The sequence below is a fragment of the Ixodes scapularis genome, unplaced genomic scaffold, assembly GCF_016920785.2.
Source record: "Ixodes scapularis isolate PalLabHiFi unplaced genomic scaffold, ASM1692078v2 PGA_scaffold1__304_contigs__length_218370807, whole genome shotgun sequence".
In the NCBI taxonomy this organism is placed as follows: Eukaryota; Metazoa; Arthropoda; class Arachnida; order Ixodida; family Ixodidae; genus Ixodes; species Ixodes scapularis.
This window is the reverse complement of record NW_024609846.1, coordinates 126,976,603-127,048,318: the sequence shown is the minus strand read 5'-3', so window position 1 is coordinate 127,048,318 and position 71,716 is coordinate 126,976,603. Positions and strand designations below refer to the sequence as shown.

At 46.5% G+C, this 71,716-nt stretch overlaps 3 protein-coding genes and 1 pseudogene across 4 annotated transcripts in view; 2 read left to right on the top strand and 2 right to left on the bottom strand.

Moving 5' to 3' along the window:
- Positions 1–9,669: 9,669 nt before the first annotated feature.
- LOC120846761 (mucin-7-like) lies at positions 9,670–10,926 on the bottom strand. Its single transcript, XM_040218631.1, has one exon. The coding sequence runs from the start codon at positions 10,924–10,926 to the stop codon at positions 9,670–9,672; it is 1,257 nt and encodes a 418-aa protein (XP_040074565.1).
- An 11,359-nt stretch (positions 10,927–22,285) lies between these two features.
- On the top strand, positions 22,286–22,923 carry LOC120846757 (annotated as a pseudogene).
- Positions 22,924–28,838: 5,915 nt separating this feature from the next.
- Positions 28,839–68,447, top strand: LOC120846750 (peroxynitrite isomerase THAP4). 2 transcript variants are annotated; one of them, XM_040218620.3, is made up of 5 exons: positions 28,839–29,271; positions 42,183–42,348; positions 44,730–44,813; positions 44,888–45,220; positions 45,311–50,235. In XM_040218620.3, the coding sequence occupies exons 1-4, from the start codon at positions 28,939–28,941 to the stop codon at positions 45,175–45,177; spliced, it is 873 nt and encodes a 290-aa protein (XP_040074554.1). In that variant the 5' UTR covers positions 28,839–28,938; the 3' UTR covers positions 45,178–45,220; positions 45,311–50,235. The 2 variants fall into 2 exon arrangements, with proteins under 2 accessions (XP_040074554.1, XP_040359858.1); XM_040503924.2 differs by lacking the exons at positions 42,183–42,348; positions 44,730–44,813; positions 44,888–45,220; positions 45,311–50,235 and adding exons at positions 55,511–55,647; positions 68,107–68,447 and having other exon boundaries at positions 28,865–29,271.
- Positions 68,448–71,696: 3,249 nt separating this feature from the next.
- Positions 71,697–71,716, bottom strand: part of LOC115316466 — a gene marked incomplete at its 3' end in the record, with an annotated part of 897 nt that continues 877 nt past the window's right edge. Inside the window, exon 1 of the mRNA XM_040218632.2 lies at positions 71,697–71,716. This exon is cut by the window's right edge and continues 877 nt beyond it. Coding sequence (XP_040074566.2) covers positions 71,697–71,716 — 20 coding nt within the window.

Sequence of the window (71,716 nt, the reverse complement as noted above, 5' to 3'; positions counted from 1 at the left end):
TATCGATGAATGCTCCTCCTAAGAACATTGTTTTAACATATATGTTTTACCTAGATATATAAATATGACCCGGATCATCATTGCGCGATCTGATGTGTAAACACTATTTTTTGTTTATTTTGATGATAAACAATAATCACTCCTTGCAGCCAATAAAACATAACGCAAATAAAAAGTAGTGTTTAAAAAAATTGTCACAACTTTTTAGGATATTCAAAGCATTAGTTAATTAAAAAGTAGGCGAAATATTTTATTTTAGACATATATTGAAGTTATTTTAAATAAAAAAAAAAACTAAGTTTGAGTTTTTCGGTGATGTGAAGGCCATTAAAATATCCTAAGTTGGTCATACTTAAAAACTTGCCAAGCTACCAAAAATCATCAAAATAAACATAATATTTTCAATTTATTGAGCGCAATAAATCTATTTTGGAACTGTCACGAAGGAATCCTAGTCTGTATTTTGAGGACTAACAAAATAGCGTGGCATAAGGCATGTTGTGTCCCTTTAATAATTTTTGACGAAGTGTGGCCAGTTTTGAAGTGTGACCTACTTTAAATCTTTTAATGTACTTGACATTACCGGAAACTTCGAACTCGTCACTTTTTATTAAATCGAAATCGAATATAATGTGTCGAAAATAAAATATGTTACATACCTTTGAATGAACAAATGTTTTAAACAAATCCAGCAAATTCGGGACCAATTTTGTCAAAAACCCAGACTTTTTACTGTCTTTGTGTTTTATTAGTAGCACAGTATGTTGTGGGTTACCAAAAGATATAAATATAAAATATCGTACTTTGTTTGTATGTCTGAAATTAAAGTTTGGATGTTGTCCGTCGTTCATCACGGTTTTGCCCCCTGGCATAGGTGCTATCCTGGCCAACATTGCGGCGTAGTATACTAAATTTCCTTAATACTTTATTTAACATATAGGTTTAACAATGAGTGAAAGTGTGCGCAATACTCAGTGAAAAAGTATTTTATTCCGCGATAAAGCTTGCTGTTTTACAACCCACATCCGACAAGGTTCAAGCTTTAGTTGTAGCCATATAAACAAAATGCTATATATTATATTTATATTTTCTAACAAACCCTTATTATACCTAGCTTCAAATTAAAATGTGTCGTTTTAAAAAAGCGATTATGGTTTTGCTAGGTTGTCGAAGCGTTCGTTCATTCAAATATATGTAATAAAACTTATTTTCTACATACTAATTACTCGTAATTAATCTAATTTAATTAATAAATAATTATACGACGCAATAATAATTTTCCCGAATGAGCCGTTTCGCAGCGGCCAATACGACGTTAACCTTTTTGCAGTGCGATGCGTGCTTTTCAGAGGAACGATTTGTCTAAAGTTTTGCGTTCCATCGTTACAGCCGGATTTGTGGTTGTAAGTTGGCACCGACTAAGCATAATTTTTTGCAAAAGGAAAGAAAAACTATTTTAACTTTGGCATTTATATGCAGCATTTGTTACGTGTCTTTCTTAAAATCTTATTTCGAAGGCTCTTTGTATTCGGAAAAAAAGTAAAGGCTTCGTGGCGCTCGTTTCGCTCTTATCATAAGAGCCGTTTGACTATGACATCACTGCGGTAGTGGTTTTTGTCTAGGGGCCTTAAACTCGTCAAACACAAAGTTGGGGCCGAAGTTCACGCAGCGCACTGATTGTACTATCACGACGATGACTTGGCACTTTTGTCACTGGCGTCCAAACGGCGCGCTTCGCGAACTTTCGGCTCCCATTTTGTGTTGGACGAGTTTAGGGCCTTAAGTGGAAAGAAGAAATTTGCTAAGACATTTTGTCTTCCGTCCTCTAAAGTGTCTCAGTAGCTTCCAAAATAAAATAAAAAATTGTATAAAGCTTTTTGTAGAATATTCGTTTTCGGAGTCTTTCCAAGAAACCCGTTAATGAAAAGAAAAGATTCAAGCAATAAAACTTACCATGATTATACGCACAAAGTTGGGAAACGCAACATGTGTTGTGTGTGGATCACACATTTCCATCGGTTGCTTCTACAACGAACAAAACGAGAGCAACGACAAAGAAAACGGGTCATATCGCGGCTCATGAGCGCTTTATGACTCTGTTGTTATTCAAACGTACTTATGGATCTTAAGGCATCGAAACTTAAGCTATATCTTGTATTGCTTTTCACATATTAAGTGCCCACCTTTCACGTTGTTTAAGGCGGACACTTATTTGTCCCGATGACCTCGTAGTCGCTGTCGTGTATATTGTCAGGAGGTGGAATATCCTACGCTGCAGTCTATTCCTAAGCAATATATAAAACAACCCGTAAAACAACGAGGGCGCTGGAGAAGTACATAGGACGAGCGCTGAACTGAAAACTAAATATTTCTCGAAAGAAACCATACAAAGTAAACAACCAAATCACCATCGTAGAAGCACGTGTTGATACGATGGTGATTTGGTTGTTTACTTTATTGTATTTATTTCAATAAATGCTTAGTTGTCAGTCCAGCGCTCGTCCTGTGTACCCAATATTTAACGCGCGATTTAATATAATGCCTAAAGGTAAACCATCTCTGACTTAGGCTGTTGCTCTGAAGTCAACCAATGAACTTTCTGTACTAAGTCTGAGCCAGACATTAGCCTTCAACTTTCTGGCGCTTTTAGAATTTTAGATGTCTATTCTTGGATTTTTTGGTGCGTTTGATCTCTTTCGCGCGTATTGGTATCTCTCTTCTTTGACACAACCGATTCCGCACCTAACCTTCCTCACTGTCGGGCAAGTCCTCTGACACAATTTAGTCACTCCAGACGGCCAAAGCAGCCCATTGACGGATTATGGGACAAATAGAATTTCGGAGCGACGAGTATGGCGGTTCGGCCCCCCAGGACGCGGTGCGAGCGCGCTCGGTAAGCCGGGCCCCTCCGTGCCAGCGAGCCAGTGGCAGGCGTCCGTGGAGCTGGTCGGCGCGGACCTCAAGGCGGGCTCGTCGCTGTTCTACGCGCCTCTGATCGGTTCCCTGGTGCCCAGCCTGGCAACCCGGGGCACGGTCTCGGAGGCAAGCTTCCGGCGGATCCAGTTCCGGTTCACGACCCGGGCGCTGTCCCGGACCGTCACCATTTCCGGTGTGATCAGCCACGTCCGAGTCAGGCTCGACCTGGTCTCTGACGGCGAAAGGATGGCGCTGCGGGACTTCCGCATCAAGACCCTCGGGCCGGTCCGCATTCGAGTGGAAGGCTTCTGGCTCATGGACTACTGCTTGGACGCGGTGCTGGGTCTTGCCCTGGAGCTGGGCCGCGCCAGGCTGCGCAGGATCGGGGAGAATGTCGCTAGGCACATGGTCCGACAGAGTCTGGCCGCTGAAGGGACGGTCAAGACGCGACGATAAAGCGGCCGCTTAATACCGCTTCGTCGTCACGAACATAAATACTGTACAAGTAGCGAGTTGTTAGTGATTAGATGTTCAAAAGGTTGCTCGATTACTTTGTTTTATTGGTTCACAAACCATTATAGTGACACTAATTATATCGAAGCAATTTGCAACAAATTCTACACGAGGAAAGTAGGTTGAACTCCAAATGTCGATTGCAATTGTATTTCTCATCCTTTTCAACGTTTCAGTATAAAAAACTCCTAATCGACAAAAAATACTACTTATTTGTCTTGAGAAATGTAGGGAGCAGACGGGTTAAAGTTACTGGCAGATTAAATGAGGAGGCCGGATATAGCTGATAAGATAAATAACTTATTACGCAACAATTAGAGCAGCAATAATTTTCGATCGTTGTTTTATACAATATGTATGCGTTTATTTCATTTTTTTAATATTCCAGAATCCCTTGAAACGCCTAATTAATGCGCAATTATTTTTAGTCTTAGGACACGCTGACAAACATTTAATTTGATGTCTGCCGTCTAGCGTAAAATTCAATTAAACTTATTTTTAAATCTTAGTCTTACCACCCAATAAATGGCCATTTTCACGCAAGACACCTATTTTAAGGCCCTGGTGCTTATATTAAAGCCACCTGGCCCGTTAGGGTGCCTACATGTCTGTCTGTCTGAGGGTGAAGACATCCATTGTTGCCCTGAATGTGCCAGCGCATGACCCTCTCGCGCACTCGGTGCGTGACTTGGGCGGTAAAATGACGTCTATGCATTAGCCAAAGCTACGCGCTCGAGCTGAGGGACACCGAATTGCGCGCACTTCAAAATACATAAGAAAACGATTGGGCGGAAAAATGGCTGAGATGTCACCACTAGGGCCCGTTTGCTCGAAGCGCTAACCGCGGCTAAAGTTAGCCGCAGTATCTAGGAGAGGGATTTTGAAATCACGTGACCGGCTCGGTAGGGATGCGGGGAAACATGGCGGTGCCCCGGTGAGTGAGCGCCGCTCGCTTTGGAACTAATATGTCGTTGTAGCTGCGCGTTAGTCAGCAACGAATGGTGCATGAGGCTTTCGCTATGCCTTGCCTCACTTAAACCGCAAAGCATCAGCAATGACCTCGCCGCATTTCTTAGATTCCTGGTCACTACTAAGCCTAAATGAACGCGATAATTGTCGACATGGCAACGCCTTTGGGAAGTGGATTGTCTTGACTCAATCGGCCGGGTATTGATTGATAGCACACAAAAGCAGACAGCGTCGCAATAGATTTTTTTCTAAATTACCCAGCATCGAGGAGAACGCTGCAAGTATAATTCTACGGTCCGCGCGCGCTGGCCTTCCTCTTATAAAAGATTCGATGTAAATAGTTATAATAAGGCATTGACGAACGCGCGTGCAAGGCAAAATTTGTTTTAGACTTTTTGCTTTAGAGCAATTACTACTGCAGACGCCAGCACGTGCAACGGGTGTACCTACACTCGTACCATGCACCTCGGTGCTTGGGAAATTTAGCAAAACGTCTATTGGGACGCTGTCTGCTTTTGTGTGCTATCAATACCCGGCCGATTGAGTCAAGGCAATCCACATTCCAAAGACGTTGCCATGCCGACAACTGTCGCGTTCATATAGGCTTAGGAATGGCCAGAATCGAAAGACTATGTAAAAAATGCGGTGAGGTCATTGCTCATGCTTAGCGATTTAAGTGAGGTAAGGCAAAGCGAAAGCCTCCTGCACCATTCATTGCTGACTAACGCGCCCGATATTGCAGCTACGACGACAGTTCCAAAGCGAGCGGCGCTCATTCACCGGGGCACCGCCATGTTTCCCCGCGCCCCTACCGAGCTAGTCACGTGATTTCAAAATCGTTCTTCTAGGTACTGCGGCTAATTTTAGCTGCGTTTAGCGCTTCGAGCGAACGGGCCGTGCGTTTGTGCTTGCAAGTGGCATGAAATGCGCCAATGCACGAGGCGCACGCCTTGTACGGCCCTTGGAAGCCATGGTTGCGGAGATGCACTGAAATGAGCTGCCTTTGCTGGCAAATAGCGGCGCGAAGCACTCGCTCGTGACTTGTGTCTCGCACCATGCCCCTTTTAGAGGATGCGATGCTCGCACAACACTGTACTCGCACATTGCCACAGCGATGGTTGGCCGTACTTTTCTAAGAAAAGCCGACGGGAAATTTGATCAAGGGACTTTAGTAGAGTGACTTATTACAAAAACATACCTTTGCTTGAGTGATAATACCTCAGCTATTTCTTTTTTTTTTTTTTTCAATCGTTTCGTATTTTGAAGTGCACGCAAACCGGTGTGACTCAGCTAGAGCGCATAGCCTTGGCAAATGCTTAGACGCCATTTCCCAGTATCCTCCAGTTCCTGGTGCTTCGGCGAGCATGAGGTGTTTAATTGCATGGTCATTTCATAGGCTGATTCGCCGTCCGTTTCAGACCGGACCCCGACACGTCATGATTACGCTTATCGTCACTTCGGTTCCACCGGGTGCAGGCATTGCATTTGTACGAGCTTTTTCCTGAGGTCATGAAAATGTTATACTCCTCAAGGCCTACTCTAATACAATCGCAGTGGAATTTCGCCTTGTAGCCACCCGAACACGCGAGGAATTGACGCTTTCCAGCATTTTTTTCGGGGAGCAGCTTCCACACACGCCCTTCCTTGTCTCCATTTTGGATAGGCTTACATATCAATGCTTACAGGTGCTGCCGATACTAGATTCTTACGAACATTAAGAATTTATTCCATGCATAGTGTTTAAATGCCCATATGCACAGTGGCGTTTTAGTGCGTTTGACTGCGCTGCGCCAAGAAACGGAAGTGAGTTGCTGTAGTATCAACTAGAGTTTAAGGCCCATTAAACAGTAAAAAGTTGATCATGACGCGACCCCTCACCACACAAAGGTAGCGGCACGACCACCGGCGGAGGAACTCTTGTTCGCCAAGGGAGAACCGCTGGTCGTCCAGGTAGGCGGTGAGTTCTTTTCGGATGTCCCACAACAGCGGCCACAACGCGCGGCGTCGTTGTCGCTGGGCCGTCGCGACACAACGGTTTCGCCACAGCACCCACTCACATATTGCCACTAGTAGCAGCGCAAAGGCGCCCCGCGGGCAACGACCTTGTGTGACGTATACGTCCACCCCGAGACCTCGAAACGAGCGCTGTATTACGCGCCATAGGTCCCTCGCCGGTACACACTCTCTCACGACGTGCGCGTTTGTTTCTATTGCACCACAATTGACGCACTGTGCGTCCCGTACCACTCCCCAGCGGAAAAGCCTGTTTTTTGTTGGGAGGACACCCCAACCCTTTAACCATTCAAAGTCGCGCACGTGGTCCGGCAGCGTGGACGACGTCAGTGCCAGCCACGGGTACGGCTGCACCGTGCCCGGCGGCGGCGGGGGTTGGTCTGCCACCACTAGGCGTTCAACAAGCCTAGACGCCGGGGCCTCGAGTATCTCCTCTCGTGACACGTGGACGCTGAGCTTGTCGAAGAGATCCGCGGTAGACCTGTAAAATGCAGGGGTCGTCTCCGCTCGGGGCCGAAGAGGGCTCGGAAGAGAGTCTCCCAAAAGACGGTTATTGGCGCCGAGGAGTAGAGCGTGAGTGGCCGTGCTGGGTTGTCGTGGTCGTCAAGGATTGCCAGGGTTGTCTTCAGGGCCAGTAGGGGCGCTGCCAGCTCGATGCACGGAAAGCTCCACCCTCCTTCACAGCGGGGGAGGCATAAGCGGGAGCGCCTCACGAGTTCTGTGCGGTTGTTCCAGAAGAAGGTAAACAACGCCGAGCGCACTTGGAGGTTGAAGGGGCGCGGCGGGAGGGCTACGCGGGCCACATGCCACAACCTTCCGCAGAAAACCGTCTGAACAAGGTACCGCCGCACAGCCATGGGGAAGTCGTAATGGCCAGCCTCAGCGGCCTTCTCTATGATCTCTTGACGCAGGTTGGACCAGGTCTCCGGAGCCACGCCGGAGGCGTCGTACGAGATTCCAAGAATGATAACGGACTGGGCTCGCGGCAGAGATGACGGGCACGTGGGGGGAGCCCCGATACAGAGAGATTTGCTTTTTTCAGGGTTTAACCGTGCGCCGGAGAGGCACGCGTACTCGTCGAAGAGTCGGAGGGCCTTCACCAGGCTGTCTTCGTCGCGCAGGTAGAGGGTCACGTCGTCCGCATACGCCGAGACGCGAAGCTCACCGGACCCAGGTAGAGCAAGTCCACTTATGCTGGGGTGCCTGTCGACTCCAACCAGGAAGGGCTCTAAGCTGAGGACGAAAAGTACCGGGGACAGCGGGCACCCCTGCCGAACTCCTCGTGTTACCGGAAAGCGTGCCACTAAGGAGCCATTCAGGAACAAGTCACTCCGCAAGTCACTGTACAATGCTGCGAACAGCTGAGCACTCTCGGAGGAGAAGCCAAACCCGTCGAGAACACCGAGCAGGTATTGGTGCTCGACGCGGTCGAACGCCTTGGCTTGGTCCAACGACACGAGAAGCCCGTTCGCCCGTCGGGAGCGTGTGAACTCCAGGATGTCGCGAGTGAGAGTCGTCAAAGAATGTATGCTGCGGCCCGACACCGAGCACGTCTGTCGGGGGTTTACCAGCTCCGGTAGGAAAGTTTGCAGACGCGAGGCTAGGGTCGCCGCGAGGAGCTTGTAGTCACTGTTTAACAACGTTATCGGGCGCCATGCCCCGGGGTCGGCATGGTCACCACCCTCCTTGGGGATGAGTACGATCCATCCCAGCCGAAAGGATGGCGGTAGGAGGAGGTCTTCAAAGTAGACCCGCACGACAGCGGTAAAGAAGTTACCGAGAATGTGCCAGAACGTGCGGTAGAACTCCGCTGGGAGACCGTCCGGTCCTGGTGCGGAGCCGTTCTTCATCCGCTTCAAAACGTTCCACAGCTCGGTCGCGGACGGGGGCCGCCGCAGGCCCGCGTCATCCTCGGCGGAGATCTTGGGGAGGCCGCTGAGGAGAGGGTGCGAGGACACCGAATATCGATCAACCGGCGCGTCCGACTGGGCCAGCGATCGGAAGTGGGCTGCGAAGCGACCATTGTCAAGGTGGCCGGGCGACCCCGATGCGGAGGGCGTCTGCTGTCTTTCAAAGGCTTGTAGGCTTGTGCGATGGGTGTAGCGCAGAACCTCCGGGTGGACCGACGGGCTCCCCTGAGCCTGCAAGACAGTAGCCGCGGTGGAGTCCCACCGAAGGTATCGTTCGTAGCGTCTCTGCAGCTGGTCGAGGTACGCCCTCATGAAGGGGGTCAAGGCGCCCCCTCGGCGGACGATACGGATTCGGAGGATAGTGTCTTGTAGAAGCCCTCGATGCCGTTCGCGGAGGTGCCGTCCCATCAGAGTGCTGAAGCTTTGCCATTGACCTTTTAGGCGGTCCCAAGACGCCGGCTCTGGGCGCACGCCCACTAGCGACTCCTTGACCAGGTTGCCTAGCTTGCGGCGCGTGGTCTCGTCATGGAGGATCCTGGAATCCAGGCGCCACGGACGTGGGGAGCGTGCGACGGCAGAGTCGAAGCAGAACTTGATAAGTAGGGGACGGTGATCGGAAATCTCTTCTGGGCACGACGGGAAGTCCACCGCAGTACAGGTCTGTAGCGCGGCAGATAGCGTGAGAGGCAAGTACAGCCGGTCTATGCGACTTCCCGAAGCCCCTCTGTTCCACGTCGACTGGTGGGTGGATCCATGAAGTAAGGACCATCCGTCTACGAGGTCGAAGTGCCTCACAAGCCGCCGAAGTTCACGGGCGGACCAAGTTGAGCGACCCTGACCAGGACCCCGAACGTCGGCGTTAGAGTCCAGAACGCAATTGAAGTCGCCGACCAAAAAGCACGGGCCCGCGTCGAGTAGATGCACGTCCAGGCTGCGGAAGTACTCGTGCTGGAAGGTCGATACAGTTGGTGCGTAGACAGTGACGAGGCGAAATTTTCGTTCACCGAAGAAAAAGTCCAAACGAAGAGTCCTTCCCTCCGTATCAAAAAGATAAGTGGCATTGCGCAGCAGACTGCGATTGCAGACAACCACGCCCACCCCCGTCGCACGGCGCGGCGCGTAAGAAAAAAAAGCAGTCACAGAAAACCGGGCTTCGAAATCCGCAACGTCACGGAAGCGGGCAAAGTTGGTGTCTTGCAAGCACAGAAGATCGCAGTTCTGCATCCTCGCGAAATGCATCACTTCCGTTTGCTTCGCTGGGTTTCGAAAGCCCCGCACATTCAGGGATAATATGCGAAGTGTGGCCAGTATAAAGTAAAAAGGGGGGATAGGGACGCCGGCGTGTTGCTTAAAACGTGGAGCTGTCGGACGATGCTGGAGAGGGGTCCCGACGCGGGGGGGAGGACTTTCGCGGTTTCTTGGGGCACGTGGCTCGTGGGCCCCCACTGTCAGTTGAGCGGGAACCGCTGCTCCTGAGGGGACGCTTGGAGTCCTCGTGCGTTAGTCGGTTCGAGTCGGACTCCGGTGTTTCAGTTGTGGTCGTATCCATACTGTCGGTCGGTGTCTCTGCGGGGCCACCTAGAGCGGGGTTCTCGTCGATGACGAGGTGGTCGCTGTCGCTGGACACCTCGCTATCACCCGACGCTTGGCTCCACGCTGCATAGACGGTGTCGCCGACAATAACCGCGGCGGTTCGGGCAGAGTCCGTCGCTTCGGCTGAAGTCACCCCCGAGCCGGTCGGGCTTGGGTCAGGTGGGGCGGGTGGGGGCGGCGACGGAAGAGGCGGTGGTGCGGCCGCGGCTGCGGCGTCAGGTGGTGACGGAGGGGCGACGGTGGAGACGGTTGGTACGGCCGAAGCTTCGGGGGCGATGGGACGGGTCGCGTTTCCTGGGTCCAGGGCCGGGAAATCGGTGGCGTAGTTTCCGGTGACCATGGAGGAGTAGCTTCTCTTGGCCGTGCAGTCCACAGTCGCGTGGGTTCCGCCGCAGCGTCCACAGTTGGCAGTGCAGCCCTCGGTTGGGTGCCCGAAGACACCGCAGCAGTCGCAGTAGCCCGTGGTACACTGTGCCCGGACGTGGCCCTCCTGCCTGCAGCGTCGGCATACGCGCTTCAGGCCGCGGTAGTCAAAAGTAGCACGATGTCCGGCGACGCGCAGGAAGTTGGGCAGGGGGTTAGCCTCCTTCATCTCCATGCGGATGAAGCGGGTTCCTGTTTTCACAGTCGCTGTTCGGTGGTAGGTTGCGTAGGAGACGTCGATGACTTTGCCGTACGGGGCCAGGGCTTGGACGAGCTGGTCGTTGCGCACAAACGTCGGCAGGAAGAGGCAAGTCACATTCGTCACCTGCGGACCCGTCGGCACGATGGGGACTGACTGGTTGGCGATGGAGACGCTGCCGGCCTCACGAAGCTTGAGAGCGGCTGCACGGGTGTTGACGACGACTTGGAAGTTTGTACCTCCTAGGTGCTGCGCCGAGAAAATTTCGGGCAGCCCCACAATGGCGGATATCCCATCAATGAGATCGTCCGCCGATGTGCCTACTGGCACGACAACGTCGAAAGCGTGCGCTTTCGGCGGGGGAGAAGATTCCGTCGACGCGGCCGCCATGGCGGTTCGCACCCTCGCCGGGCCGCTCGACGACACGTAGCCAGGGACCACAGAACGCAGGCCCCGGACGAGATGCAGCCAGGAAACCAGGAACTCAGGAACAGCGACGAGATGTTTCAGCTCCTTAGTGATCGCTAGTTTTGACCAATTCCATGGTTACATAGTTTCGAGTGTAATTCGTAGTCACCCTGAACAAGCGTCCCATAGGACTCAAGTACCTGTCATATCACTTTGAAATTTTCTCGTCAGTGGCATCGTTTATGATACTGTGCATTCTGTCCAACCATCAACCAAACTGAGCAACCGAAATCTCTTACCGTATTATAATTCTCGTGATTGTTGTTTTAGCAGGAATTACTTAAATGTCGAGAAATCACAACAACCAAAACCGGGATTTAGCTCGGATTCAGCGGAGCTGTTTATGACATTTTTCATTTCAAATAATTAAGCTAATTAAGTATAATTAAGTCTATTTCAAATAATTAAGCTACATTTAAATCCTCGTGAAAACTAGCACAAATAATCTCAAACTTGTCAAAGCTGAAGTTTGGGATTATTTGTGCTAATATTTAGCTCGCGGACAATGAGTCAATCAGAGTTTGGTAAGAAAGAATTTTTGTTTTACTTTTTTAACTTTTTAATATATTGAAAACCGGCCGCCAGATAAGACTGTATATACGCCATATAAGTCTGTATATACGCCACATCAGGCTGTATATACGCCAGATAAGTCTGTATATACGCCAGATAAGGCTGTATATAGGCCGTATATAATCACATAATGTTTGATATGGCCAGATATGGCCCAGATATAAGATTTCTATACGGGAACAGAGAGGTTAAAATTTGTGCCTATTGAGGTTGTCACTGGCCGGTCTTGTCCATTCTCGGTAGTTTGTGGGTCTGGCTTCCGCGGGTGGTTCGTGTATGGCAGCTTGTCTTTGCTTGCTGATGGCCAGACAGTCCCATGTAAGGTTCTGGCAGGTAGCAGGTACGCTGCAAGTTTTACCTGACCCTGACATGCACAGGGACATGTGTATGTCGGTCGCTTGGGGAGGGATCCCATGCTTGGGCGCCATCTATCCCCGTGTGAATGAAGCGTGCTCAGTGCGCCGAACATAATGTGGCCTCCTCGCCCGACAGAGAGTCATCACCTTAATGTGTTTTTTCCACCACGTGGGTACAACAAGAAGCGGTCAGCGAGGGAATGCGGGACCACCGCATGGTAAAAACAACAGGAGCGGTCGGTTTGGGAGGCGTTGTATCAGCGATTTCGTGTTCTAAGCTGGCTTTGCCTTGTATCAGCATTGGGGAGCGCACGTTATCGCCTGCCGTGATAACCAGCGCCGCCGGGTAATCTTTTATTCGTTTTTACCTATATAAAGAGATACGCGAACTGTATGACAGCAGATGCTGTCTGGCAATAAACGTGTTGAAACAGACTGCGTTGGCCTACGTGACAGGAGGGACCATAAAGCCCTTGTATCTGGAATAAGTGACGCATAATCTTCCCTCCTCCGCTAAAAAAAAACCTTGCCCCACTTCTCATGTCCGGTTTGCGGCGGAGGCGCCCTCTGGAATTTCCCAAGCGTCTCAGCGTCTCGGTCAGCTGCAGCGGGCGGGATGCCGGTAGTGTGGACTTTTCTCGTCTCATAAGTGTTGCAATGACCTCATTTAGAGCCCGCATTCGCATCCGACTGTCATGAAGTCGCTCTACATCTGTTCGTTCAATCGTGAATCCCGAAAGAGCGTTGGATAATCGTCCCTATCGGTCGGTCCCAATCTGTGCAACGATTTTAACGTTGAAATAATTTGCATATTCTACTTTTGATATTGTTTATCTTGTCACAAAGGACAGAAAATACATATTCTTTCTTCAAAATGTTGCGATTCCGCCGCGTAATCGCGAGGCAAAGATTATAATATTTCCCGACCTGCAGCCGCGAGCGGCAGACATGAGAACCACGCGGCATGATGTCAATCGGGGACTTGTAAAAAGATAGGAAGTTGTGCAAATACCTGTTCGATAAAGGGTAATTTTTCTATAAATCTTGTCGTTCCGACACAAATATAAATGCGTCAGAAACCTGGCGCCATCTATCCAAGGTCAACAAAACCATTAGCTCTTTCTGCTACCGCGAACAGCTGCCAGAAGCCGGAGGGGGGAGGGGGACGGTAGAGTTCCTACCTACGGTAGGGAGCCTATACAGGAACTCTGGGGGACGGGGGCAGAGCCGGACGGGAATGGCCGGACCCGGATGAGACTTTCCTCTGACCGTGCTGCGCAAACACCCGGTCACGTGGTCGCGAGGGGATGGATTCTCGCTGCTCACTGATGAGTCTAGAGAAAGAGCTTCACCGGAACCCCGCGCATCCCCCATTTATGTCATAGCGCACGTGACTCGGAAGATGATGAAGGAGTTGTGAGGTGCCATAACCTCAATCTTTGACAATTTTTTTAAAATAAAAAAACTGGGACATGCAGGCAAAAGCGGTTCTTTGCTCTTCACTTCAGAAAGGTCCAGACACCAACTCCCAAATTATTTGCGCAAAGCGCATAAATTGTTGCACAGCTCCATTAAAGGGCAACTCCGCTTCATTTTTTTTTTATATTTAGAAAACTATATAGCCCTCTTCAGTATCGTGTAGGAAGACCCCATGTCAAATGTTACGATGTAATTCCGTTTATATATTTAATAAACTAGCCAGCAAACCTTCAAGCGAGCCAAGTCGCCGAAATCTGCCAACTCTAGCGTGCGGCGCGAGGCGCAATCATCAGCGCAGTCAATGCCACGGAGTTGGAGCGGCCAACGTTGAATCACTAAGTCAGAAGCATGACTACGTCATTCTCAGGTTTTGCTTGTTTTTACTTCTCAGAGCGCAATTCAACGATGACGTCATGAGTTTCTCCTCCCGGTGTTGCCTGACCGGGTGTTCACGTGATCACCGTAACACGGATACGCTAGTTTTGCGCTGCCCTGCGCGCTTATCGGTCTGTTTCTCCGCTCTCCTTCTCCTCTTTCGTCTTCTTCCCTTCCCCCTCTCCCCCGGGCCATCACCGTCCACGCCATGCGAAGCGACCTGCCCGCGTCCAAAAAAAGAAAAAGACCTGCCCGCGTCGCGTGTCCTGTTTCTTGCTCCCTCCCGAACGTCACAAGACCACGTGGTTCGACCTGACGTGGCCATGACTCTGACGACCTGAGACCAATGTTGCCTGACGCAACCGAAGTTTCGGTATCTGCTGATGTTTAAATTAGGATTACACAAATAATATTCCAGATTTCGCGAATCCGAAGACGTAGAGTTGTTTAGTAGTGCTTTGTTAATTTGAATCACATGAAAGCCTTTAAGGGACCCACTTGGGCGCCATCTATCTCCGTGCGGGTGAAGCCCTCGGTGCGCCGAACATAATGTGGTGGCCGCGTCGGACAGAGAGTCATCACCTAAATGTGACTTTAGCGGGCGCTCTTTTTTCCACCTAGCGGCTAGTTCCCGGCCATTTTTTGGCGGAACATAGCGGCGCGCGTTGCTGTCCTCCAGGGCCGACATTACCCAGGAAAGTCTTTTGGTGAAGAACGTAGCTCACGGTTGTTTTAACCGCGCGGTGGCGGTTGTTGCAATGCCACGGCCGCAAAGCACCATCATCCCGATAGTCGGGCTTGGGCACCTGTTGTTTAAGCTGGACAATGAAATGAACGCTTGTTTGATCTAATTATATTCGTTGCTTCTAACTACAATACGCATAACCTTTTCGAGGAATCGGTAGAATGAAATCTGATATATTTCCTAAAAGCGCTTATGGCGCAGAGGATATGAACACCTACAAGGTGCTTATAATAAAAAAAAAAAAAAAGAGGTCAACAAATTACAGATTTCAATAAAAGATTTGACCCAAAATATCGTCTTCTCAGTGAGCCTGAACAGGTGAAACGTCATGCTCATTATTACTATGCAGGTCGCGCTACTGAGAAAGAGCATAAACAGTGCGGGAACTAACGGGGGCGCTTCGAAAAATTAAGGCTCCAATCCACGCTGTGAAGGTGGTTCGACAGCGAAGCTGTCACATTTGCAACGATTTCTTTTTATGGCAAACGCCACCAGGTGGTGCTCTAGTCTTAGACGTTCCAGAGAACTTCCGGTATATAAAAAGAATGAACAAAGGCCACCTTAACACCACTGCTTGAAATTTAGATGAAACGTTTAAAGTGGCGATGCCACGATTTTTGTACTTTGCGCAAATACCGCTTAGGACGGATCCCTGACGTAAATGACCTGTGAAACACCCGTTCGTTTTACACCACACGCAATTGAAGTGGCAGAAAAAATTAAAGAAAAACGAGCAGCGTTCACCCCCTCAACTCGCAACCAGAACAAGCGGCCACGTGATCTGGAGCCGATTATATGCCGCCAGTGTTGATCATAGCCACGCGCTGAGGTTAGCAAGGCAGAGGGCACGCGCTGAGTTCCAGTCATTATTATGGTTCGGCTATTGTCGTCATTGCAGCGATTGGACACGGGCCACTACCCAAATGCTTGTCGAGCTATCAATTATCATGAGCCCAAATTGAGTGCCCACACAATGTTCGGGTCCCATCTATGAGCCGCATTCAAATATCGTCACTGGGCAGTCCTGCGACCGTTTAGCTACGTCATCAAGTTCTGCAAAGGAAAGATTGAATGAAATCGCTCGCTTTTGTCCTTGAAATTACACCGCAACAAAATAGTTCCTTATATCTGAAGGTCCCTTGATAAAATTCACACTTACAAGTACCGACAACCATTGTCGTGGAAACGCGCAAGACACGTGCCAGGAACGGGTGTCCGCTGCCCTTCGCTTCCAAGAGTCGCTCATATTTCAGTGCTGCGCCGACAACTGGCCGCTTGAGACACGGGCCTCGTGCGCTGGCGCAGTTGACGCTACTTGCAAGACGAACGCAAACACATCGAAGGACTTTCTTACACCGTGGTTCAGACAGATAAGTTAGCACCCGTTCATTCCACCGTGGCACAGTAAGATCACTGTTGAAAGAGGTGTTCGTAACGGACAGTGCATAGTGAACTCCCGAGGTTATTTATGAAGACACTAGAGTTATTTAGAGATTCATATGATTTTGTCTAAAAATTAGAAAGGTAAATAGAAAAAAAAGAGAAACGTAGAAACATAGATGTGCCGGTAACTCACTTCCGTTTCTTGGCGCAGCGCAGTCAAACGCACTAAAACGCCACTGTGCATATGGGCATTTAAACACTATGCATGGAATAAATTCTTAATGTTCGTAAGAATCTAGTATCGGCAGCACCTGTAAGCATTGATATGTAAGCCTATCCAAAATGGAGACAAGGAAGGGCGTGTGTGGAAGCTGCTCCCCGAAAAAAATGCTGGTAAGCGTCAATTCCTCGCGTGTTCGGGTGGCTACAGGGCGAAATTCCACTGCGATTGTATTAGAGTAGGCCTTGAGGAGTATAACATTTTCATGACCTCAGGAAAAAGCTCGTACAAATGCAATGCCTGCACCCGGTGGAACCGAAGTGACGATAAGCGTAATCATGACGTGTCGGGGTCCGGTCTGAAACGGACGGCGAATCAGCCTATGAAACGACCATGAAATTAAACACCTCATGCTCGCCGAAGCACCAGGAACTGGAGGATACTGAGAAAGATAAACGTCAAGTTAGACGTGCTTATCGCCAAAATGAAATGCCTAAAAGCCGATAACAACCATCTACGTTCCGAAGTCACCGAGTTACAGAAGCAACGTGCCAAGCGAGGGCCTGATCTGAATCAACCGAGCCTGAGTTACAGCGCTGCCGCATCATCGGGACGGGATCAGGTCGCACACAAAACAACAAATTCGAGATTGAATGCGAAAGGCCGAACTTGGGACATCGCCAGCACGAGTCCCGTGTCGACGAAGCAAAGTTCTAACAGCAAAGGAAACGATGAAGACCGTGCCACGAGTAGTGTGAACCATCTTCAACAGACTTCTGGGTGATTTCAGATAAGATCGAACAGGGGGTGGCTGGTCGACCTTTTTAATTTGCTTCATAATTTTATATGTTGTTTCCCGATGTCAAAAATAAACAAAATCAGAATTATTTTCACCCAGAAAAAAAAAATCGTCGGACGCAAAATGTCGTACATTACGTAGAAGAGGAAAGTCGCATTTGCTTGCGTAGCCGGAGGGGTAAACTTTGGTGATTAATAACGGAAATTATACTTCTTAGCTGAGTTTCACAATTTTTAGGCACAATCTATGTGTACTTAGCAGTACGAAAGAAATACTGTTATTGTTCATTATGTTTAAAAAAAATTATAAAAAACATCAATTTCGGGTGTTTGACTGTTTTCCCCCAACTTTGCCGGCCTGTATCTTAGAAAATACTGTAGTCCGAAGAGTAATATTTTAATTCCATACGCTACGTATAAATGGAAGTAGATTAACTGAAATTCAAATCTGTATATGCGTGGGTCGGGGAGATTTTGGCAAGCAAACACAAGACAAGCACCAAAATAAAAATATTTTAAGTGCGACTTAAAAAAAAAAGTTTTTTTTATTTTTTTTTTTTAATTCTACCCAGTCATTCAACTCTATCTAGCGGTTAATATGAATTAAAAACATGTTGCATCATACTGATGGTGCAATGGATACAGCTTCTCTACCGAGCCCCTTATCGGATATATATATATATATATATATATATATATATATCAGGGTGTCGAACCGGAACCGAACCGAACCGAAAACCGGAACTGAACCGGAAAAAAAATAACGGTTACCGGCTCGTGTCAAAACGGTTCGGCCACGCGCTGTTGACAATGAATGTGCTATCAATGCCATTTGTTTTCTAAGTGCCGTCAACTGACACACACCTCGCTTACATATTTTTCTTCTCCTCAGTCTTAGGAATATAAACGCTGCATCCATGAATCTTGACAAACGCTGCATCCATGAATCTTGACATAGGAACCAGTATTGCGCTGATCGTGGCTTGAAAAAAAAAAAAAAAAAATCGCGTCACAGGATTTCATTTTCCTGCAATCTCGTAAATCCTAAATGCTGCTGTGTGCTCATTTCATAACACGTTTCTAGAACGCGCGAGTTCTTGAAGCTTGCTTCCATCGGAATGAGAAAAGAAAAGGCTGTGGAGTTTGATAATAATGCATCCGGAGGCACTTAGAAGCTAACATATTTGTGAGACAGCGAACTCTTCTATTTTAATATTTATCCTATTACGTCCTTCTGGCGTTGCGTTCGGTGAAGTGTTTTTCATATTCCGTATCTTGTTTAATGAAAACTTCTTTAAGGGTCTAATTTGAGTTACCGAAGGCTAGTTCAAATAAAGAAAGCTGTATTTTCTCCCCACTGTTCCTTCAATTGCTTACACGCCGAGGTGGCGGGATAGTTAGCGAGTTCTACTTGTAAGTGGGTTTGTAAGGAGGTCGCGGATTTTACAGCTACTGCGTCGGACCCAATTAGATGAAGTCCGAATGCGTAAACGTCGGTGAGGTAACCTTTGAGTGCACATAAAGAAACCATTCCTGGTAGAAATCCCTGAGCCTTACACTACGATGTATCCCGTTTCGTATGTGCTGATTTCAGATGTTATATTTGTAATTTATTTTGATGTTGCAATTTGTCATTTATAATTTCCGAACCGGTTCGCGAACCGGTTCGCGGATCGAATTAATCGAACGGGAACTGAACCGGAACAAAATAAATATACCTGAACCTGAACCGTAACCGAACCCGTATTTTTTTCGGTCCGACACACTGATATATATATATATATATATATATATATATATATATATATATATATATATATATATATATATATATATATATATGAAAACGTGGCATCGGGGTCGTCGGAGCAAAAGTGCTCCACATGCACCGAGTGGGCGGCCAACATTCGCCGCGCCTTTGCGACCACACTCTAAGACAAAAAGGGAGGAAAAAAGTAGCAACGGCGCGCCTTCCTCCCTTCTACCGACGCGCCCCCAAGCGGACACGAGAAAAGGGGAGGAACGAAACTTTTTTCTCCTTCTCCAGGCAGACGGGTGAAAGCTTTCGCCCTCCCGACTCATCGTCTTTCGGTTTCGTTTTTCGAGCAGGTCGCGCACGTTGTTTAATAAATAGCTGTTGAGTTGATTGAGCTTCAGCAGCAGCGAAGGCCGCCTGTAATTCCGTCTTCTAGTCTAAACGTGCAGAACATTTCGGTTGCATTGACGTTTTTATCATTAATTTTATCAAACGAGCAAACGAAGCCGCTAGAAACAGCGAAGTTCCGGAACAGTGCCAGCAGTGCCACGTACACTGGGGGATGGCCGTCTCCGGATGCTCCGGATTGTTTGACTCGCGCGGCACGGAACTACAGCCGCTACAGCCACTGCAGCACTACAGACTACAGTAGCGAAAGCACGCGGAACTGTGTCGACGTTTTCGACGTTATGGAAACCGCAGGAACTGTGCCCGCTGTGTCCAAGAAAGGCAGGTGTTGCTGCCGGCTGCCTGGGTGCCTTCCCCCCTGAGTTCGGTTCCGTTTTCCGATGCCGAGTGCAACCGGCGTTCAACGTGGTTCTGTGTTTGTGCGTGTCAGCAACATTGCTGCAACATCGTGATGGCAGTGTTGTGGGTTGTGAACGGAAGACTGGAATTATCGCCGATGTGACCGTGTGTTCGCGTATCAGTGGTGTAACAACAAGAGGAGATCGTAAACGGTCGGGCATTGATGCCGCTGGTCGGGCCGTGATCGGAGGGGGCGGGTTGTCGCAGTTTGACATTCTGCTTTACATTAAAAAGTTTAATACCGCTTGAGGGATTACGTGCAATCGATCAACGTGCGGATAGTCATGTTGGAACGCTGGTCTGAGCAGTATAAGCTCCTATCGTACAGTGGCCAATGTGACTGCTGGTTGTATTGTCCCCGAGAGCGATTGCGCTCTGGGGCAAGGACAACAGTACGAAATTGTGACGGAAAGTACGTATATTTACAGTGTGGAATTTTAGCATTAAAAAACAATAGTAGGTAAAATGAAAAAAAAAGCTACCATTTATTTTGCTGTTTAAATATATACTACGGTTCCTGGAGAAACTGCCCTCCAAGTGGCACGCTAGGATGAGCGCTAGAAGTTTTCGGGCTCTCCACGGCGTAGCTCCGTACACTTAACACCTGCCACAAGTCGCGGCTTTGACTGCATTCAAGTTGATCGAAAAGCGATTTCTCAGCCCGTGAAGCATCACTTCCAGCTGAGTGAATATCCGCTCTACAGAGATTAATTCAAGACGGCAATTGCAGCTTTGCGCGAACAGCAGAAATAGAAAAACAAACACAATAGAAATACAGGCTACGACGCGCCGTGCGGGGAAACAAACTCATGGCTTCGAACCGCATTGGAGCGGTTTGATTTATTGCTTTCAAATAATTACGGCGTGATCGAGCGTTTACTTTTTAATAAGAGATTCATCCCCTGAGCCATTCAAAATACTCTCAGAGGTATGACATTGCTGGGAAAAAATCAACATGCTGGGAATGTTTTTTATTGCTTAGGGAGTCACCGAAAAGTTCCGCACGTTCAAAACGACCAGTATAAAAGACGGAAACGTAGAACACGGGTGTAGTGTTCGGGTTAGTGTGGTGTTCTGTTGTATTGATATTTGTGCGTGCAGTGCATGTGCTTAAGGTATGTTCACCTGATGCTTGTAATAAGTGTAATGGGTGTCATGTGTGTATAGCAGAGGATCCTCAAGCGCAGTAGTGGCCTGAGAGACGCAAATTATTTTTTGTAGAACATGAATTGGGCGGTATCTAGCGCCACCTAGCCTAGCTACTTGCAATTACTCTGCTTGACCCTGCCATCTGGTGGCTAGCGATTTAACCTTCTTTCACGCTACGCAATAAACAGCGGCTTCGAGTTTGTTCTTTCGAGAACGGCTTTTGGTTTCGCGGAGTGAGTTTGCCCTTCTCCGTGATGTGCGGTTGACGAAGGAATTGTGACTCGAGGAACACCAAAGGTAAGACGCAAAGTGCACGAAGTAACTCGGTATCGGTTGTTTCCGTTTAACATCGCAGTGCTGTCGACGAGAAGACTGAGTAACTGCTTTCGAAACGCAGGTTTCTGTACCTGTGGGGGGAATCTGGCTTCGGAAATAAACACAGTTTTCGGAAAGATCGTGTTACGCTTTCATTTGCTGCTGCTCTCGTCCCGTACAAGAGACGTAGCGTCCTCGTTAAGCCTTATTGGGCTCGATTCGGGGCCGCCATATTGAGATGCAAGCGACGGAGGAACTTTGCTCACCTGCTTCAGGGACGAAGGTTTCTCCCTTTCTAAAGGAACATAGGTTACAAGACCGTTCCTCCCGTAAGGGAGGACTATCCGTACCCTTTTTTCTAAGAGTGCACAGCCTCTCCCCGGGAACACTGTCAATTGCTGACCATCCTGCCATCAACCTTGACAAGAAATGAAATCCAGAAAATCATCCCAGAGGCATCGATATACATCATTAATAGGTTCCGGAAGCTGAGGGAGGACCACGGCGCGTGGTATGTGCCCGATCCCTATACAAGGTGTAAGGTGAGCCCTGAAAACATATCTGCAGCGGTTGAGTACTACATGAAAGACGAGTTAGAGTGTTTTAGGCAGAGTCCCAATCAGAAGGACGTCATTTCCGTTGTGCTCGATGGCCAGAAAACGCTCACGCCGAAACGTTTTATGACACGGTCAATCAGAGGAGCGTTTCGTGTATATAGAAGTGACCATCCCGACTCCGGCATCGGATTGACGAAGTTTTACTCCCTGCGACCCCGATGGGTTAAATGCAATCCCCAGCAAGAAGCGTGCGTTTGTGTGTACTGCGCAAACTATAACCTCTGTGTCGCCTCTCTACAAAACGCTGCTGGCTCACAACTTGATGCAGCGGAATTGAACTCGGCATTCATTTGCAGCCCGCCATCGCGTCAGTGCCTTTTAGGCGAATGAGACCATTGTCCCAAATGCCAGTCTCTCACACTTGAAAAACTCAACATTTACGAGGATGAAGAGATAGTTTTGGCAGCATGGGAGTCAGGCGAGCTCGTGAAAAAGACTTTAGATCCGGTCACTTTTCTGGAAGAGCTTCGTGTGTCGGTCTCAAGGTGGATCATTCACAACCATATCAGACAGACGCAAGGCAAAGCCATCTATGAAGAAAAGCAGTGCGCGCAGCGTGGTAGCATTGTCTTCCACTTCGACTTTGCTGAAAACTGGACTGTTATCCTTCCTGACGAGATTCAAGCGTACCACTGAAAAAAAAAACAGGTCTCAATATTTACGTGTGTGGTGACGACTAGAAAGTCGACATACACTTTTGTCGTCATCAGTGACGACTTGCATCATGACTCCGCTCATGCCTGTCTGGCTGTACAAAAAGTGAGAGAGTGGTTCGATGACAACCTTGCTGTGTACTCTCATTTGACTTATGTAAGTGACGGTGTCGCCAGTCACTTCAAGAATCACTTCCAACTTCATGAATTCCAAAAAAAATTTTTTTCCCAAGGTCCAATGGCCATTGGGCACGGAAAAAACGCGTGTTACGGAGTTGGAGGACTCGTCAAACACCAAGCAACGCTTCACAACTTGAGACAGCTCCCAGGAAAGGCCATACAGTCTGCAAAATGCATGGTGAACAGCCTTTCCCAAAAACTAAAAGGAGTGAGTGAACAATTCTTGACGAAGACGAGGTTGTTGAATCCCGTGAACGCAAAAATGAAGGGTGGGTGGGAGTGCGCGCCTTTCCTGGTATTTAGTCGTGGCATGTGTGGCTGTAAAAAAACATCAGAAGCTTCGACCTGTGACTTGGACGTGGCACGGACTGTCGGGTCCCCTTGGAAGAAACTCTAAGTGCACACCGTCAGAAAATGTTTGTGTCAAAATCTGTCAATCTTGAAACCTATGAAGGCAGAACTGTGTTGTATATGATGTGTAATTTATTATATTTAACGCTCAATTTATTATAACGTGCCAAAGATGTGACAAACTATTACTTGCTATACTCGAATGAATAAAAAGATACTTCTCTCAAAGTAAGAAGTCGCAATAGCTGCGTCGCACCACAGGGGTACTCCGTGCCGAGCTTCGCGGAAGGGGCTCGGTAGAGGTGCTGTATCTATTACACCATCAATATAATGCAACATGTTTTTAATTGATATTAATCCCCAAATAGAGTAGAATGATTGGTCAGAGTTTAAAAAAAGTCGAGAACGGGATTTTTTTTTTAATCGCCCTTAAACTATTTTTATTTTGGCGCTTGTCTTGTGTTTGCTTGCCAAAATCTCCCCAACCCGCGCCTAAATAAATTTGAATTTTAGTGAATGTACTTACATTTATAAGTAGTGTATTTACTTAAAATATCACGTTTCTGACTAAATTATTTCCTAAGATACAGGCCTGCAAATTTGGGGGAAAAACGGTCAATTGGCCGAAATTGATGTTTTTTTATTTATTTTTTAAAACATACTAAACAGTAAAAAAATATTTTCGTATTGCTAAGTACATATAGATTGTGCTAAAATATTATGAAACTCACCTAAGAAGTATAACTTTAGTTATTAATCACCAAAGTTGCCCCCTCCGGCTATGCAAGCAAATGCGACATTCCACCTCTACGTGATGTACGATTTTTTGCGTCCGACAATTTTTTTTTCTTGGTGAAAATAATTCTGATTTTGTTTATTTTTGACATCGGGAAATAACATATAAAATTATGAAGCAAATTAAAAAGGTCGACCAGCCACCCCCTATTCGATCTTATCTGAAATCACCCTTCTATACCGTCAATGACCGACGACGAAGGCTACACTACACTGGGACCTCGACCACGAAAGAAGTCTTCTGTTGGAACATCGAAATCATCCGAGGTGACCATTGTACCTCGTCCCCCTTCTCAAAAGGCGTTGTTCGTTTTTCGTGAAGATGTCACTAAACGCGAGAAAACAAGGAAACCCGCCGACCAGTCGTTACGTCATACACAGATCTTTCGGCCGCCAAGCTCGTGTCGCTCGTGTGGACAACGCGTACAACTGCCATCTTGCCAGGTATAGACGCTTTACACACGCGCCAGAATACAGCCGCCATTGCTGACCTTCTCTTTTTTTACCGAGATACCGAGCCACTGAAATTGGTGTGGACGAGCCTCCACAAAGGCCAATGCTGGGGAGAAAGACAGAATAAAATCTAGGATGGCAATGACCTCGCCTGCTATGGTAATAATGAAGTGAAGTAAACGTAATAAGGGGAAGCAAAAACTGAAGGTCAGTTATGGCGGCGCCCATGCACAGCTGCTGCAAAGCGTCTATAGAATTTACAAAAAAGAGCGTGTGGCCGGGGCCATTTTCAGCGTTCGCGCGCGTGTGCTTTGCTCGCTTTTCAAAGCGACGAACACACACGTGCTGGGCTGTGAAGATCGCACGCTGGGCTGTGATGTTGTAAACATTGGGAATGGACACTACCCAAGAATTACCCCGGTTGTTGCTTGCGTTGCAGTCTTTTTAATTGCATCACAGCTGAGTAGTACCTCTTAACATATTACGAATTGCTGAGATTGTGCTTGTCTACGGAATAAGCTGTGTGTAATAAACTGTTAGGAGATTTCAAAACAATCCCTTGTGTCTGTTTACCTTCCTTTTTGCAAACAACTTGGCGAGGGCACTTGCAAAGAGCTGGGCGAGTGCAACGATGGCCAAAAATCAGCATGACGGCCAACATTGGATCGGGTCGCGCTTCCAGTGTTGTCCAATATTACGCCGGTCTTCGCCAATGTGGGAGCACCTTGGCTGGAACCATGGTTTAGCGATGGCCCAACATTGGCACCAATGATGGGGCCGACATCGGCTGGAACGACGGCTGAACATTGGCACCGATCACTGGGGCAACATTGGAAAGGGTAGCGCTTCCAATATTGTCCAATATTGAGGCCGGTCTTTGCCAATGTTAGGCCAATGTCGGACCGACATTGGTGTGCTGCCTGGGTATATTCCCTCGCACTGGCACCAATCGTGACGTCCTTTTCTTATCTTTTTGAAAATAGCAAGAGTGCGCGTACATAGCTTTGATGGGTACTGAAGATGCACGAAAACAAAGATTCCGAAAACCCTGCATATGACGTCACGCTCAAAAAAAAAAAAAAGCTTCAACAATACTTTCTAAAAAAAAGTTTTTTTGCAGCTTCTGTGCATCAAATTTAAAAAAAAAAAAAACGATTTGTTAGAGATTAGCTTAGAACGTATCTCTGGCGTTAAAGGGATACTTCAACGAAATTTGCAATATTCTCGTCGTGTTCAAAAATAGGTTGAATATGATCCACAATATCCGTAAATGACAATCGCACGTTTGTATTTTGAGCCTGGTGGCTGTATTTTTCGTTATAAACGGCCCACTCTGGCAAGCGCTCGGAGAAGGCCCAGCTTAGAGCACGTGACATCCAACGCAATCGTGACGTAGGTCGTCTCAAGACGAGCAAAGCTACGGCGAGGCTGACGTCGAGAGGATGGCCTAGTCGTTCCAGCCACCGAAGCGGCTGCTTTTGTACGAATTTTGAGTGACGGGTTAATCTTCTATAATCTTCTAGGGGGACAATAGCGACTTCTGCGACACACAAAAGGGATTCTCGGGAAGAGGGGAGTTCCTCCTTCCCCCCTTCTCTCGTCGTGGCCGGAGACGAGACAACCTCCGTCACTAGCTGTCAAGGTTCCTAGACGAGCATTACAAACGAGGCGTTAGCGACATCCACCAGGTGCTCTTTGCTAATCGTTTAATTCGTTTTAAAATTCCTTTTCGAGACTTTTTTAACAAGATATCGGTATGTTCCATGTGATACTGCTCTTTTGAACACATAGAGACCCAAAAATGAGCGCCGAAATTTCGTTGTAGTATCCCTTTAAAGAGGAACGCCGCCGATTTTTCGAGCTACCTAGTCCAAAGGCATAATCTGAATGCGGATGCCTTCCTGATTCCGAAATGCTATCTCGTTCTCCCAGATTCACACTACTTAATTAAAAAAGTGCTATTTTGTTCACTGCCGAAACCGAAACATTGTTGTCCCTAGTTTTTCCCTAGTTTTCCCCGCCAGCCAAGCGTGACGTCACGGATGTGCAGCGAGGCGCGCGGCCGACAATCGGGTACGCTCGCGCCCGCCTTTCTCGCGTCTAACAGCGAGAAAACCTGGGCGTTCGTGCTAATTGAAGTTGATAATTATCTATATTTGCACAATGTATGACCTTGGCCTATGTGCTAAACTATAAAAATAAAAAAAAAATAAAAAAAATAAAAACGGGAGCAGTTGGAATTTTGATCAAACCGTTTTTCCAACTCGGTACGCTCAAACCGCGGCTCGCTAGTTTCGTGATATCGCTAGTAAATCCGTTCTATTTTTATTAAAAGATGGCTGGCAAAGAAAGGTCGAAGAGTCACGCAATACATTTTTTGAAAAAATTGCAAAAGCCCCACGGAAAATGCTCGGAATGTGGGTACACATGCCCGACACGCTCGTATAACCTAAAGGAACGTGCCATTTGTTTTAGATTTTCTTTAGAAAAGTTACTGTTGCAGGCGCCAGCACGTGTCACTACTCTTGTGGCATGAATATGCTGCTCGGTGCTTAAGTAATTTAGCAAAAGGTCAATAGACCATTTCTGAAAAGCACTTCTGGTCGATGCCATTTTCAGCGTTCTTGCGTGTGGCGCGTAAATTGCTCGCCTTCCAAAGCGACGAACATGTGCGTGCTGGGCTGGGACCCAACACAGGTAGACTGCGATTCTCGTAAATATGAAATGTATTGAATGGAATGAACTGCATTCTTATATATCATATGGCACGTTACTGGTCATGAAGATCGTGTTAAAATGGCAATTACAACAACTCTGTAACCACCAAGCCAAACATCAAGGGGGCAATGGAATGCGTATAAAATACACAAATACACTGTTCATCTTCATATAAATAATATTTGCTTGAAGATACCATAGTGTGTAAGGTACAGAAACACATCATAAAACTTTTAATTCAAAATAAGTTACCAAAAATTACTAAAACAATGTGTACCTTTTTTTTTTTTTTTTTTTTTAGTAGTAGTAGAATGCAACGCGTTTAAACACCCATCACCGAGAGCACATGGGAAGGGAGTAATTCTATATAATTCTATATCAGGCGGTCGGCGACCCTTGCGCACTTATTTTTGAGAGAAAAAAAAAAAAAAAGAGACTCTGCCGGTAGATTGTGCTGCAGCCACATGATTGAAAATATGCACCTTTACGATTTCTTTGATTTTTAGGCGGTATAATGTAACGGATAGGAGCATAGCCGCCTAGCTTTGGTTTGAGCTTCCGAGTGTGATTTTCTGTTCGTGTATTATTAAAATAAAACAAGATTAATCTCATAGTTGATGTCTCTCATATTCGTCTATCACCAGTATCCACAATCAGGAGCTCGCATGCGCTGTCAGCACCGGAGTTCTCGATCAACGCTCCCACATAGTTGCCACCAAAATTAACAAAATGCATATTCTACCTTTTATTCGTTGCCACAACAAATCTTTGGCAGCGCTAAAACTGCAGATGAATATTGTGCAACGTTTATTTCTTTTTCCATAAGAAAATCACGAGCAGAATGCAAAATATCAAGGCCGAAAATACCTGTAGTTGGCGATCACAGGAGCTTGGCTTTATTGTTTGCTACTGCCACCTTCTGCGTCATGTCTAACTTTCGATTGAATTGTGAGCGTCTGCAATTTCATGAAGGAAGCAATCGACAAGCCGTGCTTTATTTGCAAGTTCTGGTTTGCTTTGTTGCCGCACATATACTGAAACCTACCAGTGTGTAAAGAAAGGCTCGGGACTAAACAGATGTTCTGGTAGGAGGCCTCAACGTAGCCGAACACAAACACAAAAACAGGCCGCCTCCTTCAAATGACGAAGACATCTTCACATTGGTATTCTAATGCGGCGTTCCTTGCCTCGAGGTTTTTTTCACTCTGTTTGTTCAACAGCTCGCCTGCGCACGAAATCTCATTCCAGTGTGTACATAAACACATGACACCAGAGGAAGGAAGTTCACGGTATTTCAGTCCGAAAACAACCAAAATACAGCGGTCCATGTGCCGGAAATCACGCTAGACGCAGCCATTTTGTCGAGCTTTTTTGCCTTGGTGCCGAATGTCGAAGACTGCTAAAACTACGAAAGCCCGGCGGGCGTGTATTTACCTCAAAGGACTCAAAAAATATAATATTAATCAGGATATTATTACACTGGCAACAGTCGTTGGTAATACATTTTGTGAACACACACACAAAATATGTGTTTCAAGGTGTATCCGAAGGTACCGAGGCGTCAGACCGAGCGAGTCGGGCGGGCGGGCTTACAACGACAGAACCGCTTAGGGTGCCTCAATGTCCTTCTGTTTAGGGTGATGCCATCCTTTGTAGTACCAGATGCCGACAACACGCGCTCACGGGCAAAATACAAAGAAATCGACGAAAACAAAATGTCGCCATAGCACAGTCAGCGCCACAAGCGCGTGCAGGGACACGCTCTTTCACGCGCTTTTCAACAAAAAATAAAAATAAACATGTGTGACAAAATGGCGAGATGCCACCACCCTAAAGCAAAGCGCGCATGAAGGCACCCTAGAACCGCTACTCGGCGGTGGGCGCGTCACTTTTTTCTTGAAGCTTGGTGACGTTGGTTTCGATTTCGATTCTAACCGGAAGTGACGCGTAAAATATAGTCTTTAATTTAGTGGTTCAAGCCGGTTCGAACCGGTTTGAACCGTTATTTTTGCTCCTCGGAACTGAACCAAAAGCTGTGAACCCGAACTGAACTGACAAAAATATCGGTTCGACACTGGCCCTGGCTAGAGCCCTGGCTAACGATTGGCTATAGATTGGCCCTGGCGGAACTGACGCCATAGTACTCCCGCTTCTTGGTCGTCCCGCGCCGTGTATTCCTGATTTTGGTCCAGCTTCACTGTTTCAGCAATTATGCCGCGGCACTGCGCTGCAGAAGACTGCTCGAACAGCGTATGGTACAGCGGCAGGCCCGTGCATACGTTTCCGCGTGAGCCCACATTACGCAAGCTGTGGATTCGCGCGGCCCGTCCTTCCCAGCCAACGTGGAAGCCCGCCAAAGGCGCCTGTCTGTGCACGGAGCACTTCGCAGACGAGGACTACCAGAGGAGCCCAAAGTTACTGGAAAGTCTGGGCTTGCCTGTAAAACAGCTCAGGTTGAAGCCTGGCGTGGTGCCATCGCTTTTCACACGAAAACGCAAGCGAGAGCGGCACAGCGGCGCCGTGGAAAAACGGCGACGCAAAGAGGTGAGCACAGCTACGGGAATATGTGTCTGCTTGCTCCCGAGTGGAAACCAGGATAACTAAGTTTGACATTGTACATATTCCTTTTAAATAGTCATGGAAGTGACATTTTCACGTCTGATTGGTAGAGGCAAAAGTGACGTGATTTTCCTACAAAAATGCGGGCGGAGTCGGTTAAACCCACTGATCTCTATGCCTATTGGCTGGATCGCGTTTGCCCGCTCCGCGAATGCGGCCACTGGTGGCCATCTTTTTGGTAGAGTCATATTACCTCTAGCCAATGTACTATCGGGGAAAAATGAAATGCGAACAGAGGAGCGCGTGGCTCGCGGTACAGGCTGCGCCGCCTGGAAGTGAACCTATGGGCGAGGGTGCGTGGCCTACTTCGATCTGTTCACGCCCCTCGATTGGCGCTTCCCCAGCTTCGCCAGTGCGCCGCTCTGTGCGCTGAAAGCTGTCACCGCTATCTTTGCGTGCTCGGTGAGTGCGGCGAGCTTCTTTGCACTGCACGCGCTGAGCCAGCAAAGATAGCGGTGATAGCTTTCAGCGCACTAGGAGGCACACTGCTGAAGCTTGGGGAGCGCAGAGGGAGGGGCGTGAACACGTCGGAGTAGGCTACGCACCCTCGCTCCTTGGCTCACTTCCAGGCGGCGCAGCCTGTACCGCGAGCCACGCGCTCCTCTGTTCGCATTTCATTTTTCCCCGATAGTACAGTTGGTGCAGCCATTATCATCCATCCATGGCAGAGAGCGTTGTGGCAGTTGTGGTGGCAGGCTGCCATTACAATGGCTGTGGTTTATATTTCGTGCGTGATTGAAATTGTTCGACGAAACATATTGTTGAAACCCGACGTGAATGGTAGCCGGATCTTTGAGGACCTGGCGAAAGTTTCACGAAATCGCAGCACTGGGAAAAAGCAGAACAGCTCGCATCGAAAATCGCATCAGAGAAGCATCGAAAGCGGACGCCAGTACGGTGTCTGCTTTCGATACGAGCTGCACTGCTTTTCCCTGGTGCTGTGCTTTAGTAAAACTTTCGCCGGGTCCTCAAGGATGGGGCTGCCATTCACGCCGGGTTTCAAGAATCTGCTTCGTCGAACAACTTCAATCAAGCACGAAATATCACCCACTGTACAGTGTACTAGACCCACAGCTATTTTTATGGCAGCCTGCCGTCACAGTGCTGTCCGACATATTACTATGATGGCTAGAGATAATATAACTCTACCAAAAAGATGGCCGACTGTGCCCGCATTCCATCCAAACTGGTCAAACTAAGGCCCCTCTCTACTGAAAGGTAGCCCAAACCATTTTCTGAATTGGGGGAGAGAAATTCTCCTCGCCGATGCCCTTTCCCTCTCAAAAGTTCTCTTTCCCCTCACTTCAATTGGACCTGGCGCGACACGTGACCGTTGTCTTCCCATGATCCCGCGCGATTCCGTCTTCTGCTCGAAACCAACGCCATCACTGGGCGAGGCGTAGCGGTGGCTCCGTTGTTCGCGGCCCGGCCGTAGGTTTTCTTTAAATATATTTTACCACAACCTCGGCGGCAACGCGATGCCATCATGCTGTGCTGTAGGTCGCACAAACAGCATTGCGAAAGGAAAGGAGCTTTTTTGCCGTTTCGACGGGAAAGGAAAATCCTTAAAGGGGTACTCCGCCGATTTTTGAGCTACCTCAACTAACTATATTTTCTGACTCCCCGGCCTTTACCCTTTCTGGTATGCTATTTAGTATCGTGAAATTCCTTATAGTTATTGCGAAATCGGCAAATGAAAATGATGCAAAAACCAACATTCAAATATACCCGCTCTTTTTAGTGTTGTGACGTCAGTGGAAGGTCAGCTTGCCAGTCGGGCGAGCAGTCTAAAAAATAGAATATGCCAATCATTTGTTCCGTGCTGAAGCGCGGGCCCTGGAGCGAGCTTCCAAAGCATTCATTTGACACCATGAAACTGCTTCCAATCAGTTGGGAACAAATTCTACAGTCCAAAGAGTGAACCCCTGCACTTCCACTGACGTCACTTTTTCATTGTTGCCAGTAGAGACTTTGAGTTTGAAAAACACGGTGAGGACCAAAATTGTAAATTCAATAACTTTGTGAAAAAAAATTATTTTGACCTAATATTTGGGATACTATTTTGGCGATGTTGTTTGGCGAGTTTACCAAAATTTCAAGCAAATCGGGGACCATGAGGAAATCGGCGGAGTACCCCTTTAACAGCAAAGACAATGGCTCCACCGGATTGATCGGAAAAGTTTCGAGTGCCTCCGAGGGAGACTTTGCGAGGTAAAGCATTGTCAAACTCTGAATTGTATTACCTGTCTCTTTCGGTCTCGCCGATGAAGATCACCTAGTACGATCATGAGACGAGACAAACACGGAACTATATTACCGGCACGAAGGACTTTGAGATGTCTTTTACCGCATATTTGATATTGAAAACCAACTCGCTCGCTCTTAGCTCGCTTGCATTGAGTCGGCCGTGTTTGAGAATGATGCGTGAGAGACGAGGGCGCCACTGAAATAAAAAGGGTTGTAGTGTTACCGCGTGCATCTTGCGTCAGTGAAAGGAGAGTCACCAACGATCGAGCACCTCGCGATTTTGTTTGTGCAACATATTTCCGCGATCGGTGCTTCACAAATGGCAACTAAAAATATGCGATGCTGCATTTATTTTTCAGGATCACTTTACAAACGATCAGTTTGTGCCAGTGATCTTGGCAAAGACTGGCCTCAAGAAACTCAAGCCATATGCAGATTAATTCTTCCATTTTTTCACACCGACCTCTTCGGAATGTGCAATATTTTGCATTGTAGCAATACATATTTTCTTGTCTTCATCTTTGTAGGTGATTTCTACTTTTGTGATTAATAATACATCAATTATTTACAATAAAAAAATGGCTCTTGTATTTAGAAAGCTTTGCTGAAGGATCTCTGTCCTCGTTTTGTAACTCACGCTGTAAGGTACGCCTGCAGGTGTGCGGCAAAGCTTATACGCTTTGAGAGTGAACTCAAGGGTCTACCTTCCGTGTGCGAACGTCAAAACACTAATATATGTGATAAATGAGAAATGGGAACAAAATCTGGGTGGTCTCGATCGGACGACGGTTTCTCAGCACTTAAGCAAGCCTCAGGACAGAGATTGAAATGGAAGCCATACTTGCCTTCAAAAAAGTCCTTGCCGCACAAATGGTCGTCCTTGTGAGGCAACCATTCTTTTCGATCCACGGATATTATCCACCTTCTGCGCCTTTCAGAGTCTGCCGGGAACTTGTGGAAACTCACTCCGCTAATTTTTCTGTACCTTTCAGTGCAATTAACAACTACACAGCTTTGCGGCATGTTGGAATGCTATGACGTCCATGCAAAACGTGCGTCCTTCTGCCCACACCATCCAGCTCCAGCGCGATTGCAGCACTGCCGCAGCTCCGTGACGTCAATCCCGCGTGTCGGTCAATAACAATAAAGTCAACAATGTTTGAATGAAGCATTGGCTCGAGCCACCTAGTTACATTTCTGAGGTATGTTTATCTCTGCATTATACCGGGCCATTGCCACGAACAAGCTCTTCAGAGTCTGCCACCGTCTTTTAGGTCTACCTTGGCAAAGTCAGACTCATGTAGAAAACATATCAAACTTCTTCTTGGAGGCAACTTCGCAGTTCTCATTGCCAGCGCTTCCATGGAACCTTCAGAAAAAAGGGTCCCTGTCATTTCATCAACACCCGTTTCATTGACACTGATTGTTTCATCGACACTACCACACGGTGCTGTAAAGTTTCATTGACATATGAATTGCACACGGTAGAAACATTTCGTCGCGCGTTTATCACTGGGGCACAAGTTAAACTATCCGACCCACCCGTTCACAGCCCGTAATTAGGCAACAGTCTGTGGCAGTTCATTACAAGTATGTGAACCCACCTGTACATGCCACTTCGCAGCAGCGTGCACGGGTGGTCCCGTACCCGTGCACATACACATACCCTCGCTCACCAGCAGACCAGTGCACCCCTAACCAAAAAGAAAAATGTTGTCGACGAAACATAGCAAGATATAGGTCGATAAAATGAGTGTTGATGAAACAATCTGCCCATAAAACGTTGCAGTGTCAATGAAACAAACTGTCGGGGAAATGTTTGATGAAACGATGTACCACCACAGAAAAAGCCCGTTTCCGAGCCACGCTACTTCAACATCATTGCAACCGGCATCATTTTTAGATACCCATTGCCAGACAAAATGCACTCTAAACAGAAAAAAAAAACTAATGAATTTCATGTCTCTCCAAAGTTCACGACCTGGAATTGGATAAGGAGCAGCTGGTTCGTCTCCATCAGGCAAAGTGAAATAAATGGTTCTGGTCTGGACAAGGACTCGTTATCGCCGATATTGACGCAAAATTATGATGAGTACAGCGAGCTTGGGCCTGAGAGTTAAGGGTTAGCATGGGGCTCCCTAAGCTGAGGAGTACGGCGAGTGCACACTGACAGTGGGAAGCGACCACCTACCTATCTGATATAGTTTGCATCATTACGACCTCAGCCTGCAAAGGGCTCTGCATGATTCGTTGCATGGGATAACTTCTCAGCAACCCATTAGACGGATCCTACGATTCCTGCTCCAACAGTACATCCCCAGGCCTTCCAGGCAGCGACCCACTTGATTGAGTGCGAGAAGGGACCCCAAATCGTGACCTGCACCTATTTAACCTTTGGGCCAGCTTACAGGAGCACTACAGCAGCACCAACGGAAAAGAGGATCACGCCTGTTACAGACCACACCATCACAAAACCGAGGAACAGCTCCACTCATTCTAAACCAGTTTCAGAAGCCATTGAAGCACTCAAGATGGCCGTGCTCGCTGCCCACAGTGCTGACACACATTGTTGTTCTCATAATGGCCTCAATCATGTGAACGGCCACGGACGTCCCATTTATGTGTTAAAGCAGAGCACTAACAGTGATCTGGTGTGTCGTTTTTCTCAGACAAAAAAGAGCTATATTTACAATCGAAATTCGATTTGTTGCATAGCGAAGATGTTTAGACAGCGGGAAGGCCAATGTGGTATCTGATGTCTCTGCTGTAGATGGGCTGCAAACTTTTGTTTTGGCGAAGTCGAACTCTATACTGGTGATTCATGGCATAGTGGAATGCATAGACCAGCTTACACATTATTGCAACCAAAAGAATAATTTGTCTGGTGGCTGCTATATCGAAAAGCCATGAACAGTAAGGTAACGATGCAGAGAAGCATGACAACAACATGCAAGAACATGAAACACGGAAGGTTAGTCATGAACAAGAACGACAGTCCGATTTTACACATACGAGGACTGTTTTGTGTTTTGAGATGTTGCACGCTTTCTCCTTAATGTTAGCGTTACGCTTCGTTAAGGGGCTCAACACCATACAGGTCACTTTCGGATGGGGTGTCATCCCCATCCAGCTGGATGACGATGGGCTGGAGGGGGGCACCTGTGGCGCCACCTCGTCTGAATGTTTCTTCAATGTCAATAACATTGTCGGTAGTTTGTCGAGGACACCGTCGAACCACTTTCAAGGCAGGCGCCATCTACTTCCTCATGGTAATCGCTGGTGTTTTGGCTACAGAACACGTCCAGGCAGCTGTCGACGAAGCGGTCCTCGCTGCCAATGTGGGTGACGATTAGGCATTGGCCCTTCCCCGATGCCTGCTTCAGGCCCGTCGAGAGACCATGCATCAAAGCGTCGTGAGACGAGGCCACGGTCGTGTCTACCCAGACTCTTGAGACTGTATGCCCTGCCGTCACCCATGTCTCGTCCGGGTAGATCTTCCGACCACCTTGTTGGTGACGTGTGATCTCATGCAGGTATCTCTGCTGACGGCCTACGATGACCTCTCGTTCAATCAGCTGCGAGTTTCGTTCCCACTTGTCATGCTCGAATCCGATGCCGTGGAGAAGGTGACGCACATTCCAAGCGTTCAACGAGGGGAGTTCAATGCTCGTGCAGAATTTGGCCGTTGTCTTTTTGACCATGGAAACCTTGTTCCGTCGAAAGAAACGGAGGACGCACAATCTCGGCGCTCACGACTTGGAAGTCGCCATACTTGACCTCGCGCCACCTTTTGCCTTCACTTCCTGGCCGCTTCCGAGAGGGAGTCGAAAGGGGTGTAGCACGATCGCCCCCCCTGTGTCGAATCCCTGTCACAAAACCCCCCCCCCCCCCCCCCCGTTTAATTACCTTGCTCCGTATTCTCCACAGGCCAAAAGCCCCGTCTTTACTGCCCCCAACCCATATTCCTCTTCGCGCTTCAGCCAGCATTATTGTCCCATGTCTTAATCTAAGATGTTAATAATGGTCTACAAAAAGTCTCTTCAGTGATCCACTCTGCTGTCATGAAGGAAGCTCAGCCTCAGAATTATACTTTATCTACATAGATGGATACAAATATTGTTAGAATGGAACCAATGTTTGGTGTTATGATAAGTATGGCACCATGAGTTGCAGGTTAACAATTTTAACAGAACCCACTTTGCTGGAACTGGGAATCTGTACGTGCTTCAGAGCCGACGAAAGCTTTGATTCAATGCTTGATAAAAGCTGTCTTTAAATGTTTTGCCAGTGACTGACCTTTCTGTTTGTTTTCACTCTTAACGTTACAAGACGTTAATGTGTATAGGGCACACCTGAAGAACAGAAAACTTTATCCAGTTATTCCTTACTTCAGTCCTGGGTATGGCATGATTACGTTACACAAGCTTGCGTGCAGATGTTACACAAGCTCGAGGGATACGCGCCTTGGCCCTCTCAAACTGGGGCTTCTAAAAGCGGGGCGAAAAGTGCGGGGTGTTTGCTGCGAGACATTTGACATGGGGCTTTTTACATCGGTTGCTTTCATGCACCACCCATCAAAAATGCTGTTCCTCGGTTGCTTTCGCCTCCTTTCTGATCTCGAGGGCGGCCCGTACACCAACGCCAAGCAGTTTGCAGACTTTGATGCAGGACTTCTCCACTGGGTGAACTGGGCGGTCAGCAGCACTTCTGTGGTGGGAGGCGCTCATCTCTGCAACGAGTTTGCGACTGATTGCTCTATCAATAGATTGCGAAACTTAAATATGAAGCAAAAACTATGTTAATGAAATGGAAAGCTTACGTTTTAATTATGGCTTTTGACACCGTCAAGCTAGGTTGAATGACTTCCTGGCCATTTGCGGAGACGAAACAGCTTAACATCCAACATGGCACATGCCTTCGGCCATGCCGTATCGCTGCTCTTTACCCCGGTACCGGCGGTACCAATCCCGTGGTAGGTTTCGCTTTGAAATTTATGGTTTGTGCGTGCCATGCCAATTGTTATGGGCGAAGAATCTGAAGTTCTGCTTGCCTAGCTTACGCCCAGCAGTTGGCAGTCCGTTACCTGCCGTCGGCATCTTCCTGGGTATCAAAACAGATGTGCCTTTTTCACAATCGTTGACACATTTATTCAATCATTGGCATGACAAAGAAAAATAATTTACGCTGTCACTCTAAACAAGCGTTGCTATGTGGACAAAAAAAACAACTGATAATGCGTGCAGTATTTACATTAGCAAGAGGTGCTACAGTGAAGATACAGTGTGCAACACTGTTAGCACGAACATGACATGGTGCTTTTACTCTTAATGGCTATCGGCAGGCATCAAATATTATTGCTTAGGTTAGTTTGCCAAGTGACTGTTTAAAGTTTCGTAGGCTCAGGTGGGGCGACTATGGCACAAGAATATCTGTCTTCGCGATTTAAAAATACAATACATTCATGTCTCGTTAAATATGGGCAATGTGCCCCCATGCAATTCTAACTCGTTACGTTCAATACGGAAACGCTGAGTACGGAATATGGACATAGAATTTTGGAAACAAAATGAGTAAATACATGCTTCTTTTTATTTTTTATTATGGTCCTGTAAAGACGCACCAAAAACCCAAAAAAAAAGGAAGAAAAAAAAAAAAGGTTAGTGAAACAATAGATTTGTGACAGAATTCACCCAGAGCTTCACTATTGTCAGATAACACTTGGGCACTAACAATGGTTCAAATTTTCAGGGGTTTCCAGCCTGAGTCACATACTCTTTCCCTGTCGCTGTTGCAGGTGACAAACAGGAACAACATATCACCTTCATTGTTTAATATGTGTGATCTTGGCATTGATTCATGATTACGGATGACTAACATTATGGACAATTATTTGGGGGAATGGAGATGCCCATATTAACGAGAAAATACTGTAATAGCAAACAGAAATGTCAGTTTCCACAGCATGAAAACAATTATTATAATTTCTGAGTGTGCAAACAGGAGTATCGGTGAGGTATGTCTAAGACAATATTTAAATGGCTACTGGTTGTGGAATTTAAGTACCAACCCGAATGTATATTATGATTAAAAATCAATTGTTCAACCTGTGTAATAAGACAATAAAGCAAATTTTAGTGGGTCAGATATTGTCCGGCAAAACTTGACATCTGAGAGTGAAACTCTCCAAGTACTTTGAACTCTAGCTGCCAAAGGTCCTGGTATTACTGGTTCGAGGCAACAGATCTTCCCTCCAAAAGACTGTGGAAAAGTTGTTGGCCACCTGGAGGCTAACAACTTATCTGAACAAAGTGAATGCTCAGAGACTTCTGTTAGTCTATGATCTTGCTGCATAAAAATCGTGCAAGGAGAAACCTGCTGACACAGTGGACAACAATGTCTCTCTCGAGGGTCTCGAGAGGCACAGCCGGAAGATTTCATGCCAGTTGAAAGCTTGTGTCATTCTGACTGGTCCATAGAAATAAAAAGTTAACACAATGCCTTGTAATTCGGGCAGACTTATTCCTTGCTTCCAATCCGGAAACTGTTCGTTGGCAGGACAACTGTAACAGATAAAAGAAAGTATTCTAATATATCTGCCGCTAGTGGAACAAGCGGGTGTAACCGAACAGTGTAGTAGCGTGCGTGTTATTTTATGCTTTTCTCTGTAGTGTGGGGTCACCCATCTTAATTTTCTCGATGCTAAGTTCGGCAGATTTCAAAAGGCTAAAATTATAAATTTCAGTGTAAATAATCTTCTATTCAAACATAGTAAACTCAGCAACTCCAACAAACGACCCACACCATGACACGGACGGCATTGGCTGCAGTGACACTCTTTTACTGATGAGGGCTATACTTTTTTTCAGCTTAAGTCCAAAAGCAGCCGAAGCTACAAGCGCAAGCTCCGGGCTTTCGGCGTCCCTGCCAAGCATGCATGCTCGTTCAGTCCAAGCACCGTTCAGGACCACATGCTCGCGCTTGTATCATTGGCTGCATCTGGACTGAAGCTGAAACAATGTATAGCTACTCTCACGAGACTTTCCGATCACCCTCCGCCCTCACCTAACGCATATCGGGACTGGGCAGTTCATGGATTAAAGGGGCACTGACACCCCAAAGGTCGTATTTATTTTTATTGTCTAAAACGATGCAAGTTGCAGTCATAGACACGCAAAAAAAACCGCATTGCGAAAAAAAATTTTCCTACGCGCACGCGCGCCTTTTTATTTTTGGCGTTTGATTTTCCCGCCTCTCGCCTCCTCGCTTCTTTTGATCGGTGACGTCAAAAATCAGGAAATTTAGAAGCTTTGTAGGCGACATCTCTATAACATTTAATTACGGCAATCTTAAAACATGTTTTTTAACGCAATTGCGAACGCACTACGGCCCTTCTTTTTGAAGTACCAAAAATCGGGAGTTCGTTGTGGTGCCGTCTCCTGGATTTGTATCCTCCAACGGAAAACAGGCGACACCGCTCAAAACCGGTCCGCCGCAACGCCGCCGCTCACTCCTTTCCTCCTCGCTTTGGGTCGCCATGGCAACAGCAGGGAGTGGTGAAAGAAAGTTGACTCTCAGGTCTCCGCAATTTTTGACGTCAAGGCACCGGCGCCGATCGCGCGGGAACTTCGAATTCGGCATTTGGAAATTGTTTTTTTACTTCACAAATACTGAATTCCCAAATTTCAAATTTTGAGGGTAATGTCCCGGCATCGTTTTCAATCGTTTCGGATAATAAAAAAAAAATGATTTTGATGTGTCAGTGCCCCTTTAACCTTCAGATTATATGAAGGATGCCCTGGTTGCGATATTGTTTTTTGCCGTTTAATCGGAATCTTGTGCTGGAGAAAGTCGGGGAAAAAAATAGAAAATGCCTGCATTAATATTTCTGACGTCTTTATTTCTTTTAGGTTACAAGCTTGCACAGTAAACCACTTCAGCATGCTTGTGATTGTCATTAAGAGTGATTTTACTGTTTAGATAATAACTTAAAAATTACTTTACTTTAAAAGGCTTTCTGTAGGTGCCACAACATGAAGTTTAAAATGGGAATGCAATATGCCATTTATGACATAGTAAAAATAGTAAAAAAAAAAGTATAGTTTTAATGTCTTTCATACATTATGACCAGTGAAAATCAACTAATGGATTTATCAAATCATTATAGTCTAATAAAGGGTAGCAATCAGTCGGATGAATCTTTTCATCAAACCACAGCTCCAATATCAACATTCAATGTTTTATAAAAGCTATGGTTTGTGCAAGATTACAAAAGTATGTGGTACCAACGGTTGTTTGCAAAACACAACACTAAGATTATGGAAGCATCCAACTTAATAATAATTGCTTTGCTGAATTTCCACGCATGTGAAAAGATACAAGACAACCTTTATTAGGAAGAAACGACAACATAAACAACACGCGTTTAATGAGGAGGGCTCAGCTCAGCCGCAAACGGGCTTGGGTTGTCGAGATCCATGTTTTTGAATGGGCGCCCGTAGCAGACGACGTGCAGCGGTATCCCCATGTGGCCAATTTCGGCCGCATGGTGGCGGCACAGTTCGATCTCAAGGCAAATAGTGGGTTTGGAGTTACTCCACTGTTCACATTTCATTTGAACCCGATCGTACGTGCGTGTTCACGCTCATGTCGTTAAATGGACGAAAAGTTGTCGTCAATCGCAGGTACTCCACTGTCGGTATTGGGTACATGGCAAGACTGCAGCTAGTAGCTTCGGCGATGGCACTCAGTACGCAGGCTTTCATGTGGTAGAACTGTACGTTGAAGCTACGAGCTTGCACCGACACCGTTGGCTCTATTGTCAAGGCTGGTATTTATCAGTATTAATACCGATAAATGCCAGCCAATTTTAATCTAACAAATTTGGCATAAACGAATAAATATAGAATTTTGGATCTGGCTGTCTGAATATGGCACATAGGACCAAGTTGAACAATTCTCGGGGGATTCGGTTCAGAGATGTACATACTGCCTTTTGGTTTGCAGTTGGTGTATTCTGAGTCTGAGCGGTGCATCCAAGCTCCGCGGCGTCTTGAGCATGTTGTGCTACTTTTCATAGTAGCAAATGAGGAGGAAACACAATTTGGAATAGAGTACCCACAGTGTGAGCGAGTGCCATGCCATCCAGAAGAGCGTGCCTGTATACGTCATTCTGTTCTAGAAAAGTCATCGCCCTCACTGGTCCTCTCTTCCTGACGAGGTGTTCATGCTGCTGTCGCTTCGTGCGTTCAGTGTTAACCTGCAAGGCAGTTTCTGTCAGTCGCAAGTAATAAACGGAAAAGAGTGCTGCAGTTTTTTTAATGAGAACCTTCTTATTACATGTGCATGTACTTCCACAACCTGAAGCTGCAATTAATGTGTATGTCCCATGTTTATATTTGTGTTTACTACAAAGATATCTTAAAAGGACTCTGACACCCCCCCAAAAAAAATTTGTTTGTTTTGCCAGGTGATCTTTTATGGTGTCGGAAGACTACTCAATCAATATTTTGCTACAGCGTCGCATATATTTGTAATAAAGTAAAAAAAATGCAACTGCTAAAAACTGAAACGGGACTGGGGAGGAAGAAAAAATATAGAGGAGGAGAAAGTTACTGGAAGTTATGTGGCTTACTATTTTTTTTTTTTTTTCAATCAACATATTTGCAGCTTTTTAAAAACCACAAAAAATGGGTATCATATTTTTTGTCTATTTTTAATTTTGAGTGTGTGCCTTCGATGACCCATGACTTTGATTATCTTTGGTGGTTGTGTCTAAACCATAGAGAACGGCCCATGACGACGTAGAAGAGATTGAGCGCGGCTCAATGGGCCAGTTCTCAATCGGCGGTTTTCGGGCGGAAAGAAAACAAATTTTGAGCTGCAGATTGTATTCTGGGTAGTTTGGCTCTATATGTCATGTACAAATAAAAACCTTGGTGAGCATAAATATCCTGTTGGTGTCCCTTTAATTGTAAGATTAAATTTTATCTGTGTTTTTCTCATGGGAGCAATAATTCTTCAAGACGATAAGTGCCGTAAATGGCTGAAAACCCGATGGGGTATGAAATGAAATCCAAGTTAAAATTGAATCTGTGACTGATAATAGATGCTACTAAATGCGCGCTGATTTAGAACAAAGACACTGCGAAATCCTATTCCGAGTCGCTCTGTTGTAATCTCATAAAATGAGGTCTTTATGAGATTTGCTTGGAGCACCAGCTAGCCATTTATGACAATTGCACTCTAATCTAGAGGCTATTACTCGCGCTTGTTAAATTTCTCGACGCGGGGCAGGGCCACTAGTTCATCTCGGTTGTCGTACGACTGTTTCAGCTTACAGCGTTCATGACTGCACTTGGTGGTGCTATTTGCTTACCAGCTCGAGCAAAATCAAGATGGGGAGGGTTGACTAACGTAAAGGTTTGGGCTAGTTTGTATTTCATGATTAAGAATTACACTGAGTGGCATGAACCTAGCAAAGATAAGGGCTCGGGCTAGTCACCCGTATTTGAGCCAACCCTGGGTGTTTGCAGTGTGTCGAAAGTATGTTTCTTTTGCATGTTGTAAGTTTTTATGCCTATCATTTATAGATAATTGACGAGTTGATAAAGGCACCGGCAGAAGCAACGGCAGCACTCCTCGCTGAAGAGGTCAGCACGTTGTCAACCTCTTCTGCTGACGACGCGGAACGAAGTCCTGACTCTGGACCAATGCACGATACAAGTGCTGCCATCGAAGTACCTTGTTCAAGCTGGGGTATGTGCGCCGATTGAAACCATTGACTGCCATGTTTTAGTACCTAATTTTGCCAATTTAGGGTAATCTAGTCTTCAACAAATAATTTGATGGCCTAGTTGGTTAAACATGGCACACAAAATTAGCGCAGTGGCCGAACACAGGAAGAAGGAGTAAACGGGACAGAGTGCTACTTACAACTTATGTTTTATGAGATGATAGAGGAAGACAACAATAAAATTGAGGCTAAAATCAGACAAGAATATGCTAGAGAGAGGAATAAAAAATACAATATCAGAAAATTTAAGAAAAAAAATGTTAGAATAAAGGAAAAGAAACGTTAATTACACTAAGAAAAGAAAAACAAAAGAATGTTACTAAAAAAAAAAAAAGGTTTTTGGAGAAAAATTTGTGGAAAAATTGAGACGTTTACAAATCCAATGCGAAATTAGAGCGCAGCTCTTGAGGTATTTTGATACTGCTGTATACTGTGATGGGAGGGTATGCAGGAGGAGGAGGAGAGGGTATGAAGGAGGAAGAGAAGGGTGTGGAGGTTCCTCCTCCCCTCCCCTCTTCCATAACCTCCCCTCCTCCCACAATTTTCCAGCTAAATTTAGCGGGGAAACTGGGAGGAAGGGAGGTTATGAAAGAGGGGGGAGGCTGTGCCTTCTCCCCTCCTCCTCCTTCATAACATCCCCCTCCTCCCAGAGTTTCCCCGCTAAATTTAGCTGGAAAATTGATGCCACACGACCTCAACACCAATTCAGTTCCCCTCTAAATTTAGCGGGGAAAATGACATCACATGACTTTGTGTCGCGTTATTTATGAACAAATTCAATTTGTCCTCTAGATTTAGTGGGAAAATTAACGTTGTGTGACCTCAACACCAATTCATTTGCCCGCTTAAGTTAGAGGGGAATTGAATTGGTGTTCCACGTGCGGCACATGGAACACCAATCCCTGCATTTTCTTGGATGTTTGGGTAAGTTAGCTATGGGTCTATTGGTGTATAGGTCTGTGACGTGTCAAAATGCAACGCGCGCGGTTACGCTGACGGCGACGTTGCGAAACCCGGGAACGAGCGCCTAAGAGCTGTGCTCTAAAATAGTGCAGGTATTGTAGTTCCTTTGTTGACAAGTTTACTGACAGAGCACTCGCATACACATCCCCTCTGGTTACTATGGCTTGGGATTCTTCTGTTTCCCATGTTCTTTTGTCCGCACTCTGCCGCAGGATCATTGTGCGAGCAAATGACGGGTGGCACCCATAGCCCCTTACGTGTACTGCTAGATGTCCTGACGGTGCAGATTTAAGAGAGAGTGCATGTTCTCTTAGTCAAATGTTATGCACCACCCTGAGTGGCCCACATATGGCTTCACTGAAGACATATTGGTGGACATGTCTCGCCGCAACCATCAAGCCAGTCTTGAGGGGAATTTATCTGGGGGCAGAGCCCTTTTAGCTTGTCCGGAGAAACGAGCGCCACCTGGACTTGGTATTTCGCAGCGACTCTCTTGAAGTTGTGCGATATACGATGCATCAACATTAGGCTAAGAGAACATGCTCTCTCCCTTAAATCTGCACCGTCGGGACATCTGGCAGTACACATGAGGGACTGTGGGTGCCACCCGTTGATTGTTCGCACAATGATCCTGCGACAAAGTGTGGACAAAAGAACATGGGAAACAGAAGAAGCCCAAGTCATAGCAACCAGAGGGGATGTGTGTGAGTGCTTCGTCGGTCAACTTGTCAACGAAGGAACTACAGTATACCTGTACCTTTGAGAACATGATAGCGCTTCAAGAGAGAGACGAGAGTAGGAATACGACAACACAGTGCGCTGCCTTAAACTGTTTAAACGTCAGAAAAGCAAGGGTATAAATACTCTGCATCATTGCGCCATTCAACCAATCCCGTGCCACACCAATGCTCGCAAGAACTGTGTCTCTTTGTCGCTTAAATCGATCGACGCCACGCTGACACATTGATTCCCGTAGTTTGTTTATCAGGTCTGCCTCTATGATTTCGGTACCTGCACTATTTTTCATAAATTTTTTTCCCCAAAATCTTACTTTTAGAATTTTTTTGTAATGTTCTTTTGTTTTTTCCTTGTGTATTTATTCAATGTGTTTTTTTTTTTCTTTATCCCTTTTCTTGAATTTTCTGCATTGTCTTATTCCTTTCCTTCTCTAGCATTCTATAATTTTAGTCTCAATTTTATTTTTGTCTTCCTCTATCCTCTCATAAAACGTCAGTTGTAAGTAGCGCTCTGACCTGTCTACTCCTTCTTTCTGTGTTTGTCCATTGTGCTAATTTTGTGTAATAGTCTAGTCTTGCGCTGACCACATGAGCCAAGAATGATTTTGTTTTGAAACACACTTTATTTTTCCTGCTGTGAACAGCTTCCTTCATCAGTAACACCAAACGGGCTCAGCTCGACCTTCGGAACGCTGCTACGCAGACCTCGGGCATCTACAAAGATAAATGTATGTATTTGCAAAATGAAATTTTACGGAAGTCGGCATTGTTCAGATCGTTGTAACAGGTTACAATGGCACAGGCACACAAGTCACCTTGAAGACCCTATCACGGCAGTGCCAAACAAATCCTGTCCTTGTGACACCACGATGCTCCTCGCCAAATCATGTCCCCCTGGCTCCATTGGATTGGACGTTGCCTGTAGAGCTGACACCGCCACCACAGTCACTAGTGCCCAGACAACCGGCTCCACCGCCAGACCCACCGCAGCTGCCAACAATAGACCACGAACTGCCAAGTGCAGGCCAGGAGGAATCTGTTCAAGAGAGCCCCACGGAGCTGCCAGAGCCATACGTGGAAGCAGGCAGCTGATGCTAGCTTTACTGATGATGATGTCAGACACCGGCTTCCTGAGGTTGGTATCAGTCGGGTCTATGTCATCTTCAGTAGAGAGGATGAGAGCATGTGTGAGTAAGAGGTTGCTTGTTTTTCCTTTATCTTCCAGGGATGCACAGCAGAACACCGCACGCTAAGTGCGCTCAGTGAGCATGAGAACAGCAAAAGCATTGACTGCGTTTCCAAACGAAAGTTCATTGTTTTTCAGTCCTGCTTGGACGAGCTGCGAAGTAATTGTCTGGTGTGCACTGCACTGTGCCGCATCACAGAGAGGATAGAAGGGACGTGTCTCCGTGTGCAGAATGTGCTACAATGTCCTCGAACACACCTTTACTATAGGGTGCCTACATGTCTGTCTGTCTCAGGGTGAAGACATCCATTGTTGCTCTGAAAGTGCCAGCGCGTGACGTTCTCGCGTACTCGGTGCGTGACTTGGACGGTAAAATGGCGTCTATGCATTAGCCAAAGCTACGCGCTCGAGCTGAGTGACACCGGATTGCGCGCACTTCAATATGCATAAAAAAACGATTGGGCGGAAAAATGGCTGAGATGTCACCACTCAGGCAAAAGCGCGTGTGTGTATGGAGGCACTCTACTTTACTAGCCAACCACCTGCCCCCTAGGGGAAGCTCTTGTCTTTCATATCTCTCCTCTTTTTAGGGGCGAAGCTCCTTAGGGTCTAGCCTTGTCTGTCCGGCGTCCGTGCTCACATCGATCTTGTTGCTGCTCATGCTCGTGCTCGTGAGCTCACGTGGTCACGTGCTCGTGTCGGGCAAAATCTAAAATAAAAAAAAAAAGATATTGTGCAGTCGACAGGATTCGAACCTGTGCGGCGAGACCCCAATGGATTTCTAGTCCATCACCTTAACCACTTGGCCACGACTGCGGGACGAATGGGGGGGGCTCTGAGATATGGTAGTAACTCAAGAGCTGGGGATGTCATGGATGAAACGTTGCATGTAGCCGCTCAACGTTTATACAGGAGAGGGCACTGCGGTCAAATGCGTATATAATCGCATTAAACTTTGCATGCATTGGCTCAACGTTTATAGATGAGAGGGCGCTGCGGTAAAATGCTCAAATGTGTATATAACCAGATTCCATACCACACATTCTCTTTCTGACATGGATGAAAATGAACGAAAGGCTCTTCATGCTGCGGCTCAGCGTCTACGTAGACGAGCACCACCAGAGCTTCGCCCCAATCAACATCATTCACCACGTGGAGATGCGGTCAGTTTTTAAATCAATGGTTTTACGGGCGACACTTTGCAGAGATTTCGACCTCGTCTCCTGTTGTCGCCACTACAGAAAAACCCTTCTCTTTGCTCTTGGCACGATGCCAGGGAAGTCGGGTTTTCCCGTTGGCCGCTCCGACATCCCGCCAGAAACAACGCAACCAAAGGAGAGTCTTCCGTGACGTCTGCTTGAAATACTTGTTTCCAAATATTCCTCGCGTTATGCGAAATCCAACTTTGGCAGTATCCAGTTGCTACACATAATGTTGGATAGCTTTAGAAAGTTCCACCGCGCTTACACACTTTACGAATCACCGAGATCAGGTGGCGGTCGTCCATGACATGAACGACGCCTACCAGGACAATTATGAGAGTTGTTTACGTCGCTTCTCCATTCTCAGGTACGTGACGGTACATTTTGTCCTGGTTTTTTGTGCGCTTTATATTTCGCCATGACCCACCACCAACTCGACCAGCTTGGCTGGTCGAGCTGGGCAATGTGCTCGTAGATGCAGCAATGCTCGTCTCCGGGAGCATCACCAAAAAAGTGCCGGCTCCTGGGCCAGACGAGCAAGCCCCGTTTCTCGTACAAGACACTTTAAGATTCAGGGTGCCTTCCTTCTACCAGCTATGAGACAGGTATGGTATGCTTCGAGGTTTTCCTTGCGGGCATTTCTAAAAAGGGGTGTATTGTAGGTGCAAGAAAATGCATAGGCAATATTTCAGGTTCAACACTGCTATGGGAGCCTGAATGGCATAGTACACGCGTTGGAAGTGCTATATTTTTCTGCTGTAAGTCGCTTTCCTGTAAATGGTTGTTTTTACAAAAAAGTTTGTATACTATAGGTCGCACATCTTTAAACGGATAGCGTGGCAAAACTGCATTGATAAGCTGTCAAATGTGTGTTGTAATATATGTGCAAGTGGGAGCCAGTTTCAATTTTCTCGCAAACGAATTGAGGGAAAAATAAACCCCCGTGGGAAATTTGTTCTGCTGGAAGCCGCTGTGGTTCCTGGGTGTGGATTTTGAGGGAAAGCCGATCCCTAGTACCCAAAGGCAACATCCAATGGATCTAGATCTGTTACGATGCAGTAGAGACTACAGGCTCTGTCGTTTTTTATTTGTTGTAACTGTTGATACGGTTTTGCACAGCTACAGTTTATACTTGTAGAAAAGAGCGATGCAAGTTGCACTTTGTATAAGATTCACCGACAGAAATTTGAAGAAGAACACGAAACTAGTACGCTAGAAAATATGGTAGGTAGTAGAGTCGATATGTTTCCTCTACGCCTATTTTTAGCTCACTCCTGGGGCGGGAAGGTACCAACTCTGCGGACAAAGAGAGTACATAGAGGTTTCATGGGGCGCACTTCTAGTTCCCAAGACTCGCCACATTCCATGTTGGTGAATGGTAGCCCTATGTTTTTCTGTGCACGGAGGCAGTGTTTTCAGTTAGTTTTTAATCTGCTTTGTGATTGACTTCACTTGGGTGTGGGAACAAATGGTCCTGGAACTATTGGTCCCAGAATTAATGGTCCCAGAATTAATGGTCCCAGAACAGTTGGTCCCGGAACAAATGGTCCCGGAACTAATGGTCCTAAGTCCAAGGTAGGACAAAATGGTCCCGAAAGAAGGTTGTTTTGAAACTAAGATATACCGTGCAATATACTTTATCCATTAGGCAATCACTGATTTCCTGGTTGAATGAAGGATCTCGTCTATATTTTGAAGCCAGTTACTTCGAAAAATGTAGTCGGTTATTGAACTTAATTTCATTTAAATTCGTCAAAAGATTTTCGAACGAAAAATTTTTGAAACGAAAAATGAGTACTTCTAGTCATACTGTTGAAGAAGCGGGTCCACATCACATGAGCGAATGACGTTTTAGCAAACAGCGACATTTGAGTGAATCGACGTTCTAGTAAATAACGGCGGTGCGTATTAATCTCCCCCCCCCCCCCGTACTGCGCTTGCGTCTCTTTGTGGCAACGGTCTGCAGCAGCTCATTACACAAATGTTAACCACTTGGGCCACCCGTAAAAGCCCCTTCGCAGCGGCCGATCGTTCGCTAAAGTGTCATTCAGTGAAACCTTGGACGTTCGCTAAAACATCATTTGATCAAGTGAGTGCCTCCCCCCTGGTCATACCTGTTGAAGTCATGAAACTCAAATTACTCCCATCTCGTCATGACGCTTAGGTGTAGCAGACATAACGGGCGGAGCTCGATGGCTTCCTTAGGTTTCCATAACACAAAGCATTTCCGAGTTTCCCAGAAAAATATAAAGACCAGTGCAGTTCAAAGAACCGTCAGCCTCGAAATTCTAAGCTTTTCTTATAAATTGGAAATCGTAAAATGTTTACTGGCGAGTGTTGTTGGATTTTATCGGATTTATCCGAAAACGCAGAAGGCCACATTGGCGATATTTACCTGGGACCATTTTTTCCTAGTTTGCACTTGGACCATTAGTTACTAGGACCATTTATTCTGGGACCATTTATTCCGGGATCATTTATTCTGGGACCATTTGTTCCGGGACCATTTGGTTTCCCCCTTCACCTACCGGAGAAGTGGGTAGCATAAAGGACAGATTTTGATGTGGGGAATAAGTAAAACAATGAAAAATAGAAGTTCCCCAGTCCTATCGTAAAGGACAATCGGCGAGTACTTTATTTCATACCTGCCAAGTCTCTTGTATTACCCGGGAGACTCCCAAATTTTGACCAATTTGTACGGTTGTATGATCGCAACAAATGGCTGAAATGATAGTGAGGCCCAGCCGTATCTTGCTAGCATGAGCAGTGCAATATAAATGTAATAAAGTTGTCTTTTTCTAAATTTGTTGTTAATATTTCTTTTTAAAAAAATCTCCCCCCCTCCCCCCCCTCCCCCCCGAATTCTCCCAGATTTTGCTTCTCCAAACTTGGCAGCTATGTTATTTTTGTATGTAGTGGCATTTCTTCAAAGGTAAGACAAGCCTGCGCTTGACACGTGGCCTCTCGGTAGCCAAACTGGCCTTGTCTAATGCTGCGAGGGTAAAAATAGCTGAACAGGCAGGGGTCTGTGTGACCTAATCAAGTCCACAACTGTGCTTCGTGTGTTTCTGTACAAAAATGGCTAAAGCTATTTATTAACTTGGCCACACACGGATTATAGAAAGTAAAAAAAGGCATTTTGTTGAGCCACCTTATAGTGCATATGTGCATTCAATATTTATAGGACTCCGAGTATTACATCACCTCATTTTGAAAAGAAAAAAGACAAATTACATTTTTTGAATGCTGCAGATTTGAGACCGTTGTGGAAGCACTCTCTGTATCATGACAACATGATATACCACAGGCATGGGACTGGCTTATCAGCTTTACCTAAAAGTGAAGTTGTGGAGGTGTCTGGGTTTGTCTAAGTATGCTTCAGTTATATGCAGTATGCTTATTCCGATCTACTATTGATACATTGTCGCACATTTTTCTTAATTTTGAGGTTTCCTGTCTTTCTAGCCACAGATAGGAGGTAATAATGTAGTTCAACGGTGCACAAGCCTATTGACCTCACTGAACACTTGTCTGTTTCTTGAATGATGACCCAGAGTACCTCTTGACCTAGGCACTGACTCGGTAAGGCAGTGCAGAAAACCGCAGGCCTTGCAAACAATAACACATGTTATAGGGAGCGCGCGACTCAGTTCTGCATCAATGCATAGTTCAGATTTGATGAAATACTGCTGGAACTGGGAAAATGCTTTGTAGATCACAAAAACAAAATTTTTTTATGCTATGTTCGGGATTCGTTTTTGTTCACAAAACTTTTTGCAGATCAACTTCGAGCTATGGAACAGGGGACAGTACAACCTTTTTAAGCAAGTGGACAAGAGTTGGTTCTCGCTGGTGGTGGACAGTCTGACTCTCCTGGGCACTCGGCGAAATGTGGGACATGCACTGTTATTGACGTGTCAGCAAACAAGGTTCTTCATCTGTAAATGATGCAGGTAAATTTCCCCTGCTATAAATATTCCAATGCTTCTGTTCCCATCAAATGAGAACTTTTTAGGTAAATGGTCAGCTAGAACGATAGGGACAAAACACAGACAGAGAGAAACAGAGACATACACACCGCTGACTATCAACTAAGACTTTAGATTTCTTCTTCATCCCTTCGAGAACTTTTTGCGATTAAGCAAAGACAACGTGTATCAGGCATGTGTTGTCTCATTCAACAGCTTTAGTTGACTTTGTTCCGGATACTTAACGTCTGGTGTGATAATGCAATGTACTCTTTGTCGCTTCAGTCCGAAGAAACAAAAGGCAGCTGGGCAATGGAGCTCGAGGGCCTGAAAAGGACTCTAGTGATTTTCGAAGTCAATGGATTTACTGTGGCAGAAGTCATCACTGATCGCCACTTCATGATCAGGTCGTTCCTTGCCAAGTTCTACCCTCACATTTGGCACATGTTTGATTGCTGGCACGTTTCAAAACGTAAGCCATAACTAATCAGGGTTTCAAGTGTTGTTGTACCGCAGAAAAGGCTACAAGAGTGAGCTCCTTGCTCTATGGCGATCGCTCGGCGGCACATTGTTTCATGCAGCAAAAGCAGATGCCAATGCCATGAACTTGCACTTCTAGTCTTCACTGCGATACAGTCAAACCCGTTTATAACGAACAGCAGCAAGCGCTACAATCAGTTCGATATAGCAATTAGTTCGATATAGCAAAAAAAGCATTTACAACGAATTTTCACGATGAGTTTGTTGTAAGGCGAGAGCTACTCTTTCTTTCTTATCTCTTGATTCCTTTTTGTAACAACGTGCTAAAAAGTTGTTTTTTTTTTTTGCATGCCGCGCATTTTTTTTTAACTTTATTTTCCTTTCTGAGTCGCTTCTCTTCGTGGTCAAATGCTTTGGGATGGAAATTTTTTCTTTCTGTGCGTGCGTGCAGAGTGTATTTTTTTGTTTAGCTTTTTCCCCTTCTAAGTCACTTCTCTTCGCTCAATTTTTTTCGCAACTTGAGCTTTTGGAATTTTCGGTCTTTCCTACTTCTTTTTTGGGGGACGGGACAGGCTAGAAGACGATGGTTTTCGCGTTTTGGAAGCCTTCCCGGGGGCGAAAAGTTTGATATAGCCAATATGTTGTTCGTAATAAAATATACTTTTTACATGCATTTTTGTTTAAATTTTTCGTGAGTTCGATATCATCAATAATTCGCTGTACGTGGGTTCGTTCTAAACGGGTTTCACTGTACAGCATAAGCTGAAACGTAGTCTAGTGTAAACACTGGGAGAGCATTAGTGTGCTGCAATCAGCGACAACAGCCAGTACAGTGTTCCTGTGTTCATATACTTTACTCCAAGTTGTGCGATGGTGCAGTACAGTGCTCCTGCGTTCATATACTTTGCTCCAAGTTGTGCAATTCTCCCAAATACTGCTCACAAGCAAAATAGTTTTTTTTTAAAATAAATTTGCATGCAAGTTTGAGCTTTTACCTGTGGCTTAAAGAATTAATGATATCAAGAGAACTATTCTTGTGTAAACTTTTTTTGCAGGAAGTAATAGACCTTCAAAAGTAAGCCGCTGATATTTGTTAAAAATGCTGTCAACGATTTAACTTCCGCGAGCTCAATATTTTGCTAGTCTCTCAAGGTGCTTGTTTGAGAGGCATTTCACAGGCACAAATTTTTGCAATTGGAACGTTATGCTATGTATCCGGTAAAGTTTATTCACAGGATCAATTGCTTGCAAATTGTTTTATAGTTGTGTGATATAGGCTCACACGGAAACCCGAGATTGACGTTATGGAGAATACAACACACATGAGAGGAGAGAAAAGAGACTGTTTTCCCTCCTCTTGTGTGTGTTGTCTTCTTAACCCATTAAGGCCCATGAAATATCTAGCCATCCAATTCAACTGTAATTTTGTACATATACGTATGTATAAGTACAGGAACATGTGAAAATTATCATGATAATTCATTTATTTTTTACAAACTTATGGCACCATACTTTATATAGTACAATGGGCTCTTATAGTGGCAATTCCAGTGCGAGTCACTTCTGCGCATGGAACTTCTTGAAGCAACCATGCTTCAGGCACAGAGTAAGATCGCACTTCTCGCAGGGTCACATCGACCTCTGGTGGCAAGACAGACAACGTAATTACTTTAGGTGCTTATATGGGAAGTGTTCATTTTCGTCCAGCACAACATCCAAGGCAACCGATGCTGGAGCCCTTCGCACTCGTAGGTTCTCCACACCTAGACGCACATAGTAGCGAGTAATAATCCTGGTGAATGCCAGATGATCTAGCCTTGAGTCTCCTGTGATCTGGTGAATTCTTCATGCATTTACCACCGCTACATTGAGCATTTTTTGCACAGCACCCACCATTTTCTTCTCCGGATACCAATCCAGCGGTTGTCCGCAGCTTCTTCTAAAAGGTCTACGCCTCCCATCCCACTGTTGTAGCTGCTGAACAGCCTTGGTTGCAGCACGCTCACTTTTTTTTGCTCTGCAGCCGACCACCATTTTACAGAGCACATTGGCTCAATATTGTCATACTTTGTTGCCATGATGAATACACTGTTATTTTTCCATTTTACAAAAAGTACTTCAGCATCTGGGTCGAAACACGAACGGAATTGGACTCTCTGCTTGCATTCCATTTCCTTTTTGGAGGCCGGGGAACAATTCTTGTGGCGATTTTCACGGATTGTTCCTGTAGCACGAAACCCCTGTCTGCAGCACAACTAGGAGGTCGTGACTAGTGAAAAAATTGTCGAAGAACAGAACATGGTCTTAGGGAGTTGCAACAGCCTCAAGTAGTGAAAGTACAACACGTGTTCCTAGCGGCCTCGTGTCTGTTGTGGAGTACTTTCGCCAGTAAATGTCAAATCCGTAGCAGTAACTTTCCGCACTGCACAGCATCCAATTCTTGTATTTAAAAGGAATTGGCTTCCCTCTAATGAACTGCTTGGAAGGGTGGTGACATAAGTACTTCACCATGAACTCATCAACAGAGATTGCCTCGTGAAAAATGCCATGTTGCCTGAATTTTTTCTTTACCAAGTTCATGAATTGACGCACCTTAAACATTTTACATGTTGTTCATGGAAGCAGGTCATTGTCGGATAAATTCAAGAACCGCTTTACGTCGAGGAACCACTGCCTGCTCATACATTTGGAGACGCTTGCGATCCCAACGTCTTCATCAAGCAACCAGTACAGCCGTTGGCTGGGAAGCTTCGGTATCCACTCAACAAGAGAATACCGATGAATTTTCTCAAATCGTCAAGGTTAAGAGCAAAGCCGTGCTCATTTTTTTGCTTGTCGTAGGTGCCAATTTGTATGACGATGTGAGTCAAGACTTCTTCATCCAGAATTGCTCTGAATATTTTGTTTGGAGACATGCCTAGGAAGTCAAACTTCAGAGTCTCTTCTTGCTGTTCAGCCCCATTTGTTGAAGATGACCATGTGTACTCCGGGCTGCTGCTCTCCCAACTTGGGTTTGTGCACTTTGCCCGCTTCGCACGCCATGGTTGGTTGTCGGCGTCCTTCTCATTCGCTTGGCAGTGCATTTCTAGTGTACCTAAAACAATCATACATACATTCAGCTTTTATGTCGAATGCTAACAAGACCCGCTCAATATTCATAAAATTTGAGTTTCTTACCTGAGACATCATTCACTTGAACGCTACTGGTGGCGTTATCATCTCCCTTTTCTTTGTTTGTGTCGAGTGACGGGTCAGGAGGTGTAATGATGACATCGACGTTTTCTTCGACATCTTGGACAACGTATAGAGCTGCTTCTAAGACTCGCTCCAGATGGGGCAATTTCGCCCAGCAACTTGACGTCGCAACTCCAGCAACACGGGCCGCCCGCGTTCACACGCAGCAACCGGATTGCTACGACTTGCCATCATCATCATAAAATTTGATTTTTTGTGCACTATTCAGACGCACAGATATGCGCTAAAAACGTGTTTTTATATCTTTGAATGGCGTTGAGAATACTAACTCATCTTTCTGAAAAGATTTATTTTTAAAAACAATCTTTTTCAAACCAGAACCAAGTCTTTAGCTGTCATCATCATCACCACGGGGGTGTCACGTGAAAATATTGCATCCTTGCTTGGCTGCTGCCAGTTCAAACGTCTCCGAGTTGTTCGAGTTGCTCGTCCGTTTCGAGCTAGACCTGATCTCAACAATTCGTGTCTATCTAGGGAAAACTAGGGAACGACCCGCCAGCAACCTCAAAATTGCTGGAAAAGTTGCCCCGTCTGAAGCGGGCCTAAAGCGTCGCTCAACAGTCAAAACATTTTTTTTTTTTTCCGAGGAAAACGTCGGGATTCATAACCGTTGCAGACTACAAGAAAACATGGACGAAAGCTTATTGTACTCTACGAAGTACACCTATCTTTTGTCAGTCATTATATGAAAATACAACACGGAACATGAAAACCAAAGTATGCAGCGTTGTATTTGCTCTATACTAAAACAATTTCATCAAAAATCGAAACAAAATCTGACCTAACACAGTCAGAATAATATGTGAACGGTTGGCTTACCAAAGCGCCTTCACAGTCCACGTGTTTCTCAACTCCCTATGGTGGACAGAGTGGTAATACTGGAACGCAGGCACCGACTACTTACGGTATTTAGATGTATAGACCCGACACCTGGGGTCAGAAAATGAAACGTAACAGAAAGAAAATACTGAATCTCTAATGCTAAAAAAAATTAAAACGTGTGTGTACTTTTTAAAGTACAATGGGCGGTAATGGGTTAAACTCAGTCATGGTGTTTTTCTAAAGTTCAGTTTACGCCAGCTCACTTGCACCCTTACTTTTACGACTGGCAGATTGTGAAAAAGGGCGCCCCCTCCGTTCTCATGACAGAGTATTTCCTATTCAATACAGGAAAATGTCGGAGAGACGTTATTTTTGTATACTTGAAAAAATGGTGCATAAATGTTTTTTCTTGTTTTTGGTGTTCATTATTATGAGCTCTTTATTTTGTCAAGCTGTGGTTTCTGGCAATCCATAAGTCTAGTGCTTAGTAGAATGAATGCTTCATTTTTCAGTCATCAGGAAACGCTTGGTCTCTGTTGGGAAAGCTGAAGTCCCTCGTGGGACTCCAAGACTGGGTGCAGGCAACTGTCAAGCAGCTTTATCGGTGCACGGAATCGAGTGGTGGAGCACTGGACGACATCCTCCCAAGGTGAACTTCACTGGTGAAACACCTGGCTGGCTTCCGCGAACGCGCCAGCCCCATGTATCCAAGGTGCCAGCATGGAGACTCGGGGAACAAAACGTGGCTTGTGAGGGCAAGTAGATCACGTCACATCAACAGTGTTGACAGGGTAGTGTTTCCTACCAACTGATGTGCTGCGAGGTATACGTCAACTCGTGCTTACAAGCAAAGAGGCAAGGCTGCTAGCGGCGCCGCACATGGTGCAATAAGATGTGGGCAGAAAGTGTGGGCTTCTACAGCAACAAACTAGGCAACCTCAATTAAGAGTGTGTTCAACTGCTTGCCCGGGGTACGCGTGTGTGGGTGCCATTTATTTATTTATTTATTTATTTCAAATACCCTCAAGGTAGTAATACATTGAAGAGGGGAGTGGACATCAAAATAATAATTACAATGTGCACATGTTAGAACTCTCTTAAACAAAACAATATCAGTAATGTTAGCTATTGAGGCGGGAAGGTGGTTCCAATCCAATGATGTTTGGGGAATAAAAGAAGATTAAAACAACGAAGTTTTAAAATTTGGCACACCGACTTTATGACTATGATCAATGCGAGCAGAGATGTAGAATGGTGGGATAATTAGTTTACGACGAAGGTCAGCATTTTGATGAAATATTTTATGGAAAAGACACAAACGAAAGATTTTACGGTGATGCATTAGTGATGGCAGGCCTAAAGAGGTTTTCATGCTAGAAACGCTGGCAGTACGGTGATAGTTCGACATGATAAAACGGGCTGAACGGTTTTGGACAGATTCAATAAGGGAAATTAGTGAAGAGTGTGAGGTGTCCCAGACAGCGGCGGCATATTCTAATTTTGGGCGAATTAGACTTTTGTACATGGTTAGTTTCAGAGAGGACGGAGCGAAAAAGAAATTTCTTTTAAGGTATCCTAACATGCGATTAGCATTGTTAATCACGTATTCAACATGAAGTTTCCAAGAAAGGTTAGACGTTATATGAACACCAAGGTATTTGTAACTTGACACTGATGCGAGAGGCTTACTGTTAGGTGGTAAGTGTGAGGCAGAGATGAACCACGTGATATTCTCATATATTTACATTTGTCAGTGTTCAGTTCCATTAGCCACTGGTTACACCATAATCATATCTGGTTAAGGTCTGATTGTAGAAGTAATGTCTCAGATACGTCAGTTATTTTTCTATATATTACGCAGTCGTCAGCAAACGGGCAGATGGCAGAAGAGATGTTCAGTACCAGGTCATTAATGTAAATAAGAAACAGTAGCGGGCCAAGTACGGAGCCCTGTGGAACGCCTGAATTGACTGGAACAGTGCGAGAATTGGTATTATTAGCAGTGACGAATTGTAGGCGGTTAGTTAAAAAGGCGTGGATCCAGTTAAGTATGCGTGAGTCGATGTTAAGTGATTGCAATTTATGAAGTATAGTAGCTTATGGGAAACTTTATCAAATGCTTTTGAAAAATCCAGAAAGACACAATCAGTTTCATAATGGTCATCAAGAGTGTGATGGAGATCATATGTGAAGGATATTAGTTGTGTCTCACATGAGAAATGTTTTCTAAAGCCATGTTGTGAAGTAGTAAAGAAGTCATTAGATTCAAGAAAGTTAACCAACTGCGAGTAGATGACGTGTTCAAAAATTTTGCAAGGTACACTGGTTAAAGAAGTGCAAAATTTTGCTGTGGGTCTATGGGGCTATGGGTAGTTTTTCAACGTAACTCCGGTTCAGGGTTCTCTCAGGAATTTTTAGGGGTGGACATAACCACCATGCGAGCAGCCGGCCCGGAGGGGGGGGGGGGGGGGGGGGGGGGTTATCTGGCACGCACTTTGCGTAGGCTCTCAAACTTTGCAGCCCTGTGAGTGGCGCCACACTGCGGTGATAAAACAAAAAACAAATTGCCTTGGAAAAAAAAAAAATAAATAAAAGTAGGGAAGGAAAGGCGGGGAGCGTGCGAAGTGGTGAAGACAAAGCAAGCCACAACGCAAGCAAGCATTGAGCAGTGAAAGAAAAGTCCTATCTGCTTTCTGCTCTCTGCCACTCACCGCCTGCAAAGAGAACTGCTGCGCAGTGCGCGTTCGTGGCATCTGTCTATTTTGTGTTTCTCCTGCCCTGCAGCTCCGCTCTCCCTGTCTGAAAAAGTGGCGACAGTTGGGGATACGATAACACACGATAAGGTGGCGGTGTACAGGCCTGCTAAATAGGACGGTTTGCAGCCATGTAAGCAGGGAAAATCGCATCCCCATCCTATGGCATAATTGAGCGGTGGGCAGTCAGTCAGAGCAATGGGCGGTCAGACGGAGTGGTGGGCGACAAAACCACTGCCGCCCATTGTGGGGAGGACCCTGCTCCGGCTATAAGCAGCCCTGGAGATGCTTGAATATTTTTGTGCAAAGAACAAATCAACACTTTTCTTTTGGGACCATTTTTGATCCGATAAGATGAGTATTTTTGAAACACGAAAAGGAGTATAATCCACACTTTTTAATGCCGTGATTCATTTGCAAACACTCTCCATGGTTTGAGTTGAACACACTCATACTTGTGGCTCTCTATAACAAACCATTGGGATGCAATGTTTTTGGTGTCAGTCTGAGCTCCCATCCTCTTTTTTTTTGCATAGATATTGTTATCGCATTGTCTTGCTTGCAATGTGTGATTACTCAAAGTCTTAGCGTAATGGACACAGAGCTGTATATTGGGAGAGTTTGGCCAGTTTATGATCTCGCCGCTGTGACGCCCCCCTCCCGAGTGAGCCAATCAGCCCGCGGTGCAGAGTGAGAAGCGTGAGCGCATGCGCGTGAACTCCCGGCTGCTCCCAGCTGAGCGGGGAGGGCCGCCATTTTCATTAATTCGCCCGGTGGAATGCATGGGATTATAGACAGTTATTTTTCAGTGGGTTATAAAGCTAACAAATGAAGTTTTCTTGACGTCTGACTTCAAGCATTTATTCAGGCGAAAAAGAAGTCGGCTCATAGCGGACGACGCATAGCTTTAACAGTGCTCTGTACGGAAAGTGTGTTGCATCAAAATGGCGGTCGTCTCCTCTTTGCTCCCCCTTGCTCTCGCTCCTTTGGAGCTCTCCTACCTCTCCTCCACTTTTCTCCTCTCCAGCGCCTTCGTTGCCACACCCACTGGCCAGACTCTCCAAATTAGGGTTCTGAATGCACGAGGCTTGCTAAACTGCAAAACGTCGCATAAATGGCAGCAGCGCTGAAGCGGGCCACCTGCGAACGTCATTGTTGTCTATTACCACTTCAAATACTTTACCACTGGGGGAATACAAGACGCTCCCCGAGAATAATAATAATAATTTGTTTATTTAATGTGCCCAAAAACAACCACGCGGGTCTTCACATTGGCGCACACAAGACAAAAAGAAGAAACACAGCACACGCACAGCTTCAAATGTACAAATTAGCATGACAACAAATAGGTCACACACTTCACACAAAATGTAATAGAGTTTCAACTTTCAACTAGACTTGCCAAGTTCCGGCGAAAAACTGGGAGATCTGTGAAGATGTCCAAGCTAGAGGATGCGATTGTATTAAATGAAATTTGCATATGGGACAGTGGTGAGAGTTTAGACATGGATTGAGTATAAAAGACAGTAAAATTTCTGGTAATGCGACAAGGAACATGAAAATCGACAGAATTCAGAAGTTGATTAGCATTAGTCTAACTATTTACCACCCTGTGCAAAAAAAATCAGATCACACTCGAATCTTCTATTTGACAAATGCTTAAGTAAAACGCTCTTAAGAACAAATTCATAATCATAATAAAAGCGGCACTGAAAATGTCTATCATATAAAATCCGTATCATTCTTTTTTGCCCCGATTCAATACTTAAAGACTGTGTACTTGTTGGAGAATTCCAAATAACAGAGACAAATTCAAGCCGTCAACGAACTAAAGCACAAAATAAACGAATCATACAAGCAGGGCGTCTGAACTTTTGAGTTATATGAGATATAACACCAAGAGGTTTCATCGCACGGCCAACAATAAAAGAAACATGAGCATTGAATGACAACGTGCTATCAAGGCACACACCAAGATCTTTCATCACAGTCACGCGTTCGATTGGAGTTCCTCCCAAAGAGTAAGTAAAATGCATAACAATGTGTCGTCTGCTCAAAGAAAGAATCTTAGTTTTGGTAGGATTTAGGAGCAAATTATTCGCCAAAGACCATTGCAGTATGTTAGTCATTTCATGCTGAAGAGCATTACAATCAAGAGGAGTAGCAACGCACATAAAAATCTTAATATCATCCGCAAAGAGTAGGAGCTCAGCTTTTTTTACACATGAGGCTATATTGCCGCGCGCCAAGTAGGCAGCGCGGCCGTAGCCTAACGGTTATCGTGCTTGCCTCCCACGCGAAGGGCCAGGGTTCGATTCCTGGCCGTGGCTATGCATTTTGTTGACACTGTAATGAGATGTTCTGGTGAATTCGAGAACCGTCTAGCTGATTCGAGTTTAGAATGTTCTACGCGTCGAGCCTTCTACGTCGAATGCTCCAGAAGCCAACGCGTGTACAAAAGCGGCTCCGCGTGGCAAGCCGGAGTCAGTTTCGCCCCAGCGTCCGACTCTGCTGCTACGCCGACCTCGACGCCCGCGACGCACTGTTATTGTCTTTTGTACCCTTTTATTTTGGTACAAGTTCGCCATATTAAACGTTTATTTCTTCCTGTTCATTTCTTGTTTATTGGTCACCACCCGCGACATTTTGGTGGAGGTGCGGGGTAACCGCATGCCCGTGCAGCGCTCCCCTCTGAGTTCCCGCAGTGCAATTCTGAACGCAAGCCCCCAAGAACCCAACGAAGACCAGACCGAGATCCGATTAAGTCGCCGGAACCTTGGCCTACCCCCGGAATCAGGACCCTTGCCACCCAGGACCAGGCAAACCAGGAGGACGATGATGGCCAACCAGTCGGAGACCCCGGCCGCTCCAGCCGTTGTTTATCTGCCCGTCGCACCGCGCACAGCTGCTCCATTCCACGGCAAGCAATACGAAGACGTCGAAGACTGGATTGACCAGCATGAACGCGTTGCCCGCCACAATTGCTGGACCGACGAGCAGTGCCTGCACAACGTCTATTTTTGCTTGAGGGTACAGCCAAGCGCTGGTACGAGAATCATGAGTCCTTTTTGACGTCGTGGGACATTTTCAAGACTGATCTCAAGGCTACGTTCAGCAACCACTACCGCCGAGAGAGAGCCAAGGACCTACTGCGAACCAGAACCCAGGGCCCCAACGAGAGCGTCACCGGCTTCGTAGAGGACGTTCTGTACCTGAGTGCCCGCGCCGACTCTCGGGCTACCGAAGAAACTACGAATTCTCATGCGCGGGGTGAGAGACGACATTTTCGGGGGCCTCGTCCGCAACCCGCCGGCAACCCTCGACGCCTTCGTCACCGAGGCAACAAACATCGAGCGCGCCCTCCAAGCGCGCGCTTCCCACTACCAGCGGCATCCAAGCGTCACTACAACCGCTCTGCTTAGCGGCGAAAACGCTCTTGGTACGGACATCCACGAAATCATCCGGGAGGTCGTCCGGGAGGAAATCCGCTGGTTGCCGCCAGCTGCAAACCGACCAGCGACGCTCTCCATCGCTGAGGTTGTGCGGGAAGAAGTTCAGAGAGCCATCCAACCAGAGGCTCCCGTCGCCGTGGCAGCCACCGAGGAGCCCACGTTGACTTACGCCGCAGTGGCCCGACGGCCACCGCCTCCTCCTCGAGCCTATGTTGCGCCGCCCCGACATCACTCTCCTGCGCCGCAGCACGACCAACGCCGCGACGACCAGCTCCAGTACGCCAGTCAGGAGCCCCGTGCACCCCGGAAGACCGATGTGTTGCGAACGCCCGACCGACGCCCTCTGTGCTTCCACTGCGGGGAAGCAGACCACACCTACCGCCGATGCCCATACCGTCTACTCGGGCTGCGCGGGTTCCACCCGAACGACCCGCGACCCCGTTATGGTGAACGGCCCCGGGAAATCGACGAGTACCTGCGACGACCTCAGTCCCCCGAGCCTGCGTCCCGCCGAGACTTCCGGTCGCCTTCGCCACGATGTCCAGCTTCGCCGATGCACCGACCCCGACGTGAAAGCCTGTCGCCCCTCGCTCCACGCCGGGGAAACTAGGCGCGGCCACCCCTGGAGGTGGAGTTGCCGAAGACGACCGACGCCAAGATCCTCCAAGAACGTCGGAGGGCCCCCACTCGAACACTACCAGAGACCGAAACGACGCCCCTGCAGCGGTGTCCAATAACCTAAACGTCGTCATTGACGGCCACGACGCATCAGCACTCGTGGACACCGGAGCAGACTACTCGGTCTTGAGTGGGAGACTCTCCCGCCGCCTTCGAAAAGTCACCACGCCGTGGGATGGACCACAAATACGAACCGCCGGAGGGCACCTCATCACACCAGTCGGGAGATGCACTGATCGCGTCGAGATCCACGCTGAGACGTGCCCTGTGAAGTTCGTCGTTCTGCAAGACTGTTCGAAGGACGTTATCCTCGGAATGGACTTTCTCTGCGAGTATGGCGCCGTCATCGACCTCGGGGCAAACCAGCTGACGCTGCGAAAGCCTGTTTTACCGCCGGTGGAGACCAACACGACCGCGATTCGAGTTATCGCCGACCATGTGAACTTACCGCCGCGGTCGAGTGTTTTCGTCACCGTCATAACTGACTCAGCCATGCACGGTGAAGCTCTTCTGGAAGGCAGTGTCCAACTGCTCTTTGAAAAAGGAATCGGCGTCGCACGAGGCGTAACGGGTCTCCAAGAAGGACGTACAACTGTTCTCGTGACAAACTTCCGAAAGGAGCCGCAGCACCTAACTAAGGGTACCACTGTGGGCCACATTGAGGAGTTTCAGGCGCCAGCCGTCGTCACCGCAGTCTCCGAAGAAACCTCGTCGTCACAACAGAACAGCACGCTGCCGCCGCCTATCGACATCAACCCCGAGCTCCCAGCTCCTAAGCGCCGGCAACTGGTTGATCTCCTCGCCAAATACAGTGACTGTATTGCCACGTTGTCGAAAGTTCGCCAAACACCAATGGCGAAACATTGCGTTATTACCGACGACGATGCGCTTCCCGTCCATCAGTCGCCGTATCGAGTCTCCTTAAAGGAAAGGAAGGTGATTCAGGATCAAGTCCAAGAAATGCTCAACGACGACATCATTCAACCCTCAAGAAGTCCATGGGCGTCCCCAGTCGTCCTTGTAAAGAAGAAGGACGGAACCCTGCGGTTCTGCGTGGACTATCGTCGACTGAACGCTGTGACGAAGAAGGACGTCTATTTGCTCCCCCGCATTGACGATACGTTAGACCGACTGCGCCACTCCCAATATTTTTCGTCGATGTATCTGAAGAGTGGCTACTGGCAGATTGAAGTCGACGAACGCGACCGGGAGAAAACTGCTTTCGTCACTCCCGACGGACTGTACGAATTCAAAGTGATGCCGTTCGGGCTTTGTACAGCGCCAGCCACCTTCCAGCGTGTCATGGACACCGTGCTGGCAGGTTTGAAATGGCAGAGCTGCCTCGTCCACCTTGACGACGTCGTAGTATTTTCACGAGATTTCAACGAGCACCTGAAACGACTTCGAGCCGTGCTTCAAGCTATCAAGACTGCCGGCCTGTCACTCAAGCCGACAAAGTGTCGATTTGCCTATGGTGAACTTAAGTTCCTTGGCCACGTCGTAAGCAACAAAGGTGTTTTTCCGGACCCCGAGAAGACCCGAGCCGTCGCTGCATTTGCGCCGCCGTCTGACAAGAAGGCCATGAGAAGATTCCTCGTTCTTTGTGCCTACTACAGACAATTTTTTCGGGACTTCGCCAAGCTGTCCGCACCGCTGACGCACCTCACGAAGGACGCCATAAAGTTTGAATGGACAGACGAACACCAGCGGTCATTCGATGAGCTGAAACGAAGACTCCAGACGCCCCCGATTCTTGGCCATTTCGACCAGTTCGCTGATACAGAGATCCACACGGACACCAGTAACACCGGACTTGGCGCGGTGCTAGTTCAAAGGCAGGACGGGGCAGAGTGAGTCATTGCATATGCGAGTCGGATGCTGTCTAAGGCGGAGAGGAACTACTCAACAACTGAAAAGGAGTGCCTTGCTGTCATCTGGGCAATAACAAAGTTTCGCCCATATCTGTATGGAAGTCCTTTTCGCGTGGTCACGGACCACCACTCGCTCTGCTGGCTCGCGAATCTGAAAGACCCCTCCGGACGCCTCGCCCGGTGGAGCCTACGACTGCAGGAGTTCGACATGACCGTTGTGTACAAGTCAGGCCGGAAGCACAATGACGCCGACTGCCTGTCAAGAGCTCCTGTCGAGGCTGGACCTGCCTCTATTGAAGACGACGACGATGAGTGTTTCCTCGGTGCTTTGGACGTCAGCGACATGGCAGCACTCCAACGAGACGACCCTGAACTGCGAGCGCTCATCGAGCACTTAGAGGGACAAGCGAGTTCGGTTCCCTGTGCTTTCTTAAGAATCCTGCATACATTCTCCATGCGGCAAGGGGTCCTGTGCAAGGAGAACTTCGTCAACAACAGCACAGCATGGCTGTTGGTTGTTCCTGCCAGCCTTCGAGATGAAATATTCCAAGGATGCCATGACGACCCAACGGCTGGACACCTTGGCTACAGCAGGACGCTCCCCAGGATTCGAGAAAAGTACTACTGGCCGAGGCTACCGAAGACCGTTCACCTATACATTCGATCATGCCACGAGTGTCAGCGACGCAAGAAACCGCCGACGAAGCCGTTAGGACTTCTGCATCCAATTTCTCCCCCGTCTATGCCGTTCCAGCAGATCGGAATGGATTTACTTGGCCCTTTCCCGCCGTCAACGTCGGGAAACCGCTGGATTATCGTCGCCACCGATTATCTCGCACGGTACGCCGAGACGAAAGCCCTTCCAGCAGGCACGGCTGTTGAAGTCGCCAAGTTTTTCATAGAGTCCATCGTCCTCCGGCACGGCGCTCCAGAAGTTTTGATTACTGATCGCGGATCATCGTTCATGGCACAGCTGATCCAAGAAATCCTCCGACTCAGTCACACCAGCCACCGTCGTACAACTGCGTACCACCCGCAGACCAACGGGCTGACGGAGAGACTGAACAAGACAATCGCCGACATGATCTTTATGTACGTCGACGTTGAGCACAAGACGTGGGAAGAGGTGCTGCCCTACGTCACGTTTGCCTACAATACGGCGGTTCAGGAGACCACTGGATTCACCCCTTTCCAGCTGGTACATGGTCGGAAGGTAACGACCATGCTGGACGCAATGCTGCCCCATGAGCCATCTGACAATCAGAGCGACAACGCCCAGGTGGTTGCTCAACGCGCCGAAGAAGTCCGCCAGCTCGCCCGACTTATGATTCAAGACCAGCAACGCGTCGACACGGGCCGCTACAACCTTCGTCGCAGGGACGTTCACTTCCAGCCCGGAGACAGGGTGTGGGTGTGGACGCCCATCCGTCGCCGCGGCCTCAGTGCGAAACTGCTGAAACGGTACTTTGGACCATACAAGGTACTTCGTCGTCTCGGCGAGCTGAACTACGAGGTGATGCCTGACGGAACAAGAACATCATCACGCCGCCCACCACGACCTGAAGTCGTCCACGTCGTGCACCTGAAGCCGTACTACGCTCGATAGGATGGATCTCATGTGTTTCAAATAACTCTTTAGTTTGCCGTTCTTTTCATGTGCTTTGTTTTGTTTTGTGTTGCATCGGGGCGATGCACTTTTTTAAGGGGGGAGTAATGCCGCGCGCCAGTAGGCAGCACGGTTGTAGCCTAACGGTTATCGCGCTCGCCTCCCACGCGAAGGGCCAGGGTTCGATTCCTGGCCGCGGCTACGCATTTTTTTGACACTGTAATGAGATGTTCTGGTGAATTCGAGAACCGTCTAGCTGATTCGAGTTTAGAATGTTCTACGCGTCGAACCTTCTACGTCGAATGCTCCAGAAGCCAATGGGTGTACAAAAGCGGCTCCGCGTGGCAAGCCGGAGTCAGTTTTGCCCCAGCGTTCGACTCTGCTGCTACGCCGACCTCGACGCCCGTGACGCTCTGTTATTATCTTTTGTACCCTTTTATTTTGGCACAAGTTCGCCATATTAAACGTTTATTTCTTCCTGTTCATTTCTTGTTTATTGGTCACCACCCGTGACAATATCATTAACAAATATCAGAAACAGAAGAGGCCCAAGAATAAACCCCTGGGGGACACCTGAGGTTGAGTAAAATAGTTTAGAAGGGACGCTAGAAATTCAAACATGATTTGTACGACATGACAAGTAGCTTTGAAACCAGCGAAGTAGTTCAGAACAACAACCGTACATATACAGTAAAACCTCGTTATAAAGAAGTTGAAGGAGCGGTCGTAATTACTTTGTTATAACCATTAGTTTGTTATAGCCAATGTCCATTTCTTCCAACTATTCAAGCAAGGGGAATTATGATTGCTTTGTTATATCCATTTGTTTGTTATATCCCATTTTGTTATAACGAGGTTTTACTGTAACGATAATTTGTGGTGCAATAGCTCATGACCAACTTTATTGAATGCTTTAGACATATCAAAATAAATAGCATCTAGTACCTGTCCCCTGTTCGTAACGATTGGTGCAGCGAAATGTAAAAAGGAGCACAAGTTGGTTTCAACTGACCGTCCCGTAATGAACCCGTGCTGCGAAGTCGTTAATTTATGGTGAAAGTAATGAGTTATTCGTTTATGAATAACTTTCTCAAGCACCTTAGAAAAGCCGCACAACAAAGAAACAGGCCGATAATTACTGAGAACCGATGAATCGCCCCTCTTTAATATTGGCACGACAACCGCTTTCTTCCATAACGATGGGAACAAACCAGAGCGAAGTGACAAGTTAAAAATGTGTTTTAAAATCGGTGTGGACAAGTCACCACAACCTTTGATTATAAAGCTCGGAATACAATCTACTTCAGTAGATAACTTCGGTTTAAGGTTTCTAATACCTTCCTCTATTTCATCTGAATCTACTCTGAAGCCCGATAAAACATTTTACTTCCATGTCAATAGGCTAAATAGTTGGTTGACCAACTGTGTAGCATTGACTAAAACAGTCTGCAAAACGGTCTGCCACCTCTGGTGGGGACTTAGTGTTTCCTTCCAGTAAAACAATCCCACAGTGAAATTTCATGTGCATTGTTACGAGTGTGCTGCTTTGCAAACTCCCAGAAAATTTCGGGGTGGCGGTTCAGACTGCGCTCAGCATCATCAAGATGTAACTGTTTATCGCGCGAGTACAATTTTTTGACGAGAGAACGATAAATACTAAATTGAGTGTACCGGAAGCTAGAGCCCGTTTTTTTTTTTTAAATTCTATGAAAATGATCTTTTTCCTTAAAGGCGGGCACTCAAAATTTTCTTCAGCGTGGCAGAAGATTCCCCCTCTTTTCTTTTTTTCCTCCTTCCCTTTCCTCCTCCATTTTCCTCCTCGCTTTTTACGGCCTTCTCGCATGAGCGCTAATGGGCTTACCGGCCCACCGACAAAATCTCTGTAACCCTTCAAGGTTCTCTGCTTCAATCCCAAACATCAGGGATTAGTTAGGCAGGCTCGGTATGAGCTCGTAAGAGTTCGAGCTGGCTCGCTTTTCTCCTGTTTTTTTTTGTTTTTTTTTTTTACTTTTTACTTCTTTTTTTTTAGCTTTAAAACACACTCAGGCACTTCGGCATGCGGCCACATACGCTACAATACCGCATATTTATCTCGAGTGAACGGAACTTGAACATCATAGTAGAAGGAAAAAAAAGTAGGTATTTTTATTTGAACTTTGAGCTTTACCCAGAGAGTTGAGAATTGGTCGTTCTAACAACGGCACACTGAGGAGTGATTGTATCAATATTTTGTGTTTTTTTTTTGTTCGAAATAATAATTATAAGTAAATACAAGTCAAAAATATTGCAGTAAGAGGGCGAAGCATGTAAAATTAGTTGCATTTTGACAATATAGTATCGAAATGAACACAGTCTGACCAGTTCTGGCGCATAATATATATGTTAATACTACAGGTCTTTTTCTAGAGTAACGGCCGCCTCGTTGAAGGAACTAAGAAGAGTAAAAAACAAACTTCCATAAAAGTAAATTGGTTTACGATTTTTGATGCCTCTTCAGCCTTTGAAAAGAGTTCTTCGTGGCCAAAGTTGCATTTAGTTTCTGTCAACAAATGTAACTGAAAACTCAACAGCCGACAAATATGTTGCGTATCAGCAAAGAGAGCAAGAAAGACGGAGATTGAATCGGCAAATTCAAGATTTTCTACACGAGAAATAGTGCAACTAGCAATAATAGCAAATTATGCCATTTATAAAAAGACAGCAGGTATTACGAAGTTTTCATTTTGTTCTGTTCCCGTTTGTTTTCAGTCCAATGAGAAATGGAATACCCAGATTGCCTCTGCAGCCCTTCCATAATTGTCCGGGGCTCTGTCAGAGTGCACGGTTGAAGCACAGCGACCATCACCACAAAAAATCCAGGAGTCCGGAAGGTGTACTACCGTAGGGTTTGGGGCTGCTTGGCAAATTTAGGCGCCTGGCAGTCGCCCAGCCTCCATAGAACAAAAGAGGCACAGCGGCCAGCTCAACGTCATCACCAAGCGAGAAATCATGCCGAAATGTGTCCTTCAACACTTGTGAGATCTATACCCGAGCCCAGCCGGGATTTGCTACATGGGACACAAGTGGTAATAGGGCACACTGATTGGTCAGTGTACATGTAGATTTTGCTGTGTAACTCGAAATAAAACAGAGCAAGGTTTTCAACATCACCAAGCCCAGGTATGACAGAACTGCTGCTTGTACACCCATTGTGGGTTTTTGCATGTCGTAAGGCGGTTCTCTAAAATCTCGTAGAAAGTGAATAGTCGTATTCTTATATCCCTGTTTTGACATGGTGGCGAATGTTGTGCGAAGTTGCCGATTTGAAGTACTCCGCTCAGGATTGCACGTACAGGTCCTTCATCACAGAGATGGTATCATGAATGAGCATTTTGAGGCTGACAAATCGTTATAATTAATTCCTAATTAGTTTATGAAACTAGAAAAAGAGGGGCGCTTGGGAGATTTGGCAATTCTTGAATAATAGCCCCGAGAAGTTCGCGTGGCGCCCTTTTACGGCAAACCGGGGTGACGTCACGGCGAGGAGAGAATTTTTCCCCGGCTCGCCCCGCCCGCCTTGTGAAGGCTGTGACGACGCCAGCTGTCGGCGCGCTCGTTTCTATTTAATTTTTTTTGGCGTAATTTTTGTCGGAAGTGTAAATTTTTCTTATGTGCCTTTATTGAGGTATGGCCTGTAGCTACAGGCGAAACTTCAACCAACATTTTAAGCATGGTTGACAGGAAAGAAATATGGCCACAATCGCAGGAGCATCACTATAGATTTACATCTGGCACAATAAATGCTGCTGATGGTCTGAGTGAATTGGCAGGTTATGTATACTATTTTTTGTTTTGTATCTTCGTTTTTAAACAAGATCGCCGAAGCAGAAAAGCTGAATGCTGCTTGGGCAACATGCTAAATACAGTCTGGGCCATGGGGAGAGAATCACAAGTAAGACAGCCCAAGTGCAGGGGCAAAGTAAAAAAAAAACAAAAAAACAAGGAACATATTTATTATATACATTGTTCGCATTTGACCTTTGCTGGATTCGGATAGTATTTTAATGGACTACACGGGTGGTATCTGTGGACTTGTTTATATCAACCCTCAAGTAACGTATAACAAACGTAAGCGAAGGTGTCTAGCTCGTTATTAGTCCCTTAAGCCCGAAAATTGAGATTTTACTTGAATCGAATTGTCCTGAAGCTAAAATACCAGAAGCTTTTCTCACGCAGACTGTCGCTCTTCCCAGGTTCCACATTTTCTGCTACTAGTGCTGCATCTACCACTGGACAGACGTTCAAATGTTTGTTTTTACTCCTGTTTTCCTTTGTTGTCAGAGAGTCTAGCTGTAGGGAGTTTGGAGGCTGAGGAGGCTCTTGGGGACCTGCAGCAGTGTCTCTTTTAATTGTAAATGACAATTCAGACTAAACGGTGTATTTTCCGAATACCCAAGGCTGGAATAAAAAATGTCAGGAAAAAGTATAAACATTCCAAATCACGGCACTATTGCCGTGCATATTTGGCAATTCAATACACATCATACAGGCAACTGGGGGCGATTCGGCCGTTTTTGCTGCTACCATACAAACTAATTTCCAGTAATTGTGCATCTTTTAAGAAATATGCCTGCATACGTGTATAAACTATATAATTAATTTACGAATAAGCTACATTTATGTAAAACAACCCTGTTCCATGAGCACTTCAAAGATAATCAGACACATGGCCTTTAAAACATCTGCGAACCAGCGCATGCAGAGTGGCAGCGCAGAGTCAGGGTCGCGAGCTAATTTGCCGACCACCCAAAGGACCATGATATAAATGCCACTTCAAATGCCTTGAAAGCAAGATGTAATATCGTCCTAAATCATGGACATGCAAGGGACAGAATTCCAGCGTCTGAAACACTTGCGCCACCGCTTCACCGATCCCTCGCAAAGTTGCCTTGTGTCGTGGGGACGGACGGGGAGGTTCATCGGCAAGATTGCCTCCGCCGATAGCTTTCGGGATTTGTAACCCAATTTTAAAGGTAAAGGGGACAAACAGGCTTATAAGATGTACGGAAGCACGTCAATATCGGCCTAACTCAACGTCTTGTACACCGGGTAAACGAAGTCCAGCTACTCGAAGAGCTTGCAGCACACAACGCGAAACCGGTGCTGGGAAGCAAGCCGATGCGGGATCGCGGAGCGGAGTCATCGCCCTGACGTCACGGTACGCCTCACCCAATCAGGGCGCGGCGACCGCATGCAGCGACGCTTGTGCTCGCTCTCGGGGTTAATAGTCGTGCGGGGCAAACTGCCCTGTACTGCCTACAAGCACAGAATGAAAAGAATGCACTGCTATGTTGTGTTTTTTATGCCTGTATTTGTCTTTCGCACTGTACGCCGATTAAAATGGAAACTGCAATATCTAGATTACGTATGATTATCTTGACTATGAAAGATATGTAATCAAGCAAGTTCGTCATCGTGCCACAATTTGTGCAAATGCCATTTTATGTGAAATTCAATGTCAATACAGTACTTACGCTGGAAATAATGAATCAGTCGTTCTTCGCCATCCAAAAGCTGTGAACTACCGATCTTGGCTACGAGACCATAGGTCCACAAAAAATCACGCTGAGTTGAAAATTTGCCTTTTTTACCACAAGTACGGGAAAGCATTTATTTTTCAAACAGGTCGGGTGGTGATGCGTGGTTGAGCACTTGACGTCGCAGTACCGTTGATTGGGCACTCGTTGGCGCCAGGAGTGCATGCAGTGATCCAGTTGTGCTCCCTGCGACGAGTGTTGAAATTTGAATATGGTACAAATAGCATGGATTAACAGTCTTAGAATTATTTTAAACTTGAACTTTATTTAGAGATTTAGATTTTGATCGTACCTTTTATTCATCGTCGTCTTCCATGAGAGAACCATTTGCCGAGGCGGCCGTGTTGTCCTTGGACGCGGCTTGGCAGATTAGGTCACAAATGTTTTTCACGAATCTTTAAAAAACAAACATGAAATAAAAAGCAATCATTTCATAAGAAGGTGAAAATAATCTGGGAATTTACCTGTAACTTTTTTTGCAGTAGTTTTTCTTCCCACCCTGCCTGTCCGGGTGCCGGCAATCCTCCACGCGGTATGCCGACGTGCTCGTTCGTCCGACGTGCTCGTTCCAGTCGAGCACAGTGAAGGCCCGTTCACACTCTTGCGACCGAGTTCGACCGAGAGAGACCAAACCGGTTTTTAAGCCTTTTGCGACTTCTTAGGACCGGCTACGATGCAGCGGAGCTGGTCCTAAGAAGTCGCAAGAGGCTTAAAAACCGGTCTGGTCTCTCTCGGTCGTACTCGGTTGCAAGAGTGTGAACGGGCCTTGAGGCTCTGTCTTA

Coding starts and splice junctions, on each gene's coding strand:
- LOC120846750 (XM_040218620.3), top strand. CDS start 28,939: ATGCCGCGGCACTGCGCTGCAGAAGACTGCTCGAACAGCGTATGGTAC. Junction 29,272..42,182: donor AAAAACGGCGACGCAAAGAG/GTGAGCACAGCT, acceptor TATCATTTATAG/ATAATTGACGAGTTGATAAA. Junction 42,349..44,729: donor AGTACCTTGTTCAAGCTGGG/GTATGTGCGCCG, acceptor TGCTGTGAACAG/CTTCCTTCATCAGTAACACC.
- LOC120846761 (XM_040218631.1), bottom strand. CDS start 10,926: ATGGCGGCCGCGTCGACGGAATCTTCTCCCCCGCCGAAAGCGCACGCT.